Source organism: Gymnoscopelus braueri, assembly GCF_963280865.1.
Source record: "Gymnoscopelus braueri genome assembly, chromosome: 16".
NCBI lineage: Eukaryota > Metazoa > Chordata > Actinopteri > Myctophiformes > Myctophidae > Gymnoscopelus > Gymnoscopelus braueri.
Genome location: NC_137616.1, coordinates 32,048,874 through 32,120,962, shown reverse-complemented (window position 1 = coordinate 32,120,962; position 72,089 = coordinate 32,048,874). Strand labels below are relative to the sequence as shown.

The window sequence follows — 72,089 nt, the reverse complement described above, 5'->3', positions numbered from 1 at the left end:
TTTGGTCGTGAGGTTCAACCTTGTAAATTAACTTCTTATTCTCATTACACGTGAGAGTAGTATATTTACTTAATAACGCTCAGCGTGAGGGACTCGCTTGCACTGATCTACAAGTTGTCAAATGCAGTGCGTAGTGCGTACAACCGCGTTGCAAGCTTGTAGCTCTGTCCATTTTGAAGCGTGATGACATTTATGGTCTGACGTTAGAGTTCCCGGTTGCCTTTTATGGTGTTAAATGGGGCGTGGATGATCTACACGGGAGCGCGCTCGTGACTCTAAGGCAAACATTTGTTACACCCACGATACACACAAATAAAGGCTGTACATGGTGTTTAGTGAATTGCACGTGAGATTGTGCTTATCAAAAATAGGCACCCCTTTAGTCACTTTATTTAGGCTCTATTCATAAACAGCTTAGTGAATCAGGCTCATATACACACACAACCAGTGAAGAGAAGGTTTTGTCCATTGTCCTAGCGCTTAGGTGCTTGAAGGTGCTCTGCATTAAGTTCTTACTCCAAGATTATCAATATGTCGTCGCTGTCGGTTGGAGACCTCATATGTCCAAAACTGTTACTTTTCAGTCTTCTATTTAAAAAATCTACAAGCTCAAAACTTGGTGTGATCATCCGTGATGTGACACGTTTTGAGCTTGTAGATCGGCTTTTTTTGTAAATATTGTGTAACATAGGCGCTCGGGTGGCGCAGTGCTAAAGTCCCTGCCCACCACCTCGGAGGTTGTGGGTTCGAATCTACCGTGGTGCATCCGGCTTTGTCGTGCGTCTGTGCGAACACAATTGCCCCGTGTTCGGGGGAGAGAAGCCGGGCGGGGAGGATGATATTGGTCACTGCATGTCCTCCTACGGGCTGGGGCGGCACCTGTCAGTGGGGGGTGTTGGGCGGGAGGAGTAGGACGAAGCCTCTACGTCCTCCCGGTGGGGGCTCCTCACTGGCAGGTGAGTCAGTAGGATACAACATCAGGGACAACACAGAAATGTGTGTGGGGAGGAATTAATTGGCATACCAATAATTGGCTACTCTAAATTTAGAAGAAAAATGAATAAATAATTGTGTAATGTTGTAGTATGACGAAGTAGGGCATTCATTTCCTAAAAAACATAAAAAGTTTAAAATATGGAGATACAAGGTTTTTGCCTGACCGCGATGATATAATGTAAACATACTGTATGAGCATGCATAAGCATGCAGCAGCTCTAAAGTGACCTGTGCCACTTACTCCCAGGATGTCAACATCTATTGTGTCAGTGTCCTTGGCTTTTTTCAGCACTATGTCTGGGTGATTTGACATTCGAAAAAAGCTATTTAGCAGCCTGCCCACCATTGGCCTTGTGGCTACGCCGTCACTTCCCAAGTGTTGCTCTAGCTATACAGTAACTCATTCATGTGTGTAATTGTCCAGGTGGGGGGGCTCTTCAGCACCCTGCTGCCAGTGCCCTTGTGGCTACGCCGCCACTTCCCAAGTGTTGTTCTAGCTATGCAGTAACTCATTCATGTGTGTAATTCTTCAGCACCCTGCTGCCAGTGGCCTTGCGGCTACGCAGCCACTTCCCATGTGGCATCATCTGAGACAGTCCGTGGTTGGGGTGACACCGGTCTTTGATGATTCTGTGAGCTTTACCAACACAGCATTCATCGTATGATAAGTCTTGGATGGAGGGAAGATCACATCCATTGATGTGCTCCTATGTCCATACATCCCTTTGTGTTGCCTTACGCTTGAGGGCAGTACAGTTCCCATTCCAGGCAGTGATGCAGCCAGTCAGGATGCACTCGGTGGTGCCTCTGTAGAACGCCTGCAGGACCTTTGGGCCCATGGTGAACTTATTCAGTCGCCTGAGATTGTAGAGGCGTTGTGCCTTCTTCACCCCCCTTTCAGTGTGTATATGTCCCCGGACAGTGAGTTTCTCAGTGATGTACAAATTCCCAGGAATTTGAACTAGCTGACTTGTCTCCACTGCAGCAACATGATGGGTGGGTGTTCCCTGCCTGGCCTCCACAATCAGCATTTCATTCTTGTCGACGTTTAGAGCCAGCTTGTTCTCGTATTGTGTCAGGTTCTCCACTTCTCTCCTGTAGGCTGTCTCATCCTCGTCCATGATCAGGCCTATCACTGTCGTGTAATCAGTGAACTTGACTACTAAGTTGGAGTGTGTTTGGCCACACAGTCATAGGTGTAGAGAAGTGTGCCCAGAACACATCCCTGGGGGGCTGTTGTGCAGACAGTGTGTGTGTGTGCGCACGCACGCACACACGCACGCACGCACGCACAGACACAGACACAGACACAGACACACACAGACACCCCTCTGCACTGTGAACATGCGAGGGAGCAATTAAGTCCTTGAGGACAGGATTTGCGGTCATGCCACAACCTGATTTGCAATTGTAGCGCAAAGGAGGCAGCCAACCATCTGTCTTTTTGCCAAATGGAAATAACAATCTTTATACAAAAATAAATTCCAAAAATAAACACATCGTCCGAAATTTGAATCACTCTTTGAGGGGTCTCAAAGTGTCTCAAAAGTGGTGCCATGGCACCCTGAACAACACAGAGCCAAAAGCTATTTCACCCATAGGGTCGCTACAAACGTCACTTTCTTCCGGAAACATGATTGCATCGAAAAGCGTTGAGAGCTTATAGATATGCTATTATTGATTTTTTGATTATTTTTTTTAAACGTCTGATAATGTTCACATATGACATACGCCCAAACACACACTCCACATACCTAATGAATACAAAGATGTGTGCAAGTATAAAACGCTCATTATGTTTCCTTTCAATAGTTAATAAAAAACATTTTAGGCAATCAGGCAGCCACTGCGCTTTCAGGTGCTGAATATTATCGAGAAAAGTAATTCAATTTGTTATCTTTTGCTCTTGTCGGGTAAGCCTATTATTTTAATTGGAATGCTTATTTCACGCCTATAACAAGATACACCTCTGACAGTTCTTTGCATAGAGTGCTTTGTTATCTCAGAAACATGAAAGTGTCATTTGAATGAATGGTTGAATGAACAGAATAGAATGAATGAGGTTGTTTACTGGGGAGAGAAGAGAGAGCAGATTGAGTAAAACAAACCAAAACCTCACCGGGTCTATTTGTGCATTTACACTTCACACTGGTCATTTGTGGGTTGAATAATATTACCGTGAGTGTACTTTAAATTGATTATCTTTCTTCTTCTTTTTCCATTATAAAAATATCAGAAAATACTGTGCAGTACTTTCAATTTGGTCTGAATTTCTTCCTTAGGCAAGTTACGATCCACAGTCTGTCACGATTCATGTCAGCGTGCTGACAGTCATAAAGTATGAGTATATAGGCACAACATCTAGGAGGCATGCATATGTCTGCACTGACACAAGCTGATGATGACTTATATGTCATATGACGGAAGCAAACCCTCACAAATACACAGTCACGGCAAGCATAATTGTAAGCCTATAATAGCCTCATTATGTTCAAGGCAAGCCTGCGCCACTACATTATAAGCTTTATCAGAAAGGCAAGTTAGCTGTTGAGGTATAGACACTATCTCTACCTGCTCCCTCATTGGAAGCTACTGTGGAAAATGTCCGTAGTTACATTTATTTATAAAGCAGTTTTTTTTTTACATAAAACTGAATAAAATAACACTAGCAATAGAATAAAAACACAATGTACAAAAAAATCAAGTCCAGTGAGAAATACAAATATAATTGGGAATCAAACATGTGGAAAGCCCTTTTGATATAAAAGTCTATTTTAAAAAGTGATTTTAAAGAAGACATGAGCACCTTAGGCCGGTCGTTCCTGAGCCGAGCAAAGGCGTGGTTACCCTTGGACTTCAGCCTTGACTCAAGAGAAAAACAGCAGGTTCCATTGTTGCAAGCAACCAAGTGCTGATGACTGGGATTACATCTAAGGCCTTTTCCGTTGATGTGCTATTGTTTTGCACAGCCAAGTCGCCTGCCGCTTTTAAATATGTGGTGTCAGTTAGTCTGTCTAACAGTCTTAGTTTGGCTTGTATAATCAACACAAATAATGCAGATCTGTACCAAGTGTGGACATCTAAATTATAGTCGTCTTTGTGCTGCTATCTTGCTTGACATACCCTCATGACTCCAAGTAGTGGGTGTGAGGCACAGAACACATGGTGGGTGGGTGTGCGTGTGTGTGTGTGTGTGTGTGTGTGTGTGTGTGTGTGTGTGTGTGTGTGTGTGTGTGTGTGTGTGTGTGTGCGTGGGGGGGGGGGGGGGCTAATGACCCCTCTGTGACCCATCAGTGCATCAGGTTGATCTCATTAGTTATACCAAAGATACCAAATGGAAACAAGATAGAGGATCTGGCAGAAACAATTGAAATTGATGTCCACTACAGCGGAAGACATGAACATACTGCACATGACTTATGGTAAACAACAAGGTTAGATGTGAAGCCTGATCTGTCTTTGCTATCGTTCGCTAGCCTTCTTTGGCCCAAGTGTCATCAACTGTTTTTATCACCATAGCACAGTAAGCACACATAACAAAAACAGGCGCAAATCGTCAATAAGGTAGACTTTTTCAAACGTTAAGAGGTCTGCATTATAGCATCGATAGCTCAATAAAGGATTACTATGCAGTAAAATCCTCAGTGGAAATATCAATGTGTAACTCAGAGAGCATGCAAATATAACCAATGTGATCAATTGGCCCTACATGTGTACACTCTCACTTGTAAGAGTTAAATGAACACTGATGGTTTTACTGTGTAGGGTAGTGTTGGCTTTGCTTTATACAGTATATTGTATTATATTGATGATGCACAGTCTTGCGGAACATGTCACATCAACATTTTGCTGATTGCACCTGTATGAGTGAGTGACAACTAAACGGCTCTTGATTCTCAATGCATTCTTGGCTTTATTTGCATCTGCATATTTGAGCTTTTCTGATGACTGAAGTGGGCGTGAGTTGTCTCTCTTTAGCTTCATATCATAATTTACCATGGAAACAGGACTTTGCCATGGAAACTGGACCGTGTCAAACTGTGTGCTAGTCACACGACATATAGTCTCAACTCATATAACCTCTTTGGACAAAACAGGCAGGAACATAACTACTGCAGTACTGTAGGTACCAAGGTGATAGGATGTGTCCTTTCAAATTAGACTGAGCCTAAAACCAATGTAGTTAATTTAATTCAATCATTTTAAACGTGAAACTACTGTTTACTCTCAAACATCTTAAGGGGAAGTGAAAATAATGAGAACTGTTATCTCTCTCTCTCTCTCTCTCTCTCTCTCTCTCTCTCTCTCTCTCTCTCTCTCTCTCTCTCTCTCTCTCTCTCTCTCTCTGCAAGCATAATTATGTGCTTGCTGGCAAAATGTGTGTGTGTGTCTTATTATTTTCTCACACGCCGGGTGAAGAAAACAACATGCAATTTGCACATAATACTGCAAACTGTGGTGTAAACATCATCATGTCTTTGCCCTATTGACCAGAACGTTTCTTAACTTCCACCTCAATGTGATACAGTTTGGCTCCTCCTTAGTGAGATTTACAGTGCCAATGAATGATTGTTCCTTAAATTCATTCAGTGCCGATATGTTGTGAAAGTGTACAGTAACTCTCTGAATGGCAGGGAAACCAACTGCTGACTGAATAAACATTGAGAGACAAAGTGAATTGTTAGAAGAAGGTACCGTAGAAGCATCTAATGTAGACAGCTTATCTTTTCTGCTTTTGACTTCAAGTACTTTTAAATCCATTTCAAACAAATGAAAAATAATGACCGTTTGTGTGTGTTGACAGAGCAAGCGGGTAAGAGAGAAAATGGAGTCTAATCCTAATTATTTTTCCTCATATCATTCGCCAGTGATTGTCCATGGAAAGGTATTATGTTGGAAAATTGGAACGTCTGAGGGGGGGAACTTTTGATGCTGTTGCAACCAAATGAAAAGAACAAGAATAGCATCCCAGGAGGCATAGAAATCAGCTTGGAGACGAGGGGAAAGGGGGAGGAGAGAGAGCAACATCCTGCTGTGAACGTAATCCCACCACGGCAAAAGACGGCACAAGAAAGATTGCACTGCTTCAGAAGTGCAGAACGCTGTGAAGGTAGCAGGGCAGGCGGGTGATAAGCCTTGGAAGCAGGCCGCCTAGAGTCACAGGTAGGCCGAGATGTAAAAAGCTGTGACAACTTACCTCACAAGTCATCTCATCGTGAGCTGATACTGGCACTGCTTTATGCTAATACATGGGGTACATGTTTAAGTTTGCTTTGAGCTTCTCAGGACCCCTGGGATGCTAGCCGTGGCCTCTAAGCTCAGTGGGGGAGTAACTGAGCATACTCAAATGTTAATTGTTTTCCCCTATTACCTGTGCAAATTGATAATTTGACTATTGTAATGTTTTCATTTACTGACTATGTCATCTGTTGGTGCAAGTAAAGAGAGGGAACAATAGATGTTGGCGAAGGAAGGATTTGTGCCTCCAGTTGCATTTGTTTAATTTGGATTGTGTTTGAATGGCATCTGTTTGACACATGAGAAAAGGTCCATGAACATTCAAATCAACTCTACCATAGCAGTTTGTGTGTGAATGTTTGTGTGCTTTTCCAACCACCTGCAGACAGGCCATATGGTTTCACACCAATGTCCATAAAAATACCCAGTACCTGTTGACATACTGGCAAAATACATATATACGCACACTTGTGAATTCCATTTTTGGCTGCTGATAATTTACGTAACTGGCGCAGTGTTAATTAGAACAACGCATAATCATAAAATGCACTTACATATTGTACATGACGTGATTACACTCAGCGAAACTATGATACATAGTTTAGAGCCACTCTGATTCATTTGAACGCGTTAAACCCTAATGATCTTGCTCCTCATCAGCTCCGCTATAAGTCCTCTCAGCAGTGGATTTGAATTAGAATTCATGATGCATTGACTGCATAATGAGACAGTTGAGAGAGGCATGCATGGCACCACAAAGACAGAGATATTGTGTGCACTGCAGTGTACTGCACTTTATGGATTAATTAAAATTTCAACACAACACCCACTCTATGGTGATGGTGACTGCCACGTGCAGTATGCAACACTTATGTATTGAAATATTATTAACATTTCATAACACTGCCAGCTGTATCATTACTTCAAATGAGAGAATACACAGCCTCTGTGTTATTCCTTGCCTCTTAATTGGGCCTTCCAAATATCACCAATCAGAGCTCTACAGCCTGACAGTTATTGACAGGTCGTAGTGGTTCAGGAGCCATTACTTTGTTTACAGTTGCTTAAAAACCAGCATCTTCAGAACATAAGTTCGTATTCCACTGCTGCCAGTGCCAGCAGTACGGTAAGTTCAAGTAACAAGACGGAAGGACCTTGTGTAGAGAATATGTGTAACAGCAGGCAAGAGGGATAGTCTGTTGGTTTTGGAGAAAAGATAGTTATATGCAGAAATATGAATATTGATTAGAGTTAGCTTACAATTCTAATCAATATCAAAAGTTGTCGATGATTTATATAAATATTCAAACACATTTTCTTTTCCGTTCCTCTTTCAACCAAAAACCCTGCTCAGAGATAATTGATCGTGTCAAATGAGGAAAGACTCAATGCTACTGCTTCCCTCGGAGATGACTTTTTTTTCTTACTTTTTTCACACGCACAGAGAAGATCAAATCCAAAGATCCAAAGCGGTAGGCTCTGCTTTTATAATTCACAAAGCTATTGGGGAGGGGGGGAAACAGATCTGAATCAGCACTTTAAAAAGATACATTAAAGGTGTTAAAGCCAACCAAACCACTAATATGTGCTGGAACAGCTGTGATGAAACGCATGCCTCCATAAGCAGTAAACAGGCGATGCTATTAAACATAAAAAAATGGCATTTGGGCCACTTCTAGGAAGAGGTTCATAACCTGCAAGAAAAGGGAGGATTAATGCTGAAGTGATTCCTGAAAAGATGGAGAGGAAACGCTTGCCCTGGATTTGTGTGTCTGTCAGTTTAATTAAATGCATGTTGCTTTTGAACTCGGTGAAATTGGTTTGCAAGGTGGATAATGGCGGATGCTTTGTGCCATGTATCACCATATTTTATTGTTGGCCAAATACACATCCATTCCGAGAAATATCCTTGAATTCTCTGCCATCCCACATCCTATATTTCGCTCCTCAGCTCTTATCTCTTATTTCTTGTCTCTCTATCTGCGATGATTATTCCATGAACAGGACCTTTCACTAAAAGATCCCCTTATGCACTTTACATATAAAAATATCAGAACTAATGTGCTGAATGTGAGAGGCCTCGGCAAGTAATAATTCGGCTACAGGGACCTCATTAGCTGCAAAAACTTTAGACAGTTTTCTGCTTGCGATAAACTATAGATTTTGTCTTAATGAATTAAACTTATCCAACAGTCTTGCCTGAACAAATCAAGCTGTGGCCATCACATCTAATTCCCACATACTGCAAGCCAATGTTGAGTCAGTGATTTTATCATTTTTTTGTCATATACATGAATCTATTGTCCATATGGCACACATGCTTTACTAACGCACAGTAAAGTATCAGACCAAAATATGCCTATAGCACCATCAATAAGACGAACTGTAACTGCAACACTGTAACTCTTTGCTCTTAAAGTGTGTGCCCTTTACTGATTTATCACAACTGTATTGGGACACATACAATACTGAAGCAGTTTATTTCTTCTTTTTTTTGCTGCAACCATGCAGCTACAGTATAAGCGGCCAGTCAGCCTGTCTGTCCAAAATATTCAAGCGAGAGCCAATCACAGTTCATCACAGATTAGAAAGTAGTAGCAGACTGGAAGGTCTAGAAACAGACAAAGGGACTGTGGGTATCCTCATTACTGAGAATCCCCTGGGAAATGAATGTCGGAATGTGGAAATGTGGAACTGTTATATCAATACTGAGATCAAGACTCTGTCGTTACGCATGATGGAACTCAAAAAGAGAGCTAACTACTTTCTCAGTGTTAAAGGGATAGTTCACCCCAAAACTTATTTTTTCCTATCGATTAGTCACCCCATGGAGACTTGAATCTATGGATATTTTTTGTTTTTTGTCGCATTCCTAAGCCTATAATTTGATGACCAGCAGACCGATAGGCAGCAGTTCCGGTAGAAGACACAAAGGAGACTCTTTGTGTCTCCTACCGGAACCGTTGCTGGTCATCAAATTATTGGCTTAGGATTGCGACATTTGAGAAAAAAGCCCCAAAAAACGCAACCCGCAACTACCAACATTTACAAGCAACTTCACAGAAAAATAAGCCCAAAGTCGCTTATAATAAGCGGACATGGCAACACTGGTTTCTGGCTCTGCAGTATTGCGTACATGTGCTCTTTAAACGTATACAGCGTGTACACATCGAAAAGCAACACAGCAGAAAACAATGTATGATGTGTCTTCTTTTATTTTCCAGAAGCAATTACTTTACAAAGGTCTGAGTCATTCAGAAATATATTTTGATCATGAGCTGGTCCACCGGGCTCTCATTAGCTCCAATGCATTCCACCGAACTCAAGGCTGCAGTCTGGCTCCATGGTGCAACGAATCTGCCGGCTGGAATTGCATGATAGCGAAAATGACGTAGATGACCCTACCTTCTTTTCTAATTACCTTGAACAGCTTCTGGAAAAGGGAACTGCAGTTATGCACAGAGCCTATTGACACTGCAGATTTGACCGTGTAGGGTATTTGAATGTATAGTCAGTTAGGGAGACACCAGCGGAAGAGGAGATCAAGAGAAGGTGAGGATTGATTGGTCACACGCTCCGGAAGCCCAATACCTGCATCAAGCGACAAGCCCTTAGATGGGACCCCCATGGCTCAAGAAAGAGAGGCAGGCCAAAGAGCATCTGGCGCAGGCACCTTGAGAATGACGTCAAGCAGTGTCACTGACATGGAAACAGCTGGAAAAGAAGGCCCCGGATAAAGGACTCTGGCGGACTGTAGTCAACGGCCTATGCACCATGAAAAGGAGCGATAGGCACAAGTAAGTAAGTGAGATAGGGATGTTAATCAAAATGTATTTATTGGTCAGCCCCAGCTTATTTTTTACAGCACATGACTATTAATGAGAACAAGTGGAAATCCATCCCTGACTGTGATTCAGTCAGCGAAAATATCCTACTTTCTACACATTCAGGAGGAATGTATCAGTCATCCTCTCGTCTTTCCACCACTCACACTCACATCTGCAAACCTTTCATCAGACCACAGATGTTCATGTGTTTGATATTGGTTGGTTGTCACTAAGGGATAATGAACAGTGAGGCAGTCATTACTGAGAAATTCTGACAGTAAACACAGATGGGTCTTGAATCACCCTGAAGGGGTTTATTTCTCAATAATGACCTCCTTGCTGTTCATTATCAATAATTTGACACAAAATATAACTTGAGAAGTTATTTCTTTGATTTACCAAGGATTCAATTGCTTCCGCTACATAAAATATTAAAGTCTGTTAAATTATGCAAATGACGTCCATCCAGAGAAATACGGCCAGAGCCACTGAGATAGAAAGAGTTCAGTCAATGGTGCCATGTCATTAGTCCGAAGACCCATTGTTCCAAAGTATCATTGGTCCGACAATATAACTAAGCCTAACCCTAACCCTAACCTCACACTAACTAATAATTTGACTATTGGGATGTTGGAATATTCCAACATCCCAATTGTCAAATTATTGGTTGGACTGACCACTTAACCAGCAAACTTTGCTTTTTTTCCCCGAGTGGGCCCTGATCGTACTCAAAGAAGGTTGAGAACAATGACCTAGTGAAGGATTGATTTAAGCTATTTGCATGACAGTGTGAAAAGCCATTTCACACCAACCACTGATTTCCGTACAGTTTATTGACACCACATTTTGTGCTATATTGGAAGCTTGCACACCAGGGTGAAACTATAGCACGTCCAGAAAATATTTGTGAACCACTTGACAAATGAAAGCTTGCTTTCCAACTACTTCCTTCCAATTTTGTAAACTGAAGCTATGAGGAAATGTATTCACTATCCAGCTTCTATGCTTGTTCAACCTGACAACAAGTGGAGCTTTAAGTTGACCAGCATGACAGCAATCCCTTATAATGTAGTTTTATGTTTATAAAATATTATTGTTAATTATAAAATAATAGCAGGCCACTATTATGTTTAATGTCAATTAGCCCTTTAAAATACCACTTGAGGTAGCTCGCAATGCGCAGCTGAATGGTCTTTCCACAGACCTCTTTCTTTATCGAGAGAGAAAAAATATTGATCTAGAGAAAGCCTATTGATAAAAAAAGATATTACAAAATGGTGGATTCTTCAGTAATGACAAGGACGTTTTTTGTGATAATCTGCAGCAAGCGCTCGGCTTTTTGTGCTTGTGACAATGTGGTGACCTCCGAGGGCACCCCCGCAGTTGACTGCAAATTACTGTATGTAACCTCAGCATTGATAGTTGTCCATGTGCTACTTCAGCCATGTGAGGTTGCCCTTAGGGAATGATTTAGTGACTGGTAAGCCTGCTGCCCCGGCTCCTTTGAATTTCTTTGTTAAAATAAATCATGTTGTTACAACAAATGCATGACTTTTTACATCACTTGAAAACTAAGCACCCTGACATAAGTGGGCTTAAGCCCTGTGAGGTGCACCTAAGCGAGGCCTGAGCTGAGTGAGTGCCTGTGCCGGGCGGTGCTAAGTCTCCACCATTGACTCCGAATTATGAGTTACAAAACTGCACAATTAAATCAAATGAGTCTATTTTGAGTCGACAACACCCACATCTAGAAATGTTGATAATAATATTGAATGTATTTCTGCTCCTGAATATTGTTTACACATTTTTAAACTAGTCGTTGTAAATGTGAAATGAATCAAGCAACTGCGTGGCCTATTTCTCGCCTAAATGTTGTCAGAAACGTCTTGGGTTTGAGAATAACATGCGTTATCGGGACGTTGTACACTCAAATGACATGACAGGTTACCCGTTGTGTCAAATGTTGACATTTTGTCAGATGTCCCATGCTGCCTGTCACTGCAATTGCAATTGCAAATGAGCCACCATCGTTGGTACCGAATGTTCCACACAAAACAATGGAAAGCACACCTTTAATGCTGATAATGTGCTCATTCACAGGTGATCTAGCTATTCAATGCCAGGTGGCCATTAGCACGTTTGATCACAGCATTTGTATATGCAATTACATTGAAAGAATGAGCATGAATGGAACAACCATGAACTACTAAAACGGTCTTAACATGCTGTGTGAAGCCAATGCAAAGACATCATGTTAAGTTTCCTCATGAGCTGCTATACTATTTCAGCCCCCAAACCAGAACACGTTTGTGCATGCGTACGCCCATTCATGCACATTCACGCAAGCACAGATGACCATAGTCACTATTACATACAGGCATTGTTCATGTTTTCTGATTATTGTTTAGGTGAGCACATGAACAGAACATGATAAACGGCTATGCAACCAATGAAAACAATTATTATTTTAATTGTGGCGAAAACTACAGCGGACTACTGAGCATGTGACAGCACAGGAATGCAGTCTCACAGGCAGTGAGACTGCATTCCTAGTGCGCACCTAGTGCCCACTCTTCCTAGTGCCCAGTTTTCCTGGTGCCCAGTCTTCCTGGTGCCCACTCTTCTCTAGTGCCCACTCTTCTCCCCCCCAAAGTGCCCACTCTTCCGGGTCACAGTGTCCACATTTCTCTAGGGCCCACTCTTCCTAGTGCCCAGTTTTTCCTGTGCCCACTCTTCCCTAGTGCCCAGTCTTCCCAAAAGTTCTGTTCTGTTCACTTAAATTCTACGTGACCGAAGGGGTGGAACTTCTATTTGGTGTGGATTTCAATTCAACAATGTTGAACACGCAATTGCCCACCTGTTTGACACCTCTGCATACTTTGGCTACTCCCCTTCAGTCGCAAATGTGTGACCTTACCTACTCAGCATCCCTCATCTCCCTCACTCAAATAATAAAATAATTAAATCAAAGTATTTAAGAAAAAGATTATTGAACTTTTTTTTTTTTTTTTTTTTTTGATTGCAAGTTAGGCTACCAAAGAGCAGAGGCGGAAAGTAACTACATGTACTCAGAGACAAATATTGTACTTTTACTGGCCCTGTTTTAATATTGGCATTATTCTGTTTCTTCTGCCACTTTTCGCAGTTCTGGCTGAACCGTGCATACGCTTTTTACGAAACTCGGCCATATGATAGATGGTCATGAAAAACTATCAAGAAATAAATCTCACAATCTTTCGTCAAAAGGTGGCGCTATAGCACTCAACTGAAAATGCCAACTTTGAACAGGTACAACTCATGCCCTGTTTGACCTACAGCCATAAAACTTCAATACACACATGCGGTTGACCTCTGACCTTTAGATCTCCCACCATTTTGAAATACATGAAAAGCAGTTAAAATCTATCTCCTCCTGGGATTTTTGAGCCATCTGCACGAAACTTTTTACACATGAACTTTGGACCTATGCCAACATAACGTTGGGAGCGGATTTTTTCGAGTCTTAGTGTTAGTGAAACAGGGGCTTGGTTCTGACAGAAGGCAATTTATGATCTTCAACACACAACATCAGCCTGGTCAAAGCTATAGCACTATATAGGGTGTACCAACGTCGCGTCATCAAAAGTTCGCCATGCCCCCTTTTCGACACTACAGCCCTTGAGGGGTCAGACTGTACATAGAGACGGGTTTAAGACTAGAGAGTGACGGTGGTTTGTGTTTGTAAACATTAACTTCTTTGCCGACTACATAGTGATCAGTGCACACTGTATGTGTGGCTGGTCTATGAGAAAGCTGTTCACATGTCGCAGCTCTCCTCTTGAAGATTGAATACAGTGTGAGGCTAACAATGTATTTAAGAGAAGAGACTAGTATGGCTTGGATCTCAGCTGTACGACACAAAGAATTAACGTTCAACAACCTACCCAAGTACAGCCGTGTTTGTTCACGTCATTTTCTCAAAGGTACATTTTTACCAAAAACATGAAACTGCTATTTTGTCTCTGCTAACTAAAAGTAACTAGGTAATGTAACTAGACTAGGATAGCCTAGGCGGTCCAGAGTGTTAGTGACTTTTTTCTCTCTCTAACGCTCTGACAGGCGCGCTGCTACTACCGTGTGAGGTCTCCAACTTTAATAAAAAATAAACAAAACTATTTCACTATTCACAGAAACAAAGGCAGTTTTGTGTTGTTGAAAGTTTCGGTGAGTAGCGAAATAGCTTTGTTTATTTTTTATTAAAGTAGGAGACCTTGCACGGTAGTGGAATGTTCGGTCTATGAGCAGAGCAGCGTGCCTGTCAGTGCGTTAGAGAGGAAAAAAAAGTCACTAACACTCTGGACCATCCTAGTTACATTACCTAGTTACTTTCAGTTAGCAGAGACAAAATAGCAGTTTCATATTTTTGGTAAAGAAATACCTTTGAGAAAGTGAAGCGAACAAACACGGCTGTACTTGGGCAGGTTGTTGAACGTTAATTCTATGCGTCGTACAGCTGAGATCCAAGCCATACTACATCTATTTGAGCTCCGTGATGTTGCCTCCATGCTGTAAATTGCTGACAAATTGTACTCCTTTATCTACCACATTACCTCGACCCGACTTGCTATGGCACTTATGAACTGAGCAAGTCCTCACCATTGTGACTGTGAGTTAAAAAAAAAAACACGGTTGGGTCACTGTTTACAAGCTGTTTATGTACCCTCGGACCCCAACCCTCCGGCCCCAACAATGGCCGCCGCGACCAAGTCACACATGTTGACGCCCCCTTTAGGATTTTTTGGTACACCCTATAGGTAGTGATGCAACCTGTCAGTCCGAAGGTTGAGAGTTCGATTCCTGTTAATGGCAATAGGTTGAGATGTCCAATCAATCCATTCTTTCCATCTCTCTCTCTCTTCAATCTATTCCGTTTCCATGTCTCTCTCTCTTCAATCTATTCCGTTTCCATGTCTCTCTCTCTCTCTCTCTCTTCAATCTATTCCGTTTCCATGGCACTCTCGCTCTCTCGCTCTCTCTCTCTCTCTCTTCAATCTATTCCGTTTCCATGTCTCTTGAAGAAATACACTCCTCAATGTCAATAATCAGTTTTTAATGACAGAGATGAAGAAGCCCTGCAGTAACAAACAAGCAGATAAAGACATAGGCTAATTACATAGGCATCTCTCTCTCTCTCTCTCTCTCTCTCTCTCTTCAATCTATTCCGTTTCCATGTCTCTCTCTCTCTCTCTCTCTCTCTCTATTCTTCATTCACTGGCCCTGTATTATTGCTGCTTGCAGCTTTATTTTTATTTTTAAGATTCAGTCTGAAACGTCGTCTCAACCGACTCTCAACCAATCAGAAGGTCCCATCCCTTCAGCCTATAGGACGTTGGAATCTCAATCAGTTAAGTCGTGCGCAACAGGCGGGATAGTTTTTGTTTACAAGTGAGAGAGAGACGGCCAGTGAAGCACGTTTGCTACGTGACTTATTTCTAACCTAGGTCCTATAGTGTTTTCAGATACATATTTTAGTGTGCAGATTAAGTTGAGTAAAATGAGTAATACACCGTCTGGATGTCATCTTGAATGAGATTCGAAACGGAATTAAAATCAGCTGTGTTTGAAGAACATGCAAATATGGGAATCAAACAGGTGCATGTAATCAAGATTTATTTATATTCATGAAAGCTGCGTTATGTCAACACACACATTTTCGTTTACAGGAAGTAATTAAGATTGGCTTTTTAGGGACTTTTGATATAAAAATACACAAATGTTCTTTTTTCAATTATTTTGGCATCTAAATGACCACGGATATGCTCTAAACGTGTGAAAAACATATTTTTCATTTCACTACAACATTCAACTTTGGCAATTTGAAAATAGACGATCTAGAAGCTCACATTGCAGTATACAGTAGATACTTTTACTTAAGTAAAATATTTGAGTACTTTCCACCACTGCCAAAGAGAGCAACTGCGTTCTGGGTCTGGCCATGCAGTACTACTACTATGAGGAAGAAATTGTGCCTTACAGGTAGATTCAAGGATAAAATGCACCTTATGCATCGTCAGAGCGTCCCTGCCGCGCTGCTCTCGGTCAGTGTTGCCATTTCCGCTTATTATAAGCGACATTGGGCTTGTTTTTCTGTAAAGTTGCTTGTAAATATTGGTGGTTTGCCGGCCGGTTGCGTTTTTTTGGGCTAGTTCTTAAAGATTTTCATGTCAAGGAGTCGGACCCCCCAAAATCAAATTAATATGTAATTGTATATGTCTCCTAACCCCCATCTGAAAATGTTTTGTGCCAGATTTGCCAGATTTGTGTTGTAGAATGTTCCACATTTTTCTAATTTTCTTCAAGATTAAAAACAAAAATAGCAGATCTGCAAACTTGACGCGTTGTGGGCTTGTAGAATAGATCGGCTATTTCCAAAGGGCTCATGTAGCCTTGTCGCTTCTTTTGGGCTTGTTTTCACAGACCTTGTTGCTTGTTTCTCTCGCAAAACCTGGCAACACTGTACAACACTCATTCTGCAGAGACAGACAGACACTCAGACAGCAGGCAGCCAGGGCTCTGTACTACAGAGTCTGTAGGGACTAGAGCCGGGACTGGATCCACATCCACTCTGCCTGCAACTTTAACTATCACGGGGAACATTAAGATCACATTGTCACAAAGGAGCCTTAACAAGACAATTCTCTCAACTTGTTGGACTGATCACTGCTTTTGCTTTTTTTGGTTTTCCTTCGAAGGAAAAGCTCATTTGTGGAAAGGTTTGCGCAAGTTATCAGTGTGGATTTAAATGGACCTACTACTACTAGTCCGGAATGATCCATGATAAAAAAGAAAAGAAAAAGGTAAGCGATCACACAAATTTACAGAATCTTGCGAATGTGATCAGTAGTTTGAATTTGAGATTTTGAGCAATTATGATGTTTCCCCAGTTCCAATTTTTTTTCACATCATGTTTTAGGCGTACAGATTTACAAATGGAACATACATTTTATACACTTTGATCTCATCTGTCTCTCATGACGGGCCACCAGACCCCTCTACTGTCCCACCTCTATATATTATGCAGACAGACAGTCTATAGTTGTGAAACTGTTCTGACCGAGAGACGACACCAGGCGGCAGCCAGTCTGCTCTGCAGCGCTCAGAGGGAGCGCGTGTTGGGGAAAGCTATTATGTAAAACTTAAAGCAGGGGTCTTCTTCAGCGTTTTTCAGCCCAAGGACCCCCCTAGCTGAGAGAGAGAGAGATTAAGCAGGGACCCCCCCACTGCATATTGTTTAAGACTGTGTTGCAGATTAAACTTTTTCATAGATAGTTGGATTCATGCTAATGTCTATTTTCAGACCTTTAACCCTCAATATTTAGTCAACTTGACCGTTTGGCTCTGTACTTGGTCTGCTCTTTTCCCCTCTACACCGACTCTCCGAATATAGCCGATCTACAAGCTCACAACGCCTTTCAGCGTGAGGCGCTGTGAGCTTGTAGATCTGCTATTTTCGGCTAATGTTCCCCACCACACAAATATTTGGCGGATACCCCTGTAGTAACTCTGAGGACTCCCTAGGGGTCCCGAACCCCCTGTTGAAGACCCCTGAATGCTGAATGCTGAAGACTGGGCGTTTTTCATTATGTTGTTTGTGTTCAAATAAGTGTTATATATATATATACCAGCAATATCATTATAGAGTGTTTGTTCAGTAACAACAGGGGTCTCCCAGTCTGTATAGGGCAAGTTAATTAAGTGAGAACTGGGCATTTGAGAGAACAGGTCTTGTTTTTAGTTTTTTTTTTTTTTTAAATCTATTTGGTTAAGGACCCCAATCAAAAAATATTTTGTGCAAGGGACCTCAAGAGAAGATTTGTGTAACAATATAAAAAATGTGTTAGTTATTAAAAAATTCATAATTATTTTTCAAAAATAGCTGATCTACAAGCTCAGCTCAAAGCTCGTCTCTTTTGGAATATCCAATGTATAGAATTATGGTTAAAGTGGTTAAAGTGATTCTGATGCTATATAATTTATTTGCTGTGGACCCCCTGGCTGGTAAGCCCTCTATAGAACCCTTGGGGGCCCCAAGACTCCTAATAGATAGACAGAGACACAGATTTGCACAATGTCTCAGCTCAAAATACACCCCCAAAAATACAAGAGAAAAATGTAATAAATAACATTAGGATTTGAACCAAGGACCAGATGGGAGGGATTATGGCCATCTCCACATTGGCCTTGCAACACCTATAGGGATCCCCCTGTTTGAAGTAGTTTATGTGTCCCGGAAGAGTGAAGTCTGGGATTCTCTGTTGGAACTGTATACCTTTCTTTCTTTTTCCTTTATTTATTCAGGGAAGCCCATTGAGAGCAAGCTCTCTTTTTCAAGGACGCCCTGATAACAGCATATAAAATACAAAAAATACCTCCGTGACCCGACTCCGGATAAGTGGATTGATGGGTGGGTGGATGGATGGATGTTTTTTTTGACAAACAAGGCAGGATTCGGGACAACTGCTCGTAATCCGGGACTGACCCGAATTGTTTGGGACATCAGGTCACATTTAGTCATGGGTACAATTAACTTAAGGATGCTTATAATGAAATAATTCGGCATAATGTCAAAAGACATAGCCTACATAGTACATTGCACAGGGCCAACTTCGTAAAAGTGCCCAGTTAACCAGTGTCCTTTACATAAAAGTGCCCCTCCACGTGAAAGTGCCCAGTTCTCCCCTGCATCCAGTTCGCAAAAGGGCAAAGCTCTCTGATATTCTTACCATCTCTCAAGCTCTTTAGTAACAGTAAAAATGTTTATCCAATCAGGAGAGATGACTCGGAGAGGATACAGGATGCAGCTTTAACTTTATTGATTTTTTTTTACACTTTTACAAAAACATATCACTTACACAACCTTTAAGAAATCAGTCACAACAACTCATAAATCAAAAGGTTGTCTGACTCCCAACATTAAGCGTATCTGAATCTTCAAAGTTCTTTTCGAGTTATGTATCACGTAACCTAGGTTAGGATATATATTGTTGTGTCCGGCAGAAACCTTTTCTCTCCAATCCATATTTTTACTTTTTGTGTTTTTTTTCCTAAATTAATGCCCTACTTGATCATACTACAGCGTCACACAAAAGCATCAAAAGTAGCAGATCTACAAGCTCGAAACGCGAATACTTTTGAATTTGAATTGAACAGTTTTGGACATATATGAGGTTTTCACCCGACAGAGACGATATCAAGTTTGCAAATGAAAAAAAAGGCCTATATATGAATTACGTGGTTAGTAAGTTGTAAGCCCAGAAATAGCTATTAGCCCAGAAATAATTGCTTTCTTTTAACAGATGTCAAGTATAATATAGAATCACAGAATCACCAGAGATCCATAAAATTGAAATAGTTTCTCACCTTTTGATGCATGTAATTCCCCATGGCAGGCAGACTTAATTGTACTGTGGTTGCTGATATTGCATTGAAAAGCTCTCTGTATTAAAGGAGTTGTTCACCCAAAAAATTACTTATTTTCTATCAATTACACACAGCTTTTGGGTGAACTATTCCTTTTAGGTTATAAGAATGTAGCCTAGCTAGATGTAGCCTGGCCCTGCAGTTAAATTACACAAAGAGATGTTTTACACTTACAGCAACACCTTTTATGGTCTTCTTGGTGAAGCATTGCTACACTTTTGTGCCATCAGGAACCGTTTGGAAAAACAAACAAAAACATGTTTTGTTCTCTTCTGTCTAAATCTGAAGGAAATTAGAAGAACTTAATGATTGGCTTGTTGGTTGTGTCATATAAGTGGCTTGGTTCTGTCCATATGCTTGTAATCAACTGTTAATTGAGTAATTAGTAGAGCAAATGTAATGTTTGTTTAAGACAGTGTTTTGTACTTAATTTTACTTTCTGCCCTGTCCTGCCTGATTAGCTTGGATCTGCTTGACTCAGTTTATCTCTGTTCTGCTGTTTTCTATTTTCTTCTGGCTTATTATCCTGCTTAAATCCTGGCTTATTATCTTGCCTTCAGCATTGGAAAGTATTCTGACTCAGATCTACCATGAACCATGCCTATGTTTAGCATGAAGTCACATTGTATCAGGACTGGAGAAACAGCTACTCCATCAAGTATGTATGTATGATGAAATAGCACATACTGTACAGTATGATTAATAGATTAAGCATAATTTCTTAATAATTATTTGACATTGATGGATGGGGTCTTATAATGTAGCTTCTTTGCCTTTCATTTATTAACCATTTTACTCATACCAGTATTCATAAATCATAATTCATAAATCATATACCGTTAACATACATAACACAGAATATTTTTATGGTATAAACAGCTGAAAACAGATAAGTGGTAGTGCTGAAGATCAGGTGAGAAATTGGCACACATGGACAACTTGAAAGATTCACTAAGTGGAGCACATACCTCCATCCGCCCGGCCGGATGGCCTACCTAGGGACTGTGTAAGTTGTGGATTGCAGCTTTCAGGACTCGAGGAAGCTGCAAGGGGATATAGCGTTTATATGACCTACAGTTAAACGTTTTGCATTTGTGGCGTCCCCATGGTCAGAAGTGGAAACAGAAGTGAAATCACTTGAAGTGATTCACTCTAGAGGCCCTTTGGGGTTGATTAGATGTTGTGTCATGATATATGGCATTTAATAAACCACTCCCACTAGTTATGAGAGCAGAACAGGCAAATGTATGAAGTATCAAAAAGCTGTTTGACACTCTCATGACTCCCGAGATAATGTGCACCTAATTCTATGATGATTGAAAAAAACAATTTAAATCATATTTGTGGAACAGGGGCATTTGTCACATTGAGAGAAATTGCTTTTGGTTCTGTGTTTTTTAGAGGCCCCTCAATATGTGATTAAAATTTGAGCTCAGTGCCACATATGTCATCACTTAGAGCTGAATGAGTAGGTGAATTTGCACATGCCTCCCTTCAATCAGCTGTCCCAGGGCTAGGCGCTAGCCATGGTGCTGAAGTCTTGCGCCTGTCGAAGTGACCCCCCCCCCCCCCCCCCCCCCAACTTCCCCGTGTCCTGACAGCTGCACTACATGACTGACACAGCCCTGGATAGGCAACCCGGCCTGATGGAGATCTGCACTCCGAGCGCACTTTTTCTATTTCTATTTAAATAGGCTTTCACAAACTTTGGAAGCCTATTATAGTGGGTATGGAATATCAAACATATTTATGATACATGTTTAGCACATGACCAGGCTTGGACTGAATGTCGGGTGAGCTACGGAATTTCCCAATTCCTAAGCTGCCTACAGTAGGTGGCTTGGCCTGTCTGTCTGTCTTTCTTTGTCGCTGCGTACATGATTTGAGGCAATCTGTTTAAAAAACGGGCCACACCTGCAAACTTTAGAAGCCGACGGACGGACGGACGGACGGACGGACGGACGGACGGACACACGCACACGCGGACGGACGGACAGAGGTGAAGTCTCGGCCATGCCTTCGGCCTGCCGGAGAAAAAAAAAAATGAAGAAAAGACCGTGTTGGTGCTGTTGCAAGTACTAGAAACTCAACATCGTTGGGTCTGCGGACCCCCAGAGGCCCTTGAGGCCAGCTAAATTATTAATATTTAAGAACCAATTTTGTTCCATTTGTACACTCCACGGCCTAATTCATATCAAACTGGAGGCCCTTGAAATTTATAAAGGTTGAGAACCCAGGAGCCACAACAACAGTGTACAGTAGGAAAAATAATTGGTATAATATTAATAATAATACGGTATAATGCATATTCCTAGGGATTGCATCACTAAGCCTTGTGTTTTATTTATTAACAACTTGCAAAAACCTGCAGGGAGCATCCAGGCAACAGAAAAACACTAGATTGGAGGACTGCCTGGAGGGCTATTATGGTTAGGTTTAATAGAGTGCTTGTGTGACTGTCTGTATATATGGAATGATGAGCTCTGGTGATTATTTAGCCCATGTGGAGTGGAATAATGCTGTGGTAGAGCTCTTAACGGGTCCAAAATGACACACCTGAGCCTTAATTCTTCCAAGTCGGCCACCCACCCATGACCCAGGAGGCCAGGACCCATTAAAATTGCATTATAAAACAATATTTGAGACGCCAGTGGGTTAAATGGACCTGTGAGATTCGCACACTGTGTGCGTACGTTTGAGCAGCTGTCAGCCTGGCACGCATGCGCAGCTCAACTCTTTCCCCCTTACTTTGCGCTGGAGTAATCTGACCTATAGGTCGCCTAAACATGACGCAGGACTTCATGCTTTTCGCTCCTGATCAGCGCTGAGTACAGGTCTTCTCGGATTCACTTGAAAACGTATTTAAACGGATGTTAAATACACCCGGGACCCAAGGTAATAGAATGTGAACCGACCCGGACACAGTTGACCATAGTAGTAGTAGTAGTAGTTTTATTTTGGTCATTAAAAGCAAATTAATACAAAGCCTTCTTTTGTTATCATTGACAATGACAACATAGAACAAAAAGGTGTAGGCTGAAACCTTAGCTTATTGTGCCTTACCATTTTAACCTTTGACATCTTTGAATAACTATCATAGGTAAGAAAACACAACAAAACAAACAACAAAAAACGAGAAAAAAAACTAAAGTGTGTGTGTGTGTGTGTGTGTGTGTGTGTGTGTGTGTGTGCGTGTGCGTGTGTACGTGTGTGTACATTAAAAAATATATTGTACGAATTACGGTTCAAGAGTTATTGGCCAAAACAGAAAGCGGGCTGATTTAGAGCCCCCATGAGACTGATTTGAAAATAATGTGATGTAGTGATTTCCTTGGGATAATGAGAGAATCAAATTTAGCCACAAACTTACTGCACGGAACACAGTAGTTTGAGAAATGATGTTCTCCTACATTTAATATTTCATATGAACATCTGTTTGATGTGAAGGTTTTGCACTCGTGTTTTGATGTGTGGAGAACAGAGACACACTTTCCTCTTTGATGTTTGGTGCAGTACTGTAGAGCTATTGGGGTCCATGTGTGATGATTTCCAATCAAGCCCCTTCCAGGGTTCAGGCCCTTATCACACATTGCATTAGGTTTCCAAAACACCAGCACAGAAAAAGTGAAAATGTTGTTCCTACACTTGAGAAGAATGTGCACTTCATTGCTTTTGCAATGGGGGAAATAAAATGGACATTGTAGCTGGAAAGTTATTATTATATATATTTTTTTACTGCAACTGAATCTTGCAGTGGAATTTAAAAGAATTATCGAATAAATGGCACAGTGCCTTTTTCTTTACAGATTCAAAGCTACCGCACTACCCACAACATCTCATTAGCTTGATTGACTTTTTGGTGCGTTTGTGTTACAGGAATGATCACATTGAATCAAATGAGATTTAAAAAAAAAATGCATTCCTATCACCTGACTAACGTCTGACCTGACTTTGAAATCTTAAACATGAATGAATTGGATAACATATCCAATGTGAGAGTGGGTGTGTTCAGTGTTGTAGTGCTACTTTTAGAAGCGGGGGAGCGTACATGCATGCGCATTCACGTGCACATGCATTTTTTAAAGAATAAAGTTGAATTTCTTTGTATATTTAAGTTATTTATCATATCTGCCCTATGTGGGACTTTTGTTTACGAAGCCTAAAACGGAAATGTTCAATACCAATAATTGAATCGTTAATCATAATTATTATTTGTGTGACGATTAATCTTCAAGTAAAATGTCATGATCATGAGTGACAGCCCTGCAGTATTTGGTGGTCCAGCAACAGAGGCAGTTGGGAGTATTGAACACAGTAAAGATGGAGGCGCTTTTAAAACATTGAACAAAAACAGAAACAGAAAGGTATGTTGAGAACTGGAGAAGTTGAGGGTTGACAAATGTGTCTGGAGAAACCATAAGGATCTTTCCCCATCCATACAGTAACCGGATATCATAAATTATTTGGTGTTTACACACAGCTCTTAGACCACAAAGCCTCGAGGCTCATGCCTACTTCACCTTGGGGTCTGTAGTAGCTGTCAGACAGCCCATGGTCACAGTTTGTAATAAGTAACCTTCATGTGGTTTGTGGGAGGTTACGTTTGTTTTGATTAAACACTAAATAATTTACAATGTCCGGATACTGTATGGACAGAAAAAAATATATTTTTTGAGATCTGAGATTCTCTGGGGCATCCTATAGGGTGATACCTTGGCCCCCTTCCTGCTTATTGTGGCGATGGACCATGCTCTGAGACTCGCAATCACTGGCAGGGAGGAGACACTGGGGTTCACACTGGTCCCGAGGCAGACTAAGCTGGATAGGACAGTGGTGAAAAAGGTACTCAATACTGCAATGTAGAAATACTCTGTTACAAGTAAAAGTCCGGAATAAAAATTTTACTTGAATAAAAGTACAAAAGTATTGGTATCAAAATATACTTTAAGTACAAAAGTAGAAAGTACTCATTATGCAGAATGTCCCATTTCACAAGTTTTCAAATGTATAACTTGTATAAAGAATTCTTGAAAAGCATTGTGAGCTTGTAGATCGGGTATTTTCAAATGGCCGAAATGTATATACTGTAGGGCTGAAGTGGTTAATGTATGTTTTGTAATAATAATCAAAATCTACAAAGTGACTAGTAACTAAAGCTTTCACATAATTGTAGTGGTGTAAAAGTATAATATTTGCCTCGGAGATGTAGTGGAGTAGAAGTAAAAGTACTGAAAATGGGAAATACTCCAGTAAAGTAAAAGTACCTCAAAATTGTACTTAAGTACAGTACTTGAGTACATGTACTTAGTTACTTTACACCACTGGATAGGAGGGAGTGGAGGCCGGGCAGCGATCCAGGAGTCCTGAGTTGGTGTCAGCACTCTTGCATTGCATGGCATGACATTTTAGCTCCAGTCACACTTGTCAATCATGTAAGGATTGATATCAATCATTTGAATTTTCTCATCATACTGTTCTCTCTGTTTTCTCTACTGTGTTCAATAATCCCAACTGTCTCTGCTGCTGCTCTGGACCACCAGCGTGGATGAGGGGAAGATTGGCCTCTATTGTTATGGAATGTTTTTTTTTTTACTTAGAAAAAATAAATAATCACAAGTGGACTCATTTCCATGCCTGACACACACGCCACCTCAGGGGCTTTGCTTGGGCTATAATCCTATTGTAAAATCCTATAAGATCCTTGTCTACTTCCTACTAATAATATTGAAAAAACCCTTTCATCATCCACTTTCCTCCTCTGTGGGTTGACAATCAATCTGACATTGGCCATTGGTATACAAAGAGCCTGAGGAAGCAGATTTTCCCAGGTAAAGACGGACGAAGATAATATGTTGTCCTAAATTTGTGAACACTGCAAACTCTTGTGCATTTTTCTCTGTAGTGGGTTGGTCAATCCATCTGAAATTCCGCATATGCATTGCATGGACCATTGGCACATGCAGGGACTTTACCAAATTTAAGCTGATTATTAGCATTTTTGCTATGGGATGGGATGGGATCTGTAGTCACAGTTGCAGTGCCTTAGCCTGGACAGACCATAGAGTTAAAGGGACAGACTCCTATGCCATGGTTGTATTGGTTGTTGTTTGGTAGTCATGGTGTCGTCATGACCAATCAGTGGACTGGGACATTTATACAATTATGAGGTCTTTCTCATATTTTTTTCTCACTAGCGGGTCCGTCCATCAATCTGGAATTGCACGTGGGCATTTACCACTGGCACGTACTGAGGAAGCAGATTTTTCACTTTCCCCAAAAGTAAGCTGTTTATTAGAACTTTTACCACAGGATATGGGATCTGTAGTCATGGTCACTTTCCCAAGTCTGCGTGTAATTGGGGCACGAGCATTTGAAAGAGGGCAACAAGTCAGAGCAGATAGAAACATGCTGATATAACAGAGGCTCTCACCTGAGTGTGTGTGGGGATGGCTGATTCATCCTCTATGCAGTTGCAGGTGTGTAGCTGTGTCACACCCAACCCAGAGCAAGGGTGTAATTTGGGGTCCCAGGCCCTGGCCCCTAGCGTTTGCATTTAACCTCAATTTCAGTTTTTTTCCCAGCATTTATTTGATATTACATTATTGAGACAGGAAACAGGGAGAGAGACAGGGAGGCTCAGGAATCTAACCTAGGACACACTGCCAGGGGGTCATCCCAATGTTCCCCGGGTTCTATGTTCCCACGCATGCCAACCACTTGTTCATTGGCGCCCCCCAATTTCTGTTATTTTCTTTCTTTCTTTTTAATCAATTTTTTAATTAATTTTTAAAGGAAAACAGAAACAAGTGAGATCACCAATGCACCCAAGGGGCCATATACAGGAAAAACCAAGGTAGAAAAAGGAAAGAAAAAAAATAATACATATACACACATGTAGACATAAATATAAATAACAAATTAAATTTAAAAAGAAAAGAAAAAGTCAGACAAACAAACTCACAAATAGCTAAATAAGTGAGATAAGTGAGATAATAAACATGCGTACGTACATGCATTTAATTAATACAATATATAAGTGTAACAAACAAAATATTCAACAATATAAAATAGACATCTACACGAACAAAAAGCACAGACAAGTACAAGACAGGTACAGGACAAGTACAGGAGCTATAGGTAAGGGCAAAGGGAGAAAAGGATGATAGGTCACAACCCAGTACAAATTAAAATTAATTAAGTAACTGAACTACATCCAAAGCTTTGGACCAATTATCCACAGTGTCAGCTCTGGCACCGCTCATTCTGGGCTGGCTGTAGAACGCTCCAGTAAACAAATATCAGAAAAACAATTAAGCCAGTTTATCTTCAAATTAACAGTCGGTTCAAAACAGTTTTTGATAATGGTTTTCTTAGGCAGGCAGCTAATAGTATGCGTTTGTCATGAAAAGTTAACAAAATATTTGTATTATAACCAATAAGGAAAAGGGCAGAGCAGCTGGGAAGAGCTTTACCAATAATAGTTACAACGATCTCCTTAATCCAAATCCAAAGACATTTAATAGAGGGGCAATACCATAACATATGTAAATAGTCTCTTTTAACAGAAGAAAAAATTGTACATGAATCAGAATCCACCAATTTACATTTAAATCTACGCTCAGGCGTGAAGTAGAATTTATGTATAAATGTATAATGAATGATCTGGTGAGCTGTATTTTTAGATGAGGAGAAGATAATATTCCAGACAGAAGGCCAATTCCAATCAAAATCTAAAGACTGGGAGATCCTTTCCCAACTGAAGCAAAGGAAACAGTTTGTGGTTCTGCTTGTGGTGAGACAGACTAGGGAAAAATTACTGAGGCACTCCGTCTTCAGGTGAAAAAATATTTATTTATTTTAGCAGATGAGCAAGGCAACAGCTGACCGACGCGTTTCGACACTCAGTCTTCAACAGGGTCTAGCAATCAGGGTGATTAGTCATATGCAAAATAAATGAAAATAACAACTGGTGAGACTGGTGAGATTGGGCTTTACAGAAAAAGCCCAATCATCACAGTATCAGGAAATCAGCTATAAGAACGGCAAAAAGTCAACTTCATCATTTAAGCCTGGAAATCAATGTAGTGGCTTGTGGGGTGTCAATCCAGAAAGCCTCCCTTTGGAGTAGTTTCTTTAGTCTGCCACCACCTCTTTTGTCATTGTGGATGACTTCTAAAACAACAGCTTTAAGAGAGGAGGGGCTCCCATGTCCTTCTCCATTATAGAGAACAGCCATAGGGTAATCTGGGTTATTTACTCGGATGGCAGTTTTGTGCTCACCCAATCAGTCTTGTTTAAACCGTCTTTTTGTTCTCTTTAAAGGGACTACACCATGAATTTGAACCTTTTCTTATTTTTTGTGTGTTTTTGGTCTCCCCTACCTCTCTTCTATCCCCAAAAATACCCCAGTTTGAACACTCAGGCTTTCACAGCAAATCTGTAAATTGGTCTCAAAACAGGCGGTACAATCCATCCCATTTTTCAGTAAAAAAAAAAAAAAAAAAAAAGTTTTACTTTTTCCACACAGAACCAGGAGATAACATGCATACAAACTGGCTCAATAGCGCCCCGTGCCAAACAGGACAATGTGGTATTGCAGGTGAAAGTGCTTTATAAGCCAGAGAGAAGTTAGTTGGAATGAGTATATCTGAGGCTTGATTTAGGCTCAAACCTTTTGAAAAACGTTTGAGGGTCATAAACAATATGATATTAAATATTATTATTTTTTAAATTCATGGTGTAGTCCCTTTAAACCGTCTTTTTGTTCACAGCCACATGGACATTGAAGACGATAGACCACAAAAGTAGTGAATTGCAATTAGCAAAGTGATTGATTTTATATATTTTGTCAGTGAACACATCAGTGAAACAATTTTGTTTTAGGTACATTGCTACAGTGAACACAGTGAACACAGGAGAAATTACCAACAGGTTTTTGTAACCACAAAGCTATATTTAGGTGGTAAATGGCTGTGTACCAACTTGTCCTCTAAGGTGGGGGCTCTCCTAGGGACGAAGGTGGGAGGGTCAGGGAACAGTAGTTCATATCTGGGTCACTGTGGAGTATATACTCCAGTTACGTTTAATGATGTTCCGGATCTGGATAGACTGTTTACTTACTGTACGTTGACACAAAAAAAACATTTGGGTTATACATAACCCACATTGGGTTTTTTACATAAAAGAGTGTTTCTGTCCGTATCCTTTCCCAACTATTTGTAACTAAGAGTGGTTTAGTATTAACAGAAATAAGTTTATCATAATATTGAGGCTACTATTTTGATCTTGGTTGTAACTATTGGTACCAAAGGGAGTTGGGGTAAAGCTGCATCCCAGGGTACTCCATAAGTTCTGAAAGCAGTGCGAAGCTTAAGATAGAAGAACCATGTGGAGCCTGGAAGAGCATAATCATCCTTCAATTTCAGTTCTTCTATGCATATTTTCGTAACTCGCAACCTCTGAATGTTTTTTGCAGATCGGCGCTTAGTGCCTCTCAATCCATGCCCATCCATCTACATGATGTGACATGTGATACACATGTTAAGTGTTTAAATGCATCGCTTTAAACGGCAAAGATAATGACAGTGAGGTACAACTGTTCTACCCTACTACAAATTCATGGTTTGTCGGTCAGAGTTTATGCGGAACGGGGAGAGATAGAGAGACGATATGTAAACAGTCCCAGTGTGTGCGTGTATGCCTGCGCGTGTGAGTCTGTGGTACAGTAGCCTATATACTGAAACTCATCTTCTCCTCCTACAGTAGACCTCCCATGTTCCTTCTCCCTGCTTTTACACACACACACAGCTTATCCTTCTCTCTCTCTCACACACACGCACACACGTACACAGCACAAATGTGAATGAAAAAAGAACACACACAAGCATACACGCACACTCACATGCACGTGGAACAAAAAAAAAACATGCAAGTATACACGCACACGGCACCGACACAAATTAAACAAACACACAACACTCCATACTGAAACCCTGCTATAGCTGTATGTACTGTAGGCAGCTGCATTACACCTCAAACAACCAAAGCTTTTAATTAAGTGGCTACTTCTTGACTTATTTTCTCTGCCAGGCCGAAAGACATGACCGAGACTATGTTTTGCACCCTGTCTGTCTGTCCGTCCGTCCGTGTTGAGCAGCTAATCTCCGGCTCTGTTGGCCCGGTCGCTGCGAAACTGTGCACACACTCTCCCTAGATGCCAAAGCCAAACCTCTGTCCCGAATTTTTCAGATGAGCCTGTTATAGCGCCACCAGGAGGCCGATTTCTTGCAAAACAATTTCTTTGATATTACTCCTACAGGTTCTGTCCAAACATCACGCAAATCAGTACACAGTATCTCTGTAGTCATGTGATCAACACAGATCTGTCCGATTTTCCATATTCCATCCTGATTGGCTAAGATTGGCTTCCAAAGTTTGCAGGATTGGTTCGTTTTGAACAAAATGCCTCAAATCATGAACGCGGCATGCAATTTCCGTGAAATTTTGCAAGCATTTTCCACTAGGCCAAGGAAGAAATGCCACCCTTTTCACATTGGCCGGTTATAGCGCCACCAGCAGGTCTAATTTAGCTAAACACATTTTTTTTTCTTCATGAAATCATGAATGCAGTGTCCGCTTGCCGTGCAAGGCCTAATCAAGAAATGGCACCCTTTTCACATTGGCCTATTATAGCGCCACCAGGAGGCCACAATAACCTACCTCACCTGGCGGAGACTAGTTAGGGTGAGGAACAACTTCAAAATAGAGGGTGCGAGCACGACTCCAACTCTTTTCAACAACACTCAACTTTCTCACCGGGTGCACGGTCAGGAACAATAACTTAGCAATAAGAGCAGACCAGCACTCACGGAACAGTCCTTTTAAGGTAAATTTATTTATATATTTTAAGCATTTTATGCATGGTAGTAAGCTGCAGAACAGATAACAACGGACGCGTTTCGGCGTTAAGCCTTCATCAGCGTTGTGTGCTGTGGGCACAGGAAGTGTCCAATTTATAGGGTCCGGGTAAGACAACTCCCCCTGTCCATGTAGAGATCATCAACTTCCAACCAATTTGTACACAAAAAGCGCAGTCATAATCCAAATACATAAACACCACATCAATTAGTCATTATGGTCATCACACAAAAATCCACATTAAGTCCTTGCAGTCTTCAAATACAAATACAATTAATCTGAGTCTGTTCCAATAAAGGGGTCCAGGTAAAGACAAAATAATGCACAAACAGCTGAGTCCTCACAAAAGGGGGTTAAGGTACTCATGTATACATTTAGCAAACAGAAATAAGAGAAAGAAAGCAGTGCTTAAAGTCAATATGGTAGTACTGCATGTGTCTATCCCTTATCCAGTCCCTTTGTTATAAGAAGAAAAATAGTACTTCCACTAAATAGTATTAGGACAAAAAAAATTATATAGAAACAACCAATGCAAGCTGTAAAGAACAAAATAACGTGCAAAAGTAGCTCCATCTAGTTAGGGTGAGGCCATGCATATGGAAAGCCACCTTTAGTCTGTTATTCTTGTGTGACCCTCAACACAGGATCTAATCCCAGGTTCAAATTATTAGTATTGCAGCCAACACCAATAATAATGATAATATGAGCAGCAACATTGTTATCTATTCTGCACATAAACAACAACTTTCACTGGAGCAGTAGAATACCCACCCGCCATACCCCCACCTCCCCATGTTGCATCCCTCGGCTTGTTATCCTGGACATAATTTTGCCCTCAGGGGGAAACAATTGGTGAACCCTGCTGTATGGTTAGGTTTTGGTGACTGATTTGACATAGTGCAGTACAGGGTAAATCACACACAAAAGGTTAGACACCACCTGAGGCAATCTGGGTACAACAGGCAAATACAATTAGTGTCACATCAGGTAATCTATCCTTTGATTTTGGGCCCTAACCATGCCCGATTTATATAGACACCGTCTCACGTGTTCTCATTTATGTATCTGAAGAAGACCAGACGGTGAAAAAAAATTGTACTTTCTAATAAAATTACAATGACTATTTTACAGTAAAATTACAGGGACTGTCCATAAGAGTGTGCGGATGGTACTTCTTTTCTTGATTTGACATACAGAGCACAACACACAAATGCACCACCATGAAGGAATAGAAACAGTAAGGGCAGTGACAACGTATTTGTTCTTCACCAATCACAACCCAGGTGGTTGTTGAACACGTTGCATTGAATGAACGCTGTATCATTTACCCTTGTTAGCTAGAACTGCATTGGTTTCGTAACTACAGAATACACAGAAGGTTGTGACGCAAGACCAAGTTGAGTGAAGAGCACTACCTCTTCAAGATGTTTTAGTCTGCTGTTTCTATGCCTTTATTAAGACAGAACAGTGATCTTTAGTGAGGGCAGAGAGGAGAATCACATGCAACTCCAACTGGAATCAAACCAGGGATGTGTGCGTGTGCACTGTCCTCTCAGCTAAAGGCACACCCCAGGGTGTAGTACTGCCATAAAGAGTGTGATGAAGAGTCATGAAGAGCCATAAAGAGTAATGATTTACTCTTCAAGGATTTATGATAATTTGTGGGATACGAGATGTTTTCTACAGTATGTTATACGTAGCTAGGTTGCTCACAGTAGTCGGTAGTTAAAGTGCAATGCTTTGAGTAAACACATTGTGCTATGTCTAAGCAGAAAAACAACCCTCTTTGTAATGAACTACTAATGGGATGGATCAGCCTTTATTGATCCCCCATGTGCCCCATGCATGTGCCACAATGTTTGTCAGACTCAGTCACAAGTACAATCGCTGTTTTCAGTTATCCTTGACAGCCATAGAAAGTGTGCATTCTGTCATTAACTCATAATGATGTGACATGGCTTGATTTATAGATTGTGTGTTATGGATCCTTTTATTAATCCCATGAAAGTCAAGTTTGAGTGTAAAGATGTCAAGTGCCAGAGTCTAATTGAGTGCACCTGCTGTCATCCACATGCCATGAACAGTCCCCCCTCAGACCTCCTTATGCTAGAAGTGTTTTTCTTTTTGTTCTTTTGCTGAATGGGACCATGACTTGTCTCCTAGACTATAGCGGACTATTGTTTCCACTATTTGAATGCTTTTGTATTTTAGCGAGTAGATGTGTACAGTGTACACTTATAGCAGTTGTGTTGACATATGTAATTTTAGTGAATAGAGGTGTACACTTAGCAGATGTGTGTTTTATACATTTTTTATTGTGCTCTTAAATTTCCCAGCTCTAATTTGCTTATGCTTACCTACCTCTCCTGCATTTCAAACTTACTGCTGTTGCCTCTCCAGGGATCAATATAGGTCTGTCTGTTATCTTTCATTCACCTAAATGAAACACACCCACTCACGTTGTTACCCGTAGCCGCATTTAAAATGTCAAACTGTCTCGTCTGCTGTGAAAGTGGACTTAACCAACGGCACATGTAAATCGCCTTGCTAATCCTAAAGCAATTCATTATGGGCAACATGATGCTGTGATTGAACAAATTGCAGGGGGCTGTTGAACTGCTCTGGGATTTAGCCTTGTCTTGTGGACACGGTGAATGAGAGATGAGGCAGTTTAGAGGTGTCCTGATGCTCATCTTGAGAGGTTATATGTGAGGTGGTGGTGGGGAGTATTCTTTGCTACTCGCTCTTTACTTGGTTTACTCGTTCCCAACCTTGGTTGTGAAATGGTTGTGCCACGAGGATTTGATTGACCTCATATCCTTGTAATTCTAGATGTATAAACAGGGACAGTTTGACCTGGCATGATATAAAACCCAGCAGTACTAGCAGTCCTCCTGACTGCCCTTACGTGTTCAATGTCGATGAATGGTTTTCTTTAGCTGGTGGTTGTACAGCTGAGCTGTGAGACAAATAATTTATCCCATTAGATCAGAGGTTGCTCGCTGCTGACAATGAAACGGACTGAGACAAATCCGTGTGACGTGATACTGTGTGTAGCGGTCTTGTGATGTCGCCACTTAATCCGAGATGCAGCAGATCTCACACTTGGGGCTTTACACATGACTGACTTGGCCTTTTGAAGTTTATTACACAACCATCCGTGCTGTTGTCTACTTTTCGAACTTTGCAGCTGTTTTGAATAATACCATGTAAGCATGAAATCCATAGTTTTGACGTTTTTCTCTGTGAAGATGCTCCACTGCTGATGTGAGCCGACTAGAACAGCTGCAGCTTTCACCTCCTATGTGATGTTGTGCCAATATCGGTGTGCTAATCTACAGCTGCATTCCCTGTGATGATGACATGTTAAATTCCTTTAGAAGGCTCTGATTATTCCCAGCAAATTGACTCAAAACAATAATAATTGGGGTTTTGTTTTGTTTGACATTAACCACATCAGATTTATTTGAACTATGCCACATATGATATATTTCCCAAAATATGACTGAAGGTATATTCATTGTCATCCATTTAGAGTAGGCACATTGCTTTGTATCTGTTGTTGTTGCCACTGCAAGGTCAGGATAGCCTGACACTCAGCCTGAATTTTCATTTAGTTTCACTCCATTATTCAGTCTGAAAGCCCTCTCTATAGACCATATTCACACGGCGGCCATATTGGAATTTAACATTGAAAGTGCCGCCACCCGGGGTAGCTACTTTCATTGACTTCATAGAAACATGGCCGCCGTGTGAATATGGTCTATGCAGCAGAGTTCTGAGATGGGGGCGTGGCCAAAGTGGGACTCCACTATGAACCAACGCGATTGGTTCATACTGGATTGTCCCGATCCCGATTCGTCGTACAGATTTTCAACCGAGAAACACCCGCCTTCGAAAGCGTCACCAGACCCTGAATGCTAGGCAAAGGATTCAGGGGGTGGAGCCAGGCTAAGGTCAGGACTGACTCATGTCTCACCCATTTTTCCATTAAATAAAATCTTTTGTATTTTTTCTTTGAAAATAGCATATCTTTCAAACATGAGCTCGGCCCTGGCCTCCCTAGGCTGTGGGGGACTGGTGTAGCGCTGGTGTAGGGCTGGTGTAGCGCCCAGGATCACTTAGGAAATTGGCACCGGGTGAAAAAAATGGGTTACAAAAAACGCGTGATTAAAAAAGTGCCCAGCTTATTTATGGCAGTTTGGCTCTGAGTGCCACAGCCAAAATTCATTGTAAAAAAATTGCTTAGGAGCCAAGATACAGCCTTTTTAAGTAAGAAGTTAAACAAAGAGTGAATGGAGCAGAATATTTTCAAATCATGATATCTTGGGTTCTGAACATTCTTTAAAAAAAAATGTTTTTTTAAAATTTTATTTAAAAAAAAAATTATGACGTCTTAGACGTCATGTGGCACTCAGGGCGTCAGGCCACGTGACGTCTTAGACGTCATGTGGCACTGAATGAATTAATGACAGCGGGTTGGTTTTGGATTGTGAAAATAGATTGAAGCTGTGTTTGTGTGATCAGAAATCCACAGGAGTAAAATTGATGTGAAGCAGTTAAGTGGTCAAGGCAGAAAGGTGTGCAGACATACACAGACATTGATTATGCTCAAAGGCTCAAAGGCTGCCCAACAATGCCCTGCCATTTCATGTACGTACCTACGTAACAGGCAAGGGAGGCAGAATCATGACGTAACATTCCCACCTTGAAGCTGTGTTTGTGTGATCAGAAATCCACAGGAGTAAAAATGTATGTGAAGCAGTTCAAGTGGTCAAGGCAGAAAGGTGTGCAGACATACACAGACATTGATTCTGATCAAAGGCTCAAAGGCTGCCCAACAATGCCCTCCCATTTCAAATACGTACCTAACATGCAAGGGAGGCAGAATCATGACGTAACATTCCCACCTTGAACTGGCTGTTGTTGAGTACATCATTCGGTGAGCCGAGAGGGTCATCGGTTGCAACCTGACCTCCCTCCTGGTCTACCTAGTCTGGGAGACTTCGCCTCAGAGCCTGGACAGCAGGGGCGCGGCCACTGCGTTCTGATTCAAATCAACAGCCAATGAAGAAAAGGGGGCGGGATCCACATGCAGTGGGTGTTGCATGTAAATTATAGGAGCGACGGGAAGCAATTTCTCCTTGAGAAATTGCAGCCGCCATTGTTGTGTACTGCTGTTTGCCTCTCGCCGGACTGTTAAAACGAGTTGCACAGCTCTCAGACCGGTAAGAGGCGTGTCCGCTCAGATTCTGAGCGTAAATTACATCCCGTCCACAAATACCAGGGCTCTGGCCCAGAAGTTTCCTCGCCCCTCCCGTTTGTATTCGAGAGCTGGCGAAAACTTCTGGGAACTCAGATTAGGTCTATCCATACCTCGCACCACTTGAACAGTTTTAACCTACTGTGAGGCTCACAAACAAGACCCTGCCTGTCACTGACAGACCCCTGGAACTATATTATATATAATATATATATTTATCTTTACTTTTATATCAATTTTTAAAAAACTGTATACTGTATAGATGTGCTTTACTGTTTTTATTCTTCAGTGTAATGCACCTACCTCACCAAGTCAAATTCCTCCTACTATGTGCCATGCCATTAAAATGACGGGGGCCCTGCTTATTAGTCATGTCACGCTTTGTTTCACACGTCGTCCATTAACTCTTTCACTGCCAGACTTATTTCAGAATGTGTTGTCCCATTGCCAGGAAAAAGGTGCATTTTTCCTCTGTTTGTTTTTTAACATTGAAGTGAATGGAGCAGCAATTTTTTGGATAGCGTTATCTCCTAGTTCCTTTGAGATAAACCCCCCCAAAAAAATACCGGAAAAAAAAAATTCAATTTTTTTTTTTTTCTTCATATTTTCGTCTTTCCGTCATTGGCCATGATAGCCATAGAGCCATCGGACGGGAATTCCCGTCCGGGGCAGTCAAAGAGTTAAGACCGGGAAAGCATCCGTTTTCATTTTAGATTTCTTTGGCTATTCAAAAATAGCAGATATATGTTTTGAGATGGGGGGTCCGCGGCCAAATACATATCATTTTGGGGGTCCTTGACATGAAAAAGTTGGATCACCACTGATATAGAAAACATTTTCAGATATGTATTTGGCCGCAGACCCCCATCTCAAAGTATATTGTTCCAGGGACCACCCCCAGAAGCAAAGATTTGAGTTAAAAATGTTCGCTTTAAAAATATATAACAATATTCAAAGATTTTCACAAATTTTCACGATTTAAAAAAAATAGCAGATATACAAGCTCATAGCGCGGCACTCGGTGCTGCGCTATGAGCTTGTATATCTGCTATTTTTGAATAGCCAAAGAAATCTAAAATGACACCGATCCGTTCCTGGATGGGTTAGTTTATTTGGTTATGATTTGTGTGTTGTTTGCTTTACCCTTCTCAGTTTGCCTTCTCTTATTGTCTCTCAGACCTTGGGGAGCAGCATTGCCATCAGGTTGAGTGATGGCGTGTAAGCCTGCCTCCCTGGTCCTTTTTTCAGTTCCTTTGATTTTCCCTCACCACCATGCACTCCTTCCAACATTTTTGTTAACACATGCAACACACCTTAACACTCATGCACACACACACACACACACACTGCATTACTGATTCTCACACAACATCCATTTAGTTTCTGTTTGTTTGTTTTTTGGTTAATTAAAGGTAGGGTAAGTGATTTACTTTGGTTAAGTGTTAAATATATATCTATATTCTGATAGTACTCATTGCTATAGAGTGTTTGTTCAGTAAAAGGAGTCTCCCATGTCTCTCCAGCTCTTTATTAAACAGAAAATGCATTTTCAGTGCTCTCTCCTGATTGCCTTAAAGTTTGTCACCTACCTGAAAATGTACTATATTCTGTTTACTAAAGAGCTGGTGAGACCCCTGTGACCGAACAAACTCTCTGTAGCAATGATAACTATTATCAGAATATAGTACTTTAACCTTTTTAACAGAAAACAAAAAAATATCACTTATCCTTTTAATAAACACTATTTGTATTTAGCTTTTTATTTTGCTGTTTGTTTTGCGGTGCTGGTACCCCTGGGCCAGGGTCGTAACGGTGACTCTGAGGAATATGAAGCTACGTACGCTCTCTCTACTGCAACTCCATTTACCCGGAGGAGCATACAGTACATGTGACCTCCTCCTCGCTGTGTCTGGAACTCCACAATCACCTCTATTGTCTCTCTGGTGTTGAGAGCGAGGTTGCTGTCCCTGGCATCACCTCACCAGGGATTCAAACTCCTGTGTCTAGGCTGCCTATATTCACCATCACAGTGATCAGGCCGATGACTGTGGTGTCCTCTGCAAACATATTAACCCATTAAGAAGACCGGGAAAGCATCTGTGTCATTTTAGATTTCTTTGGCTATTCAAAAGTAGCAGAGCTACAGTAGCTCGTAGCTACGAGCTTGTAGATCTGCTATTTTAGAAAAATCTTGAAAATGTGTGCAAATCTTTCAATATATATATTTTTTAAAGCGAACATTTTTAACTAAAATCTTTGCTTCCGGGGGGTCCCTTGAACAACATATGTTGAGATGGGGGTCCGCGGCCAAATACATATCATTTTGGGGGTCCTTGACATGAAAAAAGTTTGAGAACCACTGATATAGCAACATAAGTTTTTTTCAAAAAACTGTTAGGATTTAGAAGACATTTGTAGAATCCCCAGAAGCAAATATTTGAGTTAAAATTTTTCGCTATAAAAAATATATATTCAAAGATTTGCACAAATCTGAACGATTTTTCAAAAATAGCAGATCTACAAGTGTGCCACTCGGTGCCACACTATGAGCTTGTATATCTGCTATTTTTTTTTAATAGCCAAAGAAATGATGCAGACGCTTTCCCGGTCTTAATGGATTAATGATTGTGTTGGAGCTGTGTGTGGCCGTGCTGTGTGTGGCCGAGGGGGCTGAGCACACAGCCCTGGGGTACCCCGGTGTTTACGGTCAGATTTGAGGAGGAGAGTGTCCACTCTCGCCACCTGGGACGTCCAGGGTCCAGTCGCAGAGGCAGGCGTTTATTCCCAGGATGCTGAACTGGTCTGCTTCTATGGGAAAGCCATTCCGAGGTAGATATATGTTCACACTATAGGAGTGGAGTTCAAAAGTTTAGGTTGGATTAGGGAACAACAAAGGGAGGAAGAAGTGGGAGGTAAAGCTAATTTAGTGGACGTGGCTTCAGAAAACCTTCCTGTTTAGGAAGGTTTTTGGCTTCCTTCACTTTGGGACAAAACAGCAATTTCCCAGAGATATATTTTTTAAGGTTTAGTCAACTACACTGGACACAGACAGCAAGTCCTGCTATAAGACGGAGTCAAATAAACAATTGTGGTGAGTTAAATGGTCAACGTTTTTGTCGTTTATTTGGTTTTGATTTCTTACCTCTTTACTAAGTGCACTGCCATTGTGGTATATGTTTTATACTTTGCTTTTGCTATAGCTTGTCGGTGGCACTGCCCCTCTGTTTCTGCATGGAATGCAAACAATGCCACACAAACAGTGTAGCTGCAAATGTTGAAAATGTGTGTATTGCAGTACAGTCCAGTGTCCAATGGCAAATTCAACCTGTGAAAACCTGCTTGTAATATGTTATTGATTGTTTTGAAGTCAATTTCCCACCCACACAAATCAATGGGAAAATGTTAGAGACTAGAGGTCTGTGCAAGTGTTTCTGTGTGTATGTGTTGCGTGGTGAAGAATGTCATTATTCATTGAAAAGCCAGTGCCTGGACTGAGAAAGTTTACTCCCGACCAGGTCTGGCGCACGATTGTTTTAGTTCCTACGTCCGTGGTTCTGTTTAAGCCAGCAAACCTCATGTTCACTTGCTTGCTTATACCAGCAGTTCTCAAAATGTTTCATGTCAAGGACAATGTATTTGGCCATGGACACCTATCTGAAAACATTTTGTGATGTTTTGAAAATAGCAGATCCAGAAGCTCACAAGCTTGTAGATCGGCTATTTTCAAATAGCTCTGTATATTGATGTTAAAGTGGTTAAACTTTTTGATTTATACTGGTTTATTATACTAAATGTCAGTGGTTTAGTATCAGGTTGAGCTTGCACTGACTGCAGTATATGTCCAAACTGTTTAAAAAATACTTGAAATTTGGCATATGCACCATAATTACATTAGATGTTTAAACGCCAATAACTAAATAAGGGGGAAAATGATTTAAAAAAATGATGAGGCAACAGTTATCCTTATTCTTTCTCTGGGTTCACTGTGTTGGTACTTCCTGAGGTGTACACTACTATTACGCCCAATTGATGTTTATTGTAGGCTGGTGTCCCACGCCAAAAATATAGTAGTTCACAAAGAAATCGTTGTTTGACCTTCACTTTCCAAGAAGCTTCCAGGAAGTCCTGTCCTTCCTTAGTGCATGGTAGCTTCCTGATCACTATCAAAGGAGGCTCCCAAATATGTGATTCCTGTTAATCTAGGCCCGGTAACACGACTTCAAAGTAGAAGTGTTATCACAATATATTTAGCCAATTCTCAATGTCTAAATATTGTGACATTTTCTCTAACTTAATCATGCAACACAATAGTGTGCCTCCATGTTATATACAGCAGTGGTTCTCAACCTTCATCGTGTATATACTATACTTCTTATTTATTGATATCACAATGAAAACAATAGCAATAAAGTCCTAGTGTTTTGCCAATTATGTGGGGGCCCACTTGAAATATCCTCACGGCCCGCCAGTGGGTCCAGGCCCACAGCTTGAGAACCGTTGATGATATAGTACAGTACTGTGTAGAGGAGAAATAGAGACCAAACTAACACTTTGACTAAAACACTAAACAGACCAACAAAAAACAACACTTTGAACTTTCGAACTTTCTGCAGCAACACAGGAAGGAAATTATGTGCCGTTTCACCACTAAACCACTTAACCACTTAACCCCAGATGTTTCACAATTATCTGGAAAATAGCCAATCTGGGGTGACCCGGTTGCAGCGGTGGACAGTATCGAAGTACATTTACTTGAGTAAATGTTTCGAACATCTGTACAATATAAATTTGACTGTGCAACTTTCACTTGTAGTTGAGTAATGTTAGAGCAGGAGTATCTATACTTTGACTCAAGTACTGGGGTTGAGGGGTTGTACACCACTGTCCGATAGTTGAATGGTTAGGGCGCATACCATTTCGATTCCTTTCTGGCAGTCTTGCCATATTTTGCGAGAGAAACAAGGTCTATGAAAACAAGCCCAAAAGATTAATAAAAGTTAATATAGCACCAAAATCTGTTATCACTTGAGCCATAGACATCGTCTATTTTTTGAATTTTTTGAATATTTTTGAAACATTTTAACAACACAAATCTCGTATGGGGGGGTCCCTGGCACAAAACCTTTTCAGATGGGATACCTTGGACAAATACATATTAATCTGGGGGTCCTTGACATGAAAATGTTTGAGAAAAACTGGTTTAAACAACATTAGGAAGCAAGCCCAAATAAGCAACTACACTTCAGAAACAAGCCCAAAAAACTGCAACCGGCAACTACTAATATTTACAAGCGACTTTATTGAAAAACAAGCCCAAAGTGGCTTGTATAATAAGCGGACAAGGCAACACTTCTGGCCGTTTGGACCATTTGCTCCATGTCACTCCGCTGCTCTCTCTCCGTGTTTCATGTATCAAAAAAAAACGAAACAAAAAAAGAACGATTTTCTTAACCTATAATGAAAAAAAAAATGGGATGCCGCGGTTAAAGTGGTCAAGGACTGCCATCACTTCTCTCGTCGCTCAGTATACAGTGAATTCCTCTGTGTTTCTGTCTGACGTAGTATGTCTGACTCTGTGCCACTGTTTGTATGTTTATGTCGGACTATGTTTACTCTAATAATCTAAACTCAAATCTAGGTGTGTGTGTGTGTGTGTGTGTGTGTGTGTGTGTGTGTGTGTGTGTGTGTGTGTGTGTGTGTGTGTGTGTGTGTGTGTGTGTGTGTGTGTGTGTGTCACACACACACTATGTTACTGTGTGTGTGTTTGTTTTTGTGCCTTTGTGTAACTCTGTACCCCTGTGAATGTATTGATATTGCATAATGTGAGGCAGGCATGGATGGATGGATGGTTGGGACAGTAGCTGAATGGATAGTGTGCTGAACACGTAATAGCAATGTCCTGGCTTTGAGTTTGGCTACAGCCTACAGAACTGTATTGTCCAGTATGTCTTTCACCTCTCTCGGTGCTGAGCTACATACATTGTTCCATCCACCTATTTAAGGAACCTCTGCGACTACGTGTCTGTCTGACTGTCCTTCGCATATGCTGGGAACCATTTATCCGATCAACGTAGGCATGATTTCAATAGGCAATGCACTAGTTTAAATAAAAGAAATAAATACAATTGCTTCTGTGTGTGTACCCTATGTGTGTGTATGCGGGCATTTGTGCATGCAGAAATGGTGTTCAAATTTGTGGAGGGAAAAGTCAAAGTGCAATCAGTGCTTAAAAGTCTAAATCCCACAGGCTCATCATAAGACGAAGGACATGATGCTCTCTCACGGCCAGACAGAGAAAGCTTTATTGATGGCGTTTCGGCGTCACGACCATCATGATTCATCATCCATTTGACGAAGGTTGAAACCTCATCAGTAAACTGCTGTCCGTTTGGCCTTGAGAGAGTGTGAAAGTGAGTGGAGGCGGCTGCCTTGTTTAATTGTTTACTGTTGTCACCCTCCACAGAAAGCCTCTGATGCTCCCCACCAGCGGCTCTGATGGAGAACAAGACCTGGCCTCATGCAGCAGCTTATGTCCCTCACTACCTCCTGACCAAGGACCCCTTCGCCTCCAAACTCTCCAACGAGGCAGACATCGTAGCAGCCGTGTACATTTGCATCATAGGTCAGTGAACCGGAGCGCCAGCCGTCGACAGAGCGCTGAAAGAGATTTCTGAAGGGTTCTTAAAGGGAGTTCTCTAGTGTTGCACGAACCGTCTGGCCGTGCATGTGGCCACTCAGATATAGAATTAACAAGACTGACGGTAGAATAAGCAATTCAGCTATGTTTTTCTCTGTTTGGTAAAGTCACCAAACTTCACATTTACGTTGCCATAGAAATGGATTGAAAGTTTGATTAGGTTGGGTTCTAGTAGATGTCTAGCAGGCATTGCAACATGGCTACCACTACCTGTCTTTAAAAAGGGTGGGCTGCATATTTGACGTTCTCTGTGGCCGTGTTGGTAATTTTGTATTCATTTAGTTCCAGTAAACTAATTCCAGAGGTCTTTGTAGAAAGGGAGAAGTTGCATATTATGGTGTTGTGTAAACTGATGACTCACAGCGATCAGGCACCAGTTGGCCTTTACAGGCTGTCAGGAGCATATATAGCTGTTGGAGGCTGAGGAGCATAGACAGAGAATTTCTGGAACAGGCAGATGGATCAAAATCTCTATGCGTGTCAAGGGGGATCATGGTGGCATCAACCCAAAATATTTTTTCCCACAAGCCCCATAGTTGGATTGAAGACCATGTTTTCTCTGGGATGTGTTCCGCTTTTAAAGAAGTGGCTCTCAGCTCTCAAAGTTCATGTATCAGGCTTCCACTTAGCGTGGGAAGTACTGGGAACCCTTAACACAAAATGAAAACAAAACAAAGCTGTTTTTTCCTTGAAGAGTTAAAGTATTGTAGTGTTTCATGAAGCAAACTTAACTTAATACTGTATATTTGCTTTTTGCTTTTGCCAATATTTATTAAAGAACAGTTCTACAGGAATGCAAATTCCTGTAGAACTGCATGCAAATAATGACATTACACTTTTTTTGTCTGCAACCATTTTGTCAAATAATAATAATATTATTAATATTATTAATAATAATAATAGCCAAGTGGTTCGGGTGCATACCACATGGGCGCAATGCCCTTAATAGTTAGTCCCCAGTTTGATTACCGTTTGCTGAATATCATTCCCCTATCTCTGCTTTCAAAATGCCCCAAACCATAACTTAAAAATGTGTTAATTAATTAAAATATATTTAATATATATTTAATATGTATTTATACTACTACTACTACTACTACTACTACTACTACTACTACTACTACTACTACTACTACTACTACTACTACTACTACTACTAATAATAATAAAATCTATCTATTGATCAAATAAACTCAAGATAATAGCAGCCATGATGTTGCAGAGCCCTATAATCCTTCCATTAGTGGCTGGCTGAAGCTTGCATTTTCAATGTGCATTTGTACTTAACATGAGATCAGGAAGTTTATACCCTTGGAATTACATTAATACCACACATAATAATACCACCATGGTGGGGTAAGCCTTCACAGACTGATCAGAATTCACAAGAAGGCCATATGGCTTGTGTTTATCTCACCATCAAAGATGTTCTTGTGTTCCTCTCTCGGTGGGGATGCACTATCAAGTACATTTTGTTGTACTTTTTCTTTTATGTTCTTTTTTACAGTATTATAAAGTTATTTTTGACAGAGATGTTTTTTTTCTGGTCTGTTTTGTAAATGTAATTTAATTTAAATACTTTCTCCCCAATTTATTCATTCTGCCAATTTCCATTGAGCAATGCACTACAGCCCCCCACAATTGTACTGGTGACGGTGAGTCTATACTATAGACGACCACATGACTCCACACATGCAATCTTGCCAAAGAACACAATCCCGGCTTCTCAGTCCCAAACATGGCCAATTGTGTGGGTTGGAGTCTAACTCGATCCTCGGAAGAATCCACCACTGTGTTGGGCAAGTTTTTTACTCCTACGCCACCCAAGTGCACCACTTTCTCTGTTCTGTCATAGTTGAACAGTTAAAGTGATGGTAAATTGCAACGTTGGTAGTGTTTTGGGTTGTGACGCACAGTATACTGTAGCTACCTGACCATGATATACTGTAACTCCAAATATCAATCATCTTTATCAATTGCTCCTGTACTCTGTGAGAGGGAGTTGAATGTTGTTTTTTTAGCACATTAACTAGTCCAAATAAAGTGGTTTCAGCCAATATATCAGAAATGAGTCCTGATACTTATTTTTGTTGCCTATTTATACTACTAAATGCATGCCCTACTCATGCATATGAAATGAATGACTAAATGTAATCATCCCACCTGTCACCTCCAGGAAGTCCACAGCCAAAGTATGTTATATATCCTACATATATATATCCTATACAGTACAGATTCAACCTAAATTAATGCAGATCACTGTTAGTTTCTGGCCCATGGGTCTGCCCATCATCAGCGAGGTAGCTGTCCGCCACTACAGGAGGTCTCCTTGTCCCCGAGGATGGACATGAATTATGTAAAAGGACTTACAGTAATGAGCTCTGCTACCTTTACTCTGTACATTATGTCTACCTTTCCCTAATGAATCATTGGCATTCCAAGTTCTGCCAACCTTGGTGAGACCTGAAGACTTTTGTATTCCTCCACAAATCTCTGCAACTGATTAATTACTCCGTGTTTTTCTACTGACTGTTGGCATGGATTATTATTGTTGTTGTAACTGTTGCATTGTACCTCTTGTTGTATCACTGATTGTTATTTTGTGCAGCATTCCTGCACTTGGCACCTCATTACGGGTAGATGTCAGGCAGACTGATAGCACAACCCACAACCACAGCCTCACCTGTGGGAACCCCTTTTAAATGCTTCCACAGCTTTTGTTTGCTATAGGACCTGATGATGTGATTCACATCGAAATGTTATCCCTCTCGGCTGTACTTTGCAGCTTTAAAAAAATGCGGTTAATAGCTCCCGAGTTGCTCCAGTGCCTCCTTATTACCTTTCTGATTATTAAATGTTGAAACCCTAAGAGAGCCTTATTCTGTAGGCCTATGTCCAATTATAGCTTTTCACATCACAAAGTCCCTAAACAAACCCTAAAGCCAGCTTAAGAAATTGAGATGGTTAATTAACTGAAAGGACATACTGACTGCAATGTGTGCTAGCGCGAAGTACAAATTACAACAAACTAGACCATACCCGTCCGGGGATATGAGCACCCAAAGTATGATTTTGGGGACGCACGCGCTTGTTTCACGCAACACGATTTGGCAACCCGGTCGCCAGCGACCACAAACATGCATGGGCACGTACGTGGCTGCGCGCGCGTGCATGCGCACATACGTGGCTGCGCATGCATGCACACTTGGCCACGCATGCGCAGTAACGTGGAAAACTCCGGCCGTAGAATTAAACAGAGGTTCGGAAAAAGGCTATTAAACAGCTCGAATTTGGGTAAAGTGAAAAACGGTGTCGGTGTTCCGTGCACATGCTGATGGTCAATGGCCGTGTGCAAATACAGATCAATTGCTCCAGGCACTGAGGAGAACCGGGCAGAAGAGATTTTGGGGACGCACAGAGCCACAGAGCTTTGTAGAATTATTGGATGATTGGTGGAAAAGGTATCGGAGACTAGTCTCCTAAAAAGGGTTTTGAACACAGTCAGTCAATATTTCATTTTAGAATGAACCTCCTCAATCGCTAGTGATCAAAACATATTTGATAGAGCACACTGGGGGTTCACCTAGTAAGACTGCATACCACATAAATAAGCTATAGTTGTTCTTGCACCTGGCCCGGATTTGTATGCGATCTGAGGCTCTTTGCTGCATGTCATCCCCTCTCTCCCTCCCACCTTTCCTGTGTGTCTCTCTCTCTCTCTCTCTCTCTCTCTCTCTCACAATCAAAAATAACGAAATGTTGAAAAAATTTACTATATAAATAAAATTATATGATAATAAACTAAACATATTTTTTAAATTTCAAAACACACACAGGAGTTTTACTCCAGTGTACACTTTACACCAAGTGTACACTTTGACCCGGTGACCTGGCTGAACATGAAAGTGTCTCACGGAGGCCCCCTACATTTTGATGCGTCTGTTCAGGGAGTGATGAGATGTCTGCGTTTAATTCCTCCTCAGCCATGCCGAATCCTTCACAAAGCCTCCTGTCTGCCTGTGTGCATCCCACTGTTAGCTTCTGCATAAGAACCCACACACATACTGCACTGCGTAGGACATTTGGTTCTCACAGATATGGCAGTAAGAGTACACACACTGAAATAATGTGCTTTGGTGAACATCAAAGCGTTTAGTTCCTGTTACAGAGCTCACTCTCTCTTCCTGTTGGTGTCTGTCTGTCTGTCTGTCTGTCTGTCTTCCTTTGTTTCTCTTCCTCTGTGTGAGTGTCTCTCCTGATCCTCTCCCATCAGCATGGTGGTGCTGATACATCTTTAAAACAATAGTGGCTGTGTTATTTATGTTGTACTGTGCATGGATGACCATAATAAATACTTTAAAACACAAACTGCCCACACACACACACACGCGCGCGCGTACGCACACATGCACGCACACACTCAGACAGTCATATACATACTCATCTATACTGTACACACACACACACACACACACACACACACACACACACACACACACACACACACACACACACACCCATATGCACACTTGGAAAGGTAGCATACTGTACAAGGACTCCTTGTACTCAACTATAAGAGGAAACAGAGCACTAATGTTTCATCTGGTTTGCTAATCACCGGTGCAGTAAGGATGTTAAATATCATACAGTGGAACACTTACCACCCTCTCACTGCCATTGTTTTTAGACAAAAATAGATTTCAGGGCACTTCTTCATAAAGCCAGCTAGGTAGGCGCTCTGCCATAACCATGACATTCACATTACATACATTCTTGAAGAAACAGTCAACTGCCTGTATACAGCCATGTCCAGCATAAAGCATGAAACGTGTTGGCTTGAATGTATTATTACGCTTATTCTCGCTGCTGAAGAATGGCAGAGCTTGCCTATTTTGCATTTCAGACATTTATCCGACACTTTTATCCAAAAGGACTTTGTATTATCACTTATGCCAGACATCAACCACAGAATAAGCATTAATTATAGGATAAACAAAATTACAAGCGGAAATTGTGTAAAAGATGGATAATAAGAAAACATGGGAGAAAAGAGATGCATAACAAGTAGATATGGTATTAAAAAGGGGATATAAATAATTGGCTTTTTTTGGTACTTTATATTTTAACTTATTTCCTAAACGTAGATTTGATTTGTTGTGGCAGTCCCTACGGGAATCTAAATGTGGGTGCATACTTTATATCACACACTTTCACACATCTTCCTTTTTAACCTAAAATGCTCACTATTTCCTTTTTTTTTGGGTGGGGGGGGGATTTCTCCTTTTTATATTGATAGCAACAGTGACAGAGAGACACTGACACTGTGATATTGGGGTGACCCCATAGCCAAATGTTTAGGGCGCATACCACTTGGGTGCAAAATACCTTCTTCAACATGTCCCCGGTTCCGACTCCATTCCCCTGCTCTCTGTCCGCGTTTCACTATTTAATTTTCATATATTTTGTACCCTCAACATTTACTGTCTTACTGTCAGGGTTTGTGATGCTGACGTCATTCTCAACTGAAAAATATGACGCATTGCGTTTATTTATTTTTTCAGTTGAAATCAGTTCTTTCTGGCAAAGTGACACTATCAGAAAATGATTTGCTGTGTTGTTAAAGACAGACAGAGACACATAGAGAGAGGGGGTATAAGAAATTAATTTTGGCTTGGTTTTTCCACTTACATTTTTAGAGATACATTTTCTCTAGGAATTACCATGCCTCCAATACCCCCCATGCCCCCCACACACACACTATAATCAGATGTAAAGGAAGACACTATTGATTGTTTTTCGTTTTTTGCATCTTATGCTAAATTGAAAATTAAATCAATTTAGCATAAGATGCATACAAATGTAGTCCCAATCAGACTTATGATTTATACAGCCGATGAGGAAGATGGCTATGAAACACAAAATTACATTAAGATAGCTGAGGCGTGGGTTTCCAATCCATTTTATTTGGTTATACTATAACCTTCACATATGTATTGCATGAAGGTGAACTGTGGGCAGGCAATGGTATGTTATTATGTCATGTTGGCCTGCCAGTACTGTACTCCTGAAATTACTATCTGTCATTGCTGTGTACAGGCTTTGACTTTTCAAATACATTCTTTTCACCCTCACAACTAAAGACACATTGTTGGAAAGTGAAAAGCAATTTTGTTGTCATTCATGTCAAGTGATGAGAATTGTGCTGTCACATTCAATGAGCTGAAGTTCTTTCCGTTATTGTGATGACAACCGTGTCCATTTGAAATGGCCGTGCAGGCTTCTTTTCTTTCTTTCGTTCTTTCTTTCGTTATTTCTTCTACGCGGCCTTCAAACCAAGTCCTATATTGCGCCGATCAGAGCAATACAATGGTCATGAACAGTTAAACACTGTTGTAACCAGGGTCTCAGAGGCCAAGTACAGCTCATTTTCTACTTGCCCACAGGTCTTGCCCGCAAAGTAAATTGTCCTTTATAACACTACTGCAACGCCCCATATGTGTGCAATTTAGTTTTTTGACTATTCTCTTGTGTGCCTGTGGCCCCCGGGGGGTCACATGGCCCCTGATGTGACTATTCTCATGGCAGACCCCTGAACAGTGTTTTTGCCAAGTTTCGTGTGGATTGGATCAACGGTGTGCCCTTGGCACTCAGGGGCTCCTGGGTGCCACACATGGCCCCCTGGTGTGACTATTCTCATGCCAGACCCCTGAACAGTGTTTTGCCTAGTTTGGTGCAGATTGGAGCAGTGTGGGGGGGGGGGCACTCGTGGTCCCTGGTGTGGCTATTCTGATGGCAGACCCCTGACCAGTTTTTGTGCCAAGTTTGGTGCTGATCGGAGCAACGTTTACGTTTGTGACGTCCACGGTCTACCCATTAGGCAATTTTAATATAGGATAACACATGCAATTGTGACTGATGCACACATCTCTCTCCCTGTGTCCGTCTTTCCTCCCCCCTCTCTCTCTCTCTCTCTCTCTCTCTCTCTCTCTCTCTCGCAGGAATCATGTCTGCCACGGGGAATGGCTATGTCATCTACATGACCATCAGGCGCAAGACCAAGTTAAAGCCTCCGGAGCTCATGACTGTTAACTTAGCCATCTTTGACTTTGGCATATCAGGTACTGTGGTGTAATGTATTAAGCAATATTTTTGTTGCTTAATTTGACTTGATAACTTGATATCAACAATTACAATTCATGTTTTGGAAAGCTCTGATTTGGCGCTGTCCACTGTGCTTTAAGGGAAGGCTCGAACAGCATTCCTGTGTTAGCTGATCTAAGTGAGAGGGAAGAGTTGTAGGGTTGGAGCATTATGTCTTTGTGCATGGTGCATGCCTTTGTTTGCCTTGTAGGCCAACACCTGTGTTTTGTCCAGTGTGTGCGAGCAGCAAAACCAATGAAGCGAATGGAAAAGGGGAGAAGACGTGTACATTTTGGTTGGTTGGAGGTTGAAAACCAAGCGTGCTACAGCATTCTGGATCATTTATGGCAGACCGTGTCTCTTCTTCAGACACTGTGCTGATTAAACGTCAGTCACCTTGCATCTATAAAACATTTTTAAGATGATCTGTGTGCTCCAGGTTTTTCCTTTTTGCTTCATGTTTCATTACAGTATCCTCTCTCCCGTGTTGCCCTACCACCACTTTTCACAGTGCCGTCCATCAAACCTGTTTGAAACCAGGCTTGGGTTGTCAAGCAAAAATGATGTATGAAATTCATTATCCTCAAATTGAATATCGCTGTAAATCCTCCCCCACAACAACTAACAAATAATACCATGAAAGATGCCATGAAAGTCATCCTGACAAGAATGCAAAACTCAACCAATACCAGTGATACATTATGGCCTAATGCAGTGTTTCCCAACCTTTTTGTATTGCTGCTACAATGTTTGAGGAACCGGAACAAAATATTTACTCTCATGTACAAGATGTATCTGAATCTTTGGCCTACAAATACAGTATATAAACTTGGGTCAGTGCAATGAATGGAGGAGTCTGATTTCACCTTCCCAGAGTAAAACGTCTTTGGTACTAAACCCAATATACTTCTAAGAACGCAATATCCAAACATTTAAGACAGCACTCACCAAATAACTTTAAAAAGAAAACAAAAGGACAGTGCCTCAGTTTCACCTATTCAAACTTGTTTTGCTTTGATGTAATAATAAAGAATCCTGAACTTTGAAATTACAAATTAAACTGTTTTGAAATTACAAGCACTTGATCTATATAGAAAAAAATCCAATTGTGTACGTACCACAGATGTGTTAATCTTCACTTCAATATCAATATAAAATTCAACTGAACTGATCTGATCCTGATAGCATTGTTGCGGACGCATGCACAGTTGCGCACCACAGTGAACCAAACCTCTGCGTGTAAATATTAAAGGGATATTTCACTTTCAAAAAAACTTTTGGTAATTTTATTGTCTACTCAGGCCGTTGTGAACCCCCCAGACAGTTTTTAAGTTGCTTTATTCAGTATATAGATATTTGATATTCATTTAATCAGCCACGCCCCCTTCCTATACAAACCCATTGTAACTTCAAACTACATTTTAACCATGTTAGATTCATCAAAAACACTCGTCCTTGGTTCTAGTGACTCATACCGCCCCCCTAATACGCGAGGGGGCCGTGTTTTTTCAATTACTTTTTTCATTTATTTTTAATATTTTTTTTGGAAAATGGAAAAAATAAAGTACAATAAAAAAATTAAATAAAATAAACGAAAATAATTATCTGAAAAACACGGCCCCCTCACGCATTAGGAGGGCGGGGTGAGTCACCAGAACCAAGGACGGGTGTTTTTGATGAATCTAACATGGTTAAAATGAAGTTTGAAGTTACAATGGGTTTGATTAGGAAGGGGGCGTGTCTGTTAAAATGAATATCAAATATCTAAATACTGAATCAAGCAACTTAAAAACTGTCTGGGGGGTTCACAAAGGCCTGAGTAGACGATAAAATGACCAAAAGTTTTTTTGAAAGTGAAATATCCCTTTAAATAAACACAGACAAACAGCGCGGAATATGTTGACACACACACACACTGGAACGATTTAGAAGCACTTTATAAGAAAACTAACACTTATGTTGATTTAACGTTAGTACATGTATTTTATTGGTGGACATGCGTTTGTGGCAGGTTATGGGTCTTTTGGTGGTAACCAGAAGACTCTGCCACACACGCTCGTCCCCATTTTTTTCCCACCGACCGCTCGCTGGTTCTTGTATTCTTGTATTGGTTTTTCATCACCGGATTTGCGCCCGTTCCGACCCACTTTCACCCCTGAGTACCTGCCAGGCGAGTACAGGTGATGGCCCTATGAAGACAAAGACATACTTACATTTGCATTCCTATGGGTGACGGTCGCTTCACTGAATGGTCTCGGTGGTCATTGGCTGTGTGTCCGTGACGGACGATGGCTAAAGCTGTATCTATTGCTCTCAGGGGGCTGGTTGGTTTCGTTTTGTTTCTTCGAAATGTTACACGGCACAGCAAGCAATCTCACACGGCACACTAAAGGGCCGCGGAAAGGCGGTTGGGAAACGCTGGCCTAATGCACCCTGGGTAGATTGCCTGACAACCCCGAAGGAATAGTAACATAGTTACAGAACATGACGTCTACCATTCCCTCAAAAGCTGGAATACCATTGATCATTTACATCACTGAATGATGCTGTGAGAGTAGACGCATCCAATGAATGATAAAAAGAGGATGAAAAGGTTTCACTGCACACCGTTTGGGAAACATACATACATACATACATACTGTACATACATACATACATACATACATACATACATACATACATACATACATACATACATACATACATACATACATACAAACATTCAACACAAATTCCTTACTGAATTCTGTTAGGGATCTGGATGGGTAGGTGGTAGTCACAGTCTGCGGAATCTATGGAAGAACCAGGGAGATTTCCCAGGAGAAGTAGTTGAGACTTGGAGCTCTCTTAGAGCTGGTCAATTGCAAGCCTTCAAAGGCTTTACCTAACAAGAGAATTCCAAGGGTGATAGAAAATCAACTCCGATTGAAGAAGAACAATTATACAATCGACATTCGGACAAAGGCAACTGCAAATGACCCTGAGGAATCAATAGTTAGATCTAACCTAACCTATATGAATTGAATACACAGGACCACGATGGTAATACGCCCTCAGGGCCTTTTGTGTTAACCTTTTTTAGCACCATTGTATAATCGTACCACTGACTGTACTATTTGCAAATCTGTTAATAAAGTATTCAATCCATCAATCAAAAAAGTCTAACACAAGTTCTATCCTCCATGGGGTCTCCATACACGTCTTCCCATTTGCACTGTGCCATTCAGGAAATTAGGCCAGAGATCATTTGTCTTTGTGAGTGATCATGTGAACAAGACATATTACTTAATTTGTGTGCGGGGCTAAAGATAGACAAATATGCTGACTTTGATTTCTTTGTTATTGTGGCCAGAATACCTGTTTTTACATGTAGACCACAAATCTACTGTGGCTACATATACTGTGCTAATTATGTCAGGGCACATGTATTGAAGTAAGAATGAATGTGGCGACTGGTAGATTAATGGTAAAGATGCATGCAGATGCATAAGTTGCCATGTTTCCAATAGAAGCAGGCCAAAGTACCCTCCTTTCTGTTTGCCGCTGATTTTGATTGAGTTACTTTTCTTTTTTCTTTCTCTTCTGCACTGTAATTGTATCTGTTATTTTTTACTTATTTTGTTTTATGCATCCTAATGTAATTTTAAAATTGTGTTTCCTTTGTTGTTGAAATGTGCTAAACAAATAAAATTGTCTTGCCTTGCCAAAGTAAATGTTTATGTTTGACAGTCTTTTGTGAAACAAAGACATCAACAGAACCTGAAAGGTGCTATTAATATCTCTGTTATTTGAAAGTAGGATATTGTGATGGCCCTTCTGCTGTGTTTGTGTGTGTGTGTGTGTGTGTGTGCGTGCGTGTGTGTGTGTGAAACAAAGACATCAACAGAACCTGAAAGGTGCTATTAATATCTCTGTTATTTGAAAGGATTCATTCCAGTAGGATATTGTGATGGCCCTTCTGCTGTGTGTGTGTGTGTGTGTGTGTGTGTCTGTGTGTGGTCATTTAGGTGCCTGTTGGGCAGAGCTGATTAATGCAACTGGCAGCACCTGACCAGTCCCCCATGCAGGGCTATTCAAGACCTTGTTGTTTCACCTTGCATTTGAAAACCGTGTGTCAGTCTCCACTTTTTATGAGCGAGGGATCCTGGGTTCATATCCTGGACATTCCTCCAATTTGTCAACGAGAAGGCTAATGAGTTACAAAAAATGGGAGACACACTGTTTTCAAATGTAAGGTTCACAAATGTATTATTAAAAGAAATGAATCAAAAGTGGGTAGGAAAAAAAGCAGGTGCGCTTCCTCTGAATGCCTTTTTGTTTAGGCAGTGGGTGCTCAGCTATAGATATAACTAGGTTCAAATACCACCGAAGTGGAAAAAGCGGCATTCCAAAATTAAGGATGCAAGACTTGCTCAGATAAACATTATTTATTGAGACCGCTTGACACGTTTAGAGTTATCAGTGTGTCAGCGGACGGTGTATGCAAGGTGTTGTAAAATGTGGAACATAGATCAAGCTGCCGAAGCTGTCCAAACAAAAAGAGAGCTGGTTAAACGGAGAAAGGGAACAAATTGTAACAGCCAGTCCTATATACCCCTGGTAGACTGGCCAGGTGTTGCCAGTTCGCACACACGCACGCACGCACGCACACACGCACGCGCGCAGCAGCAGCAGCAGTGCCATAACACTTTTTCTTTGCCACTGTAAAAATTGCTTGCTCAAGTATGTATGTATGTAAAGTGTCATACATACATACTCATGCACACACACGCACACGCGCACACACACAGCAGGAGTGTCATAACAGTTATTCGTTGCCACTGTAAAAATTGCTTGCTCAAGTATGTATGTATGTATGTAATGTGTCTTGAAAAAAACACATACAGTACTCTTAGAAAATGTATTACACAACATCAAAACAAATTATCATGTTTTAGAAAGAGCTACAATTGTAGGTTATGTCCTTTTCTGTACATGCTACTGAAAAGTGTTATCCCTGGAGTTGAGGAGCATTTTAAGTGTCTACCAGAGTTTCCTTCAATGTGATAGATAAGGACTTGGTCCTCTGTTGCCACTGTGTGGCAAAAGGAAGAACAACATTCCCTCATCAAAGTAATGCTCTTGTACCTGGACACCAGCTAGAACTATCAAGCACATAGGCGCACATACTTATGGTAGTGTGGGTTATAACACTAATAAGCTATTTGTTTAGCACTTTTAAAAAAGAGTGAAAAGATTACTTCACACAGCAAAGTTGCTCACACAATATTTGTGTGAGAAACATAATAAAACAGCATCAAAGTATTAAAATGTTCAAGAAACATGATTAGAAAGGGGTGCTCTGCAGAGCCAGGCGACCTACCCAGGGCCGTGTAATGTATTTTTCACAATGCATAGTATACTAGTGTTGCCTGTACTTACTTGAATAATAACAATAATAACTAGAAAAAGTGCATGCTCCTCGGAGCACAGGTCTCCGCCAGGTCAGGTAGGTTATTGTGGGCCAGCAATGTTTGAAATGCGCCAATCAGGATGGAATATGAAAAATCGGACGATCCGTCTTGATCACATGACTATAGAGATAATGTGTACTGATTTGTGTGATGTTTGGACAAAATCTGTAGGAGTAATATCAAGAAATGTGTTTTGCAAAAATTGCAAAAGGCTGATGTGAAAAATGCAGGGCAGAGGTTTCATTGGCCTCTATAGGGAGTGTGCATGCAAAGTGTCACGCAGATCGGTCCAGTTACAGGTAAAAACGCAAATCAGCCTGTTATAGCGCCATTATAAGTCATTAAAAAATGTAGGTTGGCATTTCTTCCTTGGGCTAGTGGCAATGTGGGTGCGAAGTTTCACGGCAATCACACGCTGTGTTCATGATTTGAGGCATTTTGTTCAAAACTAACCACTCCTATCCTGCAAACTTAGCCAATCAGAATGGAATATGAAAAATCTGAAAGACCCGTTTGGTTTTAATGACTATAGAGATACTGTGTAAATTTGGGTCAGGTTCTGCTCTGGCATGCAGGGAGTGTGCGTGCACAGTTTCGTGGGATCGGGCCAACGGCGCCGGAGATTGGCTGTTCACAGACGGTCGGACGGTCAGGGTGCAAAACATAGTCTCGGCCATGCCTTCAGCCTGGCGGAGACAATAATAAGTAGCAGCAGTAGTAGTAGTAGAAGATGCAGGCCGGGAGTCAAACATTTCTACAAATGCTACAAAACCTGTGATAGCTATAGTCATTTTGAGGATAAACAATTAAGTTGAAGGGTAAATTTCGGTCTGATAATGCTGTACCATGCATGTTCAAATCATGTACTGTATACTTAACATGCAGTGCCCAATGGACCTGTGGGATTGCATTTATTCCAGTCTGTACTATGGGTAGCGAGACGGAGACAGAGGAAAGAGAGGATTAGCATAAAAATTAACAACTTTGTGTGTATTTATGGATTGTGTGTGTGTGTGTGTGCGTGCATGTATATGTGTAGAGGGTGTTATCATGCCTCTCACATGCGTTCCGCCCTCCATCCAGCTTGGAGGCCGGTGATCGTTTATGTAATTGTTTACTTAACTTGTTTGCTCCTGCCACTGGCCAGGCTGTTGTGTCTCCAGGAATAGAGTGTGTGTGTGTGTGTGTGTGTGTGTGGGGGGGCTGCTGCTGTGTACTTGTGATGCTCATATGACCTGTGTTGCAGTGTAGGTCTCACAGTGGCATGTGCAGTCTCACATGCGAGTCTGGAAAACAACAACACACAAAGTCACGTTCACTATAAAGGTGAAGCAGCAGATAGCTGTTGGTTTGCAGAGAGGGCTGACATCACAGAGAGGATTGATCTCACAGAGAGGATTGATCTCACAGAGAGGATTGATCTTACAGAGAGGACCCAGCTGTACTCGGATACAGATGACACAAGACCCTTTTACGAAGCCCTTTGATAATGGTCCCAGCTGCCAGAGTCAAAGACCTTACACACCGAACCCACCGAAAAAGCGGCGTACACACGCTTTATTGTGAGCGCAGGTTTGCGCGCGACTGTTGTCGCTAAACCCGGCCACAACGAGACGTCTGGCCATCCTTTACAATCCATTTCAAGGAGAATTTGCGTGGACAAACCTTTTCTCTCCGCCCAGAGTGGAAAATGGAATCTTCACGGAGGTTGCATTCATTAAAGGGTCTACACCAGAGGTCTTCAACAGGGGGTCCGCGACCCCTAGGGGGTCCGCGGAGGTACTGCAGGGGGTCCGCGAAATTGTTTGATTTAAAAAAAAAATGTTTAAAAACTTTCTGTTGTTTTTTCCCCAAAAATGTCTATGTCTTTAAACATAACATGACATATTTGAATAGCTTAGTATTGAATGCACAATAACATGGTATGTTTATACAGGCAACCATTTGTTCATGTTTATACATATAAAATACAATTTTATACATAAATATACAATATATGTGGTGGCCTACCCCCTACCCTACGAGGTAGGGGGTCCCTGCTCCATCGCCCCATCAGTTTGGGGGTCCCTGGTCTGAAAAGGTTGAAGACCCCTGGTCTACACCATGAAAATCACTTTTTTCTTGGTTTTTTGTATTTTTTGGGGTCCCCAGTGTCTCTTGTACCCAAAAAAATGTTTTTTTTTTAAATTCAGTCATTCCTTCTCATTTCATGGATTTCCAGAATGGGCGTGTCTGAACAGGCGATCTCAGAATGGAAATGTTCATGATGTCACAAACATTTTTGATGGCAAACCCAATGTTAAATGAAAAGTGCCCGAATCGCTCCGAAACTTTTTCTACCCCCCCTAAGTGGGGGTCTACGAACAAATACATCGGGCTCGGATTTTGGCTCCGCCCCCCGGAAGTGGGTGAAACAGGCACCTCAAACACTTGGTGGAATTGTTCAAAAATGTTCAAAGTGTTTTTTTTTCGATTTTGTATTTTTCTTAGATGCTTCTTTTTATGCAGAATTTTTACTTTTTTTTTTTTTTTTTTTATATTTTTTAAATAATTTTTAATAATAAAACAGACAGAATTGCTCAGTAGCCCCCCCCTGCCCAAGAGGACGTTTTGGTATTGCAGCTGAAAGTGCTGTATAAGCCAGAGACGATTGACTTGGGATGAGTATATCTGAGTGATGATTTAGGCTCAAACCTTTTGAAAAAGGTTTGAGGGACATACACCATATGATATTAAATATCAAATATTTTTTTTAAATTCATGGTGTAGATCAGGGGTCTTCAACCTTTTCAGACCAGGGACCCCCAAACTGATGGGGTGATGGAGCAGGGACCTACCTCGTAGGGTAGGGGGTAGGCCACCACATATATTGTATATTTATGTATAAAATTGTGTTTTATATGTATAAACATGAACAAATGGTTGCCTGGAGCCTGCTCCTACCCACAGGTTGTCCCAGTAGGTGTGCAAAAGACCTTTTCTTTCTCTACAAAATATGTATAAACCATGTTATTGTGCATTCAATGCTAAGCTATTCAAATATGTCATGTTATGTTTAAAGACATAGACATTTTTTGGGAAAAAAAACAAAAAACGTTTTTAAACTTTTTTTTTTTTAAATCAAACAATTTCGCGGACCCCCTGCAGTACCCCCGCGGACCCCCTAGGGGTCGCGGACCCCCTGTTGAAGACCTCTGGTGTAGATCCTTTAACATGGAGCGGAGGAAAAGCAGCATCTGTGTGCTTTTGTTTGCACTCCTGGTTGGTTTCTTAAAGATCATCAGATGGCTCTGCTCCTGACAAGCAGTTGTAAGACATTATGAACCCCTGGTCTGAATATCAACCTTTTTGTTGGCCAAAGGAGTGTCCATAGGCCCCCACCGACAATGAACCAAAATGTCAGATCTGGATAAACCACTAGCAAATTAAGAAAGAAAGAAAGCACCTCTAATTGATGGGATTCCGCAGACATATACAAACAGGCAGAGATGGGCAGTTTCTGTTACATATCCCATATAATATGTGGCTAAAGGGTGTGTGGGAGGGTGAGCCAGCCGGCCACAGGCAGCTAGGCAGCCAGACAGACAAATACAGAGATCTCTATATATGGGCATAAAAGGGACACAGACAGACAGACGGATAAAGCGGGTGCTCTGACAACTGGTATAAGGGGTATTGTATAACTGAAGGGGATTATGTACACCAACAGGCATCGTTCCCAATGAGCATCGGCCTAGTTGATATGATTTTGCCCATCTCTTTAAGCAGGGAAGAGGACTTCTTGATAGGCTGACTAGTCTACAGCATGTTGTTAGAAGTGTGTGAGGCCCCAAGAACTATAATGATCATCCATCTCTATAAAAACAATAGATAGAAGTCTGATTGCCGGAATTATCATACATCACCCTGTTCTGAATTGCTGGAAACATTCTGGCCAGGGTCATTCTGAACAGAATTGCCAAAGAATTCCTCCCAGGGTGGTTTCAGGTCTTGGAGGAGATGTTCTTTATCCTCCGGCAGATCCAGGAGAAATTCAGGGAGAAGAACATGAGTCTTCATTCTGCCTTTACTGACCTCATAAAGGTTTCACAAGAGCATATCACATGTAATTAAGGCCGGTACATGCAGCGCTTCTCAACCTTTTAGACGGTACATTGTACTGGAAGAGGAGAAAGGGACTTTTGTTCTTAGCAGCCAGTGTGACAGAAGAGCATGAGTTTGATTTGTGGGAAAGGCCAGCAAGTTCAGCTTCGAATTAATTAATTCATTTGATTATGTAAAAAAAAGAAAAACATATCACTTGCACTGCAGCCATTACCTACAGTACAGTCCATTAAAAATCACAGAAGATGCAAAGCACAATAAAGCCCATGGGCTTAACCTTTGGTCATTCTCAGCTGCGGTGCTCATGCAAATGTTATATTCAGCAGCTTTGGTTATAATAGAAAACAAATCTATGTATATATTTATTATAATATAAATGCTGACAAAGTAAATCAAGTTATGAGCTTCTGCTAAAGCTACAAAACAGCCACTCTCTCATTCTCATGCGTTTGTGTCCTCTTCCTGTCGCCCAGTAACAGGGAAGCCCTTCTTCGTCGTGTCCAGTTTTGCCCATCGCTGGCTCTTTGGCTGGGAGGGCTGTCGTTTCTATGGCTGGGCAGGATTCTTCTTTGGCTGTGGAAGCCTCATCACCATGACAGTAGTCAGCCTGGACCGATACCTCAAGATCTGCCATCTCAGATACGGTAGGTCGGCAGCATTTCCTCAACTTAATTGACCAGGGTGCCGCAGGGGTCTATCCTTGGCTGAATTTGGCTCCCAACTTTTTTTCCCGTTCTACCCCAAATCTCTTTTGCCGAAAATAGCCACTCTACAAGCTCACAGTGGGTTGTGTTGAGACGCATTGTGAGCTTGTAGATCAGCTGTTTTGCCTTGAATGTTTGACAAATGTTCGCCTGTACAGTTCAAGTCGTTAAGATTTTCTTCGTTGTACGACTGTGTAGCTTGACAATTTAAAGATATTTAAGATATATATATATACTTATACATAATATATACATATAAAGATACATAAAGTATCAACATAAAGTATCAACATAAAGTATCAACATAAAGTATCAACATAAAGTATCAATCAATCAGTCTTTGTGATCTTTGGTGCAGGAGGTATTTTGACTGAAGAATTATTGTCTCCGCCAGGCCGAAAGGCATGGCGAGAGAGTATGTTTTACCCCATGTCCGTCCGTCCGTGTGTCCGTGTGTCCGTGTGTCCATCTGTCTGTGAACAGCTAATCTCCGGCACCGTTGGCCTGGTCGCTGCGAAACTGTGCACACACACTCCCTGGATGCCAATTCAGAACCTCTGCCCCAATTCTTTTACATGGCCCTGTTATAGCGCCACCAGGAGGCCGATTTGTGCAAAACATTTTTTTTTATATTACTCCTACAGATTTTATCCAAACATCACGCAAATCGGTACACAGTATCTCTATATTCATTTGATCAACACGGATATGTCTGATTTTCCATATTCCATCCTGATTGGCTAAGTTTGGCTTCCAAAGTTTGCAGGATTGGTCCATTTTGAACTAAATGCCTCAAATCATGAACGCAGCTTGCGATTTCCGTGAAATTTCACACGCACATTCCCACTAGGCGGAGGAAGAAATGCCACTTGAACATTTTCAAATCAGCCTCATGGTGGCGCTATAAAAGGCCAATTTGCGTTTTTAACTGTAACTGCACCGATCTGCGTGACACTTTGCACGCATACTCCCTAGAGGCCAAGGAAAAACATCTGCCCTGCATTTTTTCACATTAGCCTTTTATAGCCGCCGACTTATGTAAAACACATATTTTGAGTTTAAGCTTTCATATGTTATCCAAATTTCACGGTCGGTATACATGATCTCTATAGTCATGTGATCGAGATGGATCTGTCATCGGAAATTTACACTCATAGCTCCTGATTGGCTAACATTGACATCTAAAGTTTGCAGGAGTGGCCCGTTTTGAACAAAATGCCGCAAATCATGAACGCAGCGTCCTATTGCGGTGGAACTTTGCACGCACATTCGCACTACGTTGAAGAACAAACACCACCCTTTTAACATTGCCCTATTATAGCGCCACCAGGAGGCCGATTTTTCTTTTTTATATTACTCACACATTTTGTCCAAACATCATGCACATCAGTACACATTATCTCTATAGTCAAGTGATCAAGATGGTTCCGTCCGATTTTTTATATTCCATCCTGATTGGCAAATTCTGAACATTGCTGACCTACAATAACCTACCTGACCTGGCCGAGACCTGTGCTCCGAGGAGCACTTTTTCTAGTTATAATTACATTATTATTGTTCCTATCAAACAAAAAATATTTCAACATGTATGCCGATATGCATATGTGTGTGTGTGTGTGTATCTCAGTGAGTGTCATCTGTCCATGTGTCAGTGCATGCATGCCCTGCCGTATACATGTGTCTTTCTACTTCTTTCTCTCTGTTGCTCTCGCTGTCTCCTCCTCTCTCTCTGACACTGTCTCCATGTCTCTCTCCGTCTCTGTCTCCATCTCTCTCTCTCTCTCCCTCTCTCTCTCTCTCTCTGTCTCTCTGTCTCTCCATGGTGTCAGGCTCGTGGCTGAAGCGTCATCATGCGTACCTGTGTTTGGTGTTCATATGGCTGTATGCAGCCTTCTGGGCCACCATGCCCCTGGTGGGGTGGGGCAACTACGCCCCTGAGCCCTTCGGCACCTCCTGCACCTTGGACTGGTGGCTGGCGCAGGCCTCGCTCTCGGGCCAGAGCTTCGTCATGGCCATCCTCTTCTTCTGCCTCGTCCTTCCCACGGGCATCATCGTCTTCTCCTACGTCAGCATCATCCTCAAGGTCAAGTCCTCGGCCAAGGAGATCTCGAACTTCGACGCGCGCATCAAGAACAGCCACGAGCTGGAGATGAAGCTCACCAAGGTGATTTGTTAGCACAGGGGGTTCCCAAACCTTTCCATGCCAAGGACCCCCAAATAGACCGATAGCCTCTGGTCGCGGCCCCCCTATTGCAAAATCGCTTTAAGGCAGTGGTGCTCAACCTTTGGGCCGGGGCCCACTGATGGGCCGTGAGGATACAGCAAGTGGGCCCCCAAATAATTGCCACAGCACTATGATTTAAATGTTTATTATAACTTATATGTTTTTCATATTTTATTTAAAAAGGTAGGCCAGTGCTCCCACGTTCTGAACGGGGCTCCCGACAGATTCAGTAACGCAGCTCTGAATCTGTTCTTGAGAGATTAGTTGTTGCTATACATATAGCAACATCATTTTTTAATTTATTTTTTGAGTAAGAATTTGAACGTTTTCAGAAAACTTAGGTTAGGTTTTAGAAGGCGTTTTTAGAATCAGCCTCGGGTGTAAATGGGTTAACCACCTCTGACCACTTAAGTTTCCAGTTAAGTGGTCAGATAAGTGGGTTGCGAAGGCTTTCGAGATGATTAAGTGGGCGCTGATCCCGAAAAGATTGGGAACCGCTGGCCTGTAGCACCTTTTAATGAAGTTTATGTCATCAGATCTCATCTCGTCTTCTTATCTCCAGCCAGAGTTTTCTTCCTGTATCCGGGTGGCTCAGTCGGTAGAGCTCTCGCCTTTAGACCACAAGGTCATGGGTTCGATTCCGGGCAGCGCTAACTCAGCTTATGAGTAACACAGCGTGGGTGCGGTAAGTACTGGTAGCTGATGGTAGGTGTGGCGCTCCACCTCAGCAATCCATCTCCCAGGGGTCTAGTGCATTGTACCGGGGACAGGTTCTCGCGTGTTATCGCCAATAAGCCACTCCCGACGTACTTATTAGAGATCATTGGTCAGCCATCGGTGATATGAAATGCCCCCATTGTTGAATGCAGTTCATGAGACCGCATTGGATAACCATGTGTGTTTAGAACGATTGTGTGTCTAATAATGAGAACTGTGAAAGAGAGGACGTACATGCACAGACCAAACCCCAGGTTGGGCAGGTGCTGAGCGAAGACCAGTACAAAATGAAAGAAAGTAAACGCTCGCACACTGCATGACTCCAATTTAAAAACGGCTTTGTTGCACCTACCTCTGGTTCTGCTGGCTCTTCATCAGACTGATAAAGAGGGTATAGCTTGAAGCATCACAGCAGCATGTAGCAGTTTTTAAATTGGAGCCCTACAGTGTGCAAGCGTTTATTTAACTTTATTTAATTTTATAATGAGAACCGTGTCACATCATTGTGTCAGTCTGACTGAGGAGACAAAACTGATGCAGTGCACTCCTTCTCCATTGGAAGAACGGGTGCAGTCAATATTAGTTGAACTGAATTGCGTATTGACCCCCACCCCCCCAACACTTTCCAGTATCAGTAATGACTGATTACCATACAAACAGTATGCTTAGCTAGGGTACCTGATGTTAACGGATGTTCATGTCGTTGATGTCGGGCTGAGACTTTGCATGTCCAAAACCACTCGTTTTCAGGAAATGGAAAAAGGAATTTGTGTTCCAATGGTGTGTTCCATTATTTAGCTAGATATTATCCTGTTAATACTCTTCATTGGTTAAATATTTATAAAACAAACCCACAGACAGACTTAACCACATTCCAACCTATTTTAGGCATGCCGTTATAGGTGAAGAGATGAATTTCTATGTCTGAATATTTCTAAAATAGCTAACACTGTCATACGATGAAGTGTAAAATAGGGGATTTATTAATGAAAAACATGAAAAGATGAAATAGGGAGATGGTTTCAGTCCAATATACTGTAAAACAAATGCATCATAGATAAACATTTTCAATTCAATTCAGTTTTATTATACTGTAGTGCCAAATCACAACAAGTTGTCTCAAGACACTTTACATATAGAGCAGACACCCAACATTGTCCCACCCTGAGACAGACATTTTTGCTTCCGCTTTTGACAATAAAGCACTTCAGCATTGCTATGAGTGTAAATTTCCGTTCTAGACATTTCTTCATATGATAGCCTAATTACAGATTTAGCTCGCATATTGCTTTTTTAAATTTGTTTTGTTAATCTTGGGCAGCTACTTATTGCGAGGGGTGGGTGGGGGTACTCAGGTCATTCAGTTGTATGGCTTATTGCTGGCTTGTGAGGATGTTTTATCCCTGCTTCTGGTCCCACACGACTAAATACATGCATTTCCTTTTGGTCTGTCTGACATGCTTCATATCTATGTTTGATAATACTACAGTCAAACAAAAGTGAAATTAGCCGATCTACAAGCTCACAACACGCGGCACCATGACGTGTTGTGACCTTGTATATTGTCTATTTTCACTATTTGTTGTACAAAGATGTATATGGCTTAAGTGATTAAGAAAATGTACTCCCTTCTGTTTTAGTTTATTTTTTACAAATCAGAAGTTAGTTACTGGCCATCTCATCTTAACATGTCTTACCACCTGTGTCCCCTAGGTGACAATGTTGATCTGCGCTGGATTCTTGATAGCCTGGATTCCTTATGCAGTGGTGTCTGTGGTGTCAGCGTTTGGTTCGCCAGATACGGTCCCCATTGCCGTGTCAGTTATCCCTAATCTGCTGGCCAAGTCGTCAGCCATGTACAACCCCATCATTTACCAGGTCATCGACCTGAAAAACTCCTGCACAAAATCCAACTGTTTTAAGGCCCTGAAGAAACGCAGGCATTTTAAAAAATCAAGGTATTTAAATGAATTTATTCAGTCTTCATTGGTTTTTATTATCTCTTTGTGTTGTTTTCTTTGTTTTCATGTTTAGCCCTTTGCCTTCAAGGCATGTATAATTTACATTCCAAAGCATGGCATACTTTAAAAAAAAAGAAGTTTTTCCTACCTTCCAGGAAGCCATTGCTTTCCATTATTTCATTATGATATGCAAATCTACTTGTGTTAGGTAATCTAACAACTTTAAGTTGCCTTGATTTTTTTTGGTCACATGTATTGTTATTGTTAAATACAAAATGCCATGACTGAGTTTTAATAATGTGTCTTTTAATAATTGTAATATGGAAAGCAGATAATTATTCCAAAAATCTAAAAACTGCTTAAGATTGGTAAATGGTCTGCAGAAATGTGATGTGATGTGATTTATAATCAATGGGCTAAAACATGCAAAAACGTTAAATGGTTCTGGATGCTGGATGCAAAATACCTTCACTCTGATTAACTTTGCTGTATATTATATCATCAGTTAAGCTTTATTAGATACACCCGCTCATTAACGCAAATAGTGTTCCTCCAAGCTGTGAATCATGTGGATACAACGCTGTTCCTCCAAGCAGTGAATCATGTGGCTACAACTCTGTTCCTCCAAGCAGTGAATCATGTGGCTACAACTCAATATAAATCCTGCAGACATGGCTGCATCCCAGGTCTCTTTCCTGATATTTCCTTGCGCCTTATTTTATGTGTCTAAACAGAGACATGAAGGTTGGGGTGGGGCTCAGCTGTGTTGCTGTAATATGGACGTCGCTTAACACGACGCTCCCGACTGAACTGACATAAAACTTCTCTAACAACATATTTCTTCATTTTGTCTCTCCTCATATCAGGAAAAGAGGCAAGTGAGAGAAACTAGGATTTATTTTCTAGACCTGGGAATGCAGCCATGGTCAAGAGTTACTTGTTGTTTGTCCAAACATTGGAATGGGCGAAAGCGTGATTGACGTGATGTTTACAGCATCTCGGAAACAGCTGATATCCTGTTTTTTCCACGTACAGCAGTTTGTAGAGATACTAAAATACTTAAGTAATATTGTGCTCCACTCTACTCTCGTCTACCCTAATCTAATTGACTCTGCTTTACTGTGTACACTACTTCATTCCGTCAGAATGAGTCCATCCCCTCAGCTGAGCTCAATCTTGACCCAGTGACCTGCACATAATTGAAAGCGTTTATGTGAGCCTATACCTCTCCAGGACATGTCACAATGAAGGCTTTCACAGAACAGAGCAATTGCTAGTGTCTGTAGATATTCTTAAGGTTACCTTTCAAACAAGAGGCTCATTATTTATGACTCAATGGGCTCTCTCTGTAGACCATGGAAAGGCAAGAAGTCAAGTCTAGTCAGCTATGTTCTATGAGAGGGATGTAACGACGTAGACGCCAAACCAAACTCGTGGTTTTCAACATGAGGTCTTAAATGCGTGGTAGATACACATAAACATTACACACACAATCGTGTGTGTGTGTGTGTTTTGGGGGGAGGGGGGTTGCATATACATACTATTTTACACATAAAACCCTAAACAAATTCCATGTTTAGTTGCCTGGACGTGAGTTTCATAAGTAGCAATCACTTAAAACTGAGTACTGATGAATTTTTCTCCTCTTCAGGTTTTACACCGTTTCCGGGTCATTCCATGAGAAACGGCCTGCAAGCGAAGCACACAGCATTGAGATGTGAAACGGACACAAGACTCTTATTAGACTCTCTCCTCTTGAGAGAGGACATTGTGACCTCTTCCCCGACCCTTTTATGCCCCCCTGCACCTGACCAATCACACGCTGCCTGTCGACTGCTATGACAACAGCTGCTCACCTTTGTTGGCGTTTGTCACCCAGCGTCGCTGTATGTTCACGTCCACATTGGATCTCTCTCTTTGTTCCTCACAGTCTTTTTTCCCTAAAAAACTAACTAATCAACACTGGACTCTTTTAAAGCAGCCTTGAAAAGACACCTATTCTCTCAGGCTTATGGCATATAGTTGTTTGTTGTTTTGTTTGTTCATTTTTCTGTTAGTTGTTCATTGTTTTTGATGTAAAGCGTCCTTGAGTTTATGAAAGGCGCTATATAAATTCAAGCTATTATTATTATTAACTGTACTTTATTCTGTGCGTTGACATTTGCCATTTCTGCGGCCACCACTTGCAGAATAAGTGATGTGTTGCATAAGTGTACGTACACACACACACACACACACACACACACACACACACACACACACACACACACACACACACACACACACACACACACACTGTTACATGGACTGAATGATGTCTTCTTTGTGGTGTCTCACCATCTTTTGAGCTAAAGTACATTCAGATGTCAATATTTGAGCCTACCTTGACCCAACTTGTCCAACATGTGTCCAAATCCGGGCAGTGAACAGTGGATATATCTCTTTTTTTTTGTGTAATTAGAACAACTGAATAACAGGTCAGTAGTTTGAGGGCAGTAATCTTCCATGAATACAGCTCGTTTGGTCCCAGTTTCATGCAGGCGATAATGGAATCTCCCTTCAGCCCCGAGAAGTATTGCGAGTCAAATCCATCGCTGTGTATGTGGTTGCTGATGTTGGTGTCCAGCAGTTCAACTTTGTCTAATGACAGCCATATCCAGCAAACAAATAGAACAATCCTCTGTATTTAGAGAATCACGAAGACTGGATAGGCTGCATAGACCGATAATAAAAGCAGAGTAAAGCCCTATTCCCTATCCACTCAGGATTACCTGGGGACCTCATGTTTTTGAGATGTTATGCCCAACATGTTTTGTGCAGCGCATTCCCACAAGATATGCAAAGTCTATTTTACTAAAATGTATTGACATTATCCCACCCGGATAGGAAAAATAAGCATTTGTATTGAGCCTTTTGAAAGATTGAAGAAAATCTTACTGCCATGCATGTCATCCATCTCACCATCTTTTGATTTAACTCTTCTGATGGACTTGAGCTTGTTACAGTATTTATGTAAATAAGTATCCATGCTTTGTAGTGAGATGAGCTGAATTTGGACCCAAAATGCTGTCAAAGCTTTCATTCATAATTTCTGATGCAGTCTCCATAATTCTCGACTGGGAAAGAGGCAGAAAAAGGCCTGGAGAATGCAAAAACCCTTGCCAAAAAATGTAAGGTAATTTGCCCTGGAATCTTTACTGTCCTGTGCACTGATTTGCACAGGATTGAGATCATAGACAACCTTGGTAATACTTGTTCTGTGGAGTTAGGTCTTGAGGCAATACAAGCCAGTGTTCTTTCGGTGGGTTGGCACTTTTCATTACCTTTTTAGTCTGTTGGCACCAGCTGTGTACTTGGCTGCTGCGTGTTAAATTTACGAACCCATCAACTGCACTGCAGATAAACATCAACGTTACTGCCCTCAAACTAGAGGCCACTGAATTGCTTTCATATGATAAAACTGATCATACCAACATTTTCAACCTTCCAGATGCAAACCTGAGCAATTAGTTCTGCCAGACCTGATCAATGTCCTTTGATGTCCAGTTCTGTCCCATCAGGTTTGGCCGTGATTATCAAATTCTGGTTCAAAGATGTATTTTTTTATAATTGTACAGATTGTTGTGTCTTTTCCTACTCTACACTTGTGGTTTGTATAGATTTTTCAAAATGCACTGCACCCTAGGAACACATGCACTTCATCAACTTTAAAGACAAATGTATGCCTTGTCGCACAACAGAAATATGCCACAGTTGTGCAACATGGTATAAATGAGCCTCTAAGTGCAGCACACAATGAGATGTATGTTACTCTGCACACTAAAGAATTCTGATGCTTTTGGCTTTGATGTGTCATAGTCAGGGAAGTCCCTTACAGTACTTTTCTTTTTTTAAATGATGACCAAAACTGTCTTCTAGTCAGGGTTTAACAAGACGGGGGAGAAAAAAAAGACGCACAAGCTGAAGCAGAATGGAAGACAAGTAAATGTGCTGAGCAGCAGTGGTGGAAGAAGAACTCAAAATGTTTACTTAAGTAAAAGTAGCAATGCCACAATTACAAGTAACACACAACTCACAATGTGTGTAGATCGTCTCTTTTCAAAGTATGAAATAGGGCTTAGTGGTTAATGCACATTTTGTAATAATAATCTGAATCTGCGAAGTAACTAAAGCTGGCAAATAATTGTAGTGGAGTAAAAAGTACAATATTTGCCTGTGAGATAGTAGTAGAGTGTAGTGGAGTAGAAGTTAAAAGTATAACAAATTTTAAAGTCTCAAAGTACAGTAATTGTACCTCACAATTGAGTAAATGTACTTACTTTCCACCACTGCTGAGCATATGCACTCACCCGCTATAGGAGTTTGTGGAAGGTCCACCTCCAATATCAGCTGCTATTGGTATCGATAATCACCATCAATCAATTATTTTTGTTTTTTATCAATTTTATCTTTGTCTAAAATCAAACAATTATAGAACTATCGGAAGATAAGCTAACAGTCCACTAGTCCAGCAAGCTACATTTCAATAGGTAAATGCAGGGTAAATTAATTCCTGTTGATTGCTTTAGAGCAGTGGTTCTCAAAACCTTTTTAATTTCAAGGACCCCCATCAGAGTTACAGACCTGTAAGGGTTCATTTGGAACCCCCTCAAGGAACCCTGGACCCCTCTTTGAGAACCACTGCTTTAGAGAAACGACTGGGCGGCGATGGATCTTCAATGCATCAAATAATGACAGTTGACTCTTTCCAAGGTCAATGAAAATATTACTTTGAGGCAAATTATAAGATTGGAAATGATTTAATTGAAAATGAACCACATGAACCTAATGTCCCTATTCTGGGCATGATATAGCCTAATAGGGGAAAATAGCAGATCTACAAGCTCACACACCGAATATGGATGCTGGGGTTCAAGTGGTTAAGTGGTTAACATCCCCAAACTTAAAGCACATCTAGTATAGAGCTGCTGTACATGATTCCACATGTTTGATTCTACCTCAACTGTCTCAATGTTAGAGAGCCACTGACGATCAAACTCCAGTTCACATAATGTAATGTACAATATATATGTACAATGTTATTGTGGCTATACTTCCTAATGGTGCATTAGTTATGTTGAATACACTTATTGTAAGTCGCTTTGGATAAAAGCGTCTGCTAAATGACTGTAATGTAATGTAAATGTAATGTGCATCGGACGGCACCTTTTTTCTTTAAATACATTTTCTCTACACAAACACACATTGGCTGTCACTCTGTTTGCTTCGGTGAAAATCGATTCGCTCGATTTGAAAAAAAATCTACTGGCATGATTCGCGTTGCTCTGAGCGAAATATTCCTTGATGCATCTTTAAATTAATTTATCATTGGCCTGTGTGAACACACCTTGTGAAATTAAATAAGAGTCAAACCATATTTTACAAATTACTGCCCATCGAATTATGTACATCTACAGTATAATAACACTGAATACTTGGATTTGAAAAAAAATCATCTGAGACTGAGCAATATGCAATATGCAATGAAAACAATCAGCAAACATCTTTAAATACAGATTGATCATACACATGTTTACAAATTTGGTTAATGTGAAACCTTATCTAGTGAGTTGATATTCCCATCACTACATTTTTTTTTGTTTTGTTTTTGTATTATGTTTATCTTGCTGGGCCCCTTGCAACCACACAGTCAAATCCTCAGACGGTAATGTATCTGAGAGTGTAAAAATGGGTCCATTATTTACATTAGCAGAGGAACATTAATACTGAGGATTTGACTGTACATGTCACATTGTATATGCTTTATTGTCACTCCTAAACTTCCTTCATTGTTTGTCAGTTCTCTGTGCAGTACAGAAGTAGTGTTTTAAACATTTTATTTAGAAGATTTGGCTGCCTTCTGTTGAGATCTGCTACCTTTGTTTTTAACGAGTTTTTTTTTTCACTTGAAAATGTTTAGGGAGGGACACAGTCGTACGACAAGTATAAATTAGGCTTAAAAAATAACTCAGCCATGTTTCTCAGAGGATTTCTTTTGAAGCATCTGTGGACTTTACACCATGAGCCCTTTGTTTAAACCACTGGTCTCCTACACAGTAAAATCGCCAGTGTTAATATAATTAGAGATTACAAGTCAATGGACTGGTTAAATTAACATTGAGGATTTAACTTAATTTGCTGGACTTTGTCCTTTGGGTATTCTGTGTTTATCCACCAGCAAATACAGTGCATCATATTCTCCTCTTATTATTGCTGTACATTTTTACATTATTGCTGTACATTTTCTGCTGATTGGTTGTTGGTTGTTGTTAAAGCACAGCATTCTTTAAGTCTTAAAGAATGCTGTGCTTTTCCTGTTTCTGTGAGTTGAAAGATGTCAAAGACAAACGCCACATGTTATATCAACCGTGTACTCTGATAGCTGATGTCCACACAGGGGGAAACAGAAGACGTAGTAGCAAACATTTTATTTTTTGAAAGAATACTATTGTTTAACTTGAATCATGAGTGATGCCACTGGCATGTTTATGCACTCGCAGGTAGCGCTTGGCTCCATTTTACTCTCATGACCAAAATACTTTTTATTTTTTTAAATAAATCCTGCTAACTGTAATATAATTATTCGTAATCATTTCGAGCAAGAATATCAGACTTGTATTGTGTTGAGATTTTATAGACATTTGAACTGTAAATCCTGAAGTCCCCCCACACCCACATCCCCCACACTGTTAGTGACATCATAGAGACTGAAGTGACATTCTTGTAGTGAATCTCAGGTATTGGTTGGTCCATTGTTTATATGTCAGACTACCTTACTACTTTTCTATTTATTATTGATCTGCCAACTTAGTTAGTCAGTCAGCATCATTATCTTATAGTGGGTTTTACGAATACAGAATAAATTCTATTGACCAATTATTGATGTGTAGTTTGCACATGCAAGGAGAGAGAGAGGGGGGGGGTGTGATTTGTGTCTAAAGAAAAATACAAGGCTGTATTAATCTATGACATTACTACTGAACAAAATTCATGTATATCCTCTGGTATGACTTTTGAATGGGTATAAGAAGCACATAAAAGTGCACACAGTCAACTTTAAAGGGATACTGGGCATTTTTAGAATGTCCTTTTTTGGCAGCACTTTAATGTTGTTAGTAAACATTTGTATGTTAACTGTTAGTACAGAATGATAAATGCACATGATTACGATGGCAATGAGAGTGAAGGTGTGGTCACAGACCAGACCCTCATTCATTTGAACTCAGGAGGAAGCTAAATACATTTGCTTGCTGTTGCGAATAGATCTTGCGCCTTGCCTCGCAACGAGCTCTTTTCAGGCTGAGCTGAAACTTTGACCTGCCTCTCAACCAATGCAATTAATAGAATATG

General features: G+C 41.1%; 1 protein-coding gene across 1 annotated transcript; it reads left to right on the top strand.

Moving 5' to 3' along the window:
* Positions 1–16,779: 16,779 nt before the first annotated feature.
* Positions 16,780–66,487, top strand: opn5 (opsin 5). The gene is made up of 7 exons (XM_080453127.1): positions 16,780–16,897; positions 42,164–42,322; positions 49,396–49,515; positions 59,568–59,738; positions 61,628–61,962; positions 64,453–64,697; positions 66,352–66,487. Exons 2-7 carry the CDS (start codon positions 42,196–42,198, stop codon positions 66,419–66,421), a joined length of 1,068 nt encoding a protein of 355 aa, XP_080309253.1. The 5' UTR covers positions 16,780–16,897; positions 42,164–42,195; the 3' UTR covers positions 66,422–66,487.
* The last annotated feature ends 5,602 nt before the right edge of the window (positions 66,488–72,089 follow it).

Coding starts and splice junctions, on each gene's coding strand:
- opn5 (XM_080453127.1), top strand. CDS start 42,196: ATGGAGAACAAGACCTGGCCTCATGCAGCAGCTTATGTCCCTCACTAC. Junction 59,739..61,627: donor GATCTGCCATCTCAGATACG/GTAGGTCGGCAG, acceptor CCATGGTGTCAG/GCTCGTGGCTGAAGCGTCAT. Junction 61,963..64,452: donor TGGAGATGAAGCTCACCAAG/GTGATTTGTTAG, acceptor TGTGTCCCCTAG/GTGACAATGTTGATCTGCGC.